This window comes from Bufo bufo, chromosome 5 (assembly GCF_905171765.1).
Source record: "Bufo bufo chromosome 5, aBufBuf1.1, whole genome shotgun sequence".
NCBI lineage: Eukaryota > Metazoa > Chordata > Amphibia > Anura > Bufonidae > Bufo > Bufo bufo.
In genome coordinates this window covers 428,321,659-428,393,747 of record NC_053393.1, presented here as the reverse complement: position 1 = coordinate 428,393,747, position 72,089 = coordinate 428,321,659, and the positions used below count along the sequence as shown (strand labels likewise).

General features: G+C 42.6%; 1 long non-coding RNA gene across 1 annotated transcript; it reads left to right on the top strand.

Annotated features, from left to right (window-relative positions):
* The first annotated feature begins 41,264 nt into the window (after window positions 1–41,264).
* LOC121002313 lies at window positions 41,265–57,599 on the top strand. The gene is made up of 3 exons (XR_005779283.1): window positions 41,265–41,396; window positions 57,260–57,263; window positions 57,588–57,599. It is a non-coding gene; the product is annotated as an uncharacterized LOC121002313 (long non-coding RNA).
* Window positions 57,600–72,089: the final 14,490 nt, after the last annotated feature.

Below are 72,089 nucleotides of genomic sequence, written 5' to 3'. Positions count from 1 at the left end.
GTTTAGACATTCAAATGGTAGAGTCCGAATTTGGCGTAAACAGAATGAGAACATGTATCCATCCTCTGATGGCTACTTCCAGCAGGATAATGCACCATGTCACAAAGCTCGAATCATTTCAAATTGGTTTCTTGAACATGACAATGAGTTCACTGTACTAAAATGGCCCCCACAGTTACCAGATCTCAACCCAATAGAGCATCTTTGGGATGTGGTAGAACGGGAGCTTCGTGCCCTGGATGTGCATCCCTCAAATCTCCATCAACTGCAAGATGCTATCCTATCAATATGGGCCAACATTTCTAAAGAATGCTATCAGCACCTTGTTGAATCAATGCCACGTAGAATTAAGGCAGTTCTGAAGGCAAAAGGGGGTCAAACACCGTATTAGTATGGTATTCCTAATAATTCTTTAGGTGAGTGTACTTATTAGCAAACATTTTAGGCTACATGCACACGAACGTTGTTTGTTTCCGTGTCCGTTAAGTTTTTTTTGCGGATAGGATGCGGACCCATTCATTTCAATGGGTCCGCAAAAAAACGTGGAAAGCGCACAGTGTGCTGTCCGCATCAGTATGTCCGTTCCGCTGCCCCGCAAAAAAAATAGTGCATGTCCTATTTTTTTCTAGTTTGGGGACAATGATAGGCATTATTACAATGGATCCACCAAAAAAAACGGATGCCATACGGAACGTCATCCTTTTTTTTGCGGATGCGCAATTTGCGGACTGCAAAACACATACGGTCGTGTGCACGTAGCCCTAATGAAATACATAGAAACAATTTAGAAGAGATGTAGTGCAAAGGAGGCTATAAACAATGGATGAATGTTGGCTAAGGCCGCATGCACACGACCGTGGTGTGCTTTGCGGCCCGCAAATCGTGGATCCGCAAAACACGGATGGCGTCCGTGCGCGTTTCTGCAATTTGCGGAACGGCACAGACAGCCTTTACATATAACTGCCTATTCTTGTCCGCAAAGCGCAGACAAGAATAGGACAGGTTATATATTTTTTTCGAAGCCACGGAACGGAGCAACGGATGCAGACAGCACACGGAGTGCTGTCCGCATGTTTTGCGGCCCCATTGAAGTGAATGGGCCCGCATCCGAGCCGCCAAAACTGCGGCTCGGATGCGGACCAAAACAACGGCCGTGTGCAAGAGGCCTTAACCTGTTGATTTCAGCGTGACTTGGCAACAAGGTTAATGTGTATGGAGTGGTCCAAATTTCCCACAACGGACAATATCAGGGGAAAGAAGGATTGGGCTTTTGGATTTTAACATGCTCAATCCTTTTGATGTCCTGAGAGGTAAGAGGTGTCTGACAGTGATTTACCTCCCCTCCTCCCATTCGGAACACATACACCCTTGTCTGAAGTCAAGCGTCTATGTCATTTGGCCTTCAGCTGTATAAAGGGTATGGCCAGCTTAAGTTACTGGTATAAAATCCCAATCATATAGTGCAGAATATATTTATCATATCATTACGATTGCTCCAAAGACAGAAATATTGCATTTTGACGTCAAATGCTCTTTAAAGAATACAGTCACTCATACGGTAATACTGAATGATCAGGCCCAATACAATGAGAGGTTGGAATGCACTTTGGCCTGTGGTGAATACTGCAGGTATGGAGTGCATTGCCCTGGTGTTGCATTAAAAGCCACAATTAGACAGATGTTAGCCACAGAACCCATAAATGTGCATAAACAACCATGGATACGGTCAAAGGTACAGCAAAGCTGCCACGCTTTATTTTTCAAGGACTATAAGAAAGGTGTTGTTAAGCACAGGAAGGGTGAGAGTATTCTGCCTATTCCATGGCCAATCAATTTACCTTAATAATGCATTGACAATATGGGATGTCTCTTGATGACATGCCAAGTGTTTAATGGAAGCAGTCACTTGTATTATAAATGCTATGATCTAACAGTACTTAAAGGCCCCTTTCACACGGGCGAGAATTCCATGCGGGTGCAATGCGGGAGGTGAACGCATTGCACCCGCATTGAATCTGGACCCATTCACTTCAATGGGGCTGTTCAGATAAGCGGTGATTTTCATGCATCACTTGTGCGTTGTGTGAAAATCGCAGCATGTTCTGTATTCTGCGTTTTTCACGGGATGCAGGCCCCATAGAAATGAATTGGTCTGCGTTAAAAACGCAATGTAAGTAAATGGATAAAAGTCAATTTACTGTATTATTTTCCCTTCTAACATGGTTATAAGGGAGAATAATAGCATTCTTAATACAATATGTATATATTTTTTTTTTTACAATAAATATTATTAAAAATATTATCAGTATTTGGTATTCCCATAGCTGTAACAATATACACAAAAATGTGCAAACACTATTAATGATGATTGGTGAATGGCAATAAAAAATAAGGTGGAATCTTTTTGTTTCTGCATTTGCCTCAAATCATATAAATAGAAAATAAATACTGATGTGTATGTACCCCAAAAATGACACCTATTTTATGGAAATTTTTTGTATTTACTAAAACAGACCGGTCAGGAGAGCTAAAAGGCGTTCTTTAACATGAGAGTGAGGAGCTATATTTGTAAATAACCAATAGACACTTTTGTGGTCATTTATCAAACTGGTGTAAAGTAGAACTGGCTTAGTTGCCCATAGCAACCAATCAGATTCCACCTTTCATTTTCCAAAGGATCTGGGAAAAATGAACGGTGGAATCTGATTGGTTGCTATGGGCAACTAAGCCAGTTCTAATTTACACTAGTTTGATAAATGACCCCATTTAGGCTACTTTCACACTAGCGTCGGGGTTCCGCTTGTGAGCTCCGTTTGAAGGGGCTCACAAGCGGCCCCGAACGCATCCGTACAGCCCTAATGCATTCTGAGTGGATGCGGATCCGCTCAGAATGCATCAGTCTGGCAGCGTTCAGCCTCCGCTCCGCTCAGCAGGCGGACACCTGAACGCAGCTTGCAGCGTTCGGGTGTCCGCCTGGCCGTGCGGAGCCAAACGGATCCGTCCAGACTTACAATGTAAGTCAATGGGGACGGATCTGTTTGAATTTGACACTATATGGCTCAATTTTCAAACGGATCCGTCCCCCATTGACTTTCAATGTAAAGTCTGGACGGATCCGTCTGAAGCTACTTTCACACTTAGAATTTTTTCTACAATATAATGCAGACGGATCCGCTGTGAACGCAAGTGTGAAAGTAGCCTTATGCGTACTGATAAAAGTTTTTTTTCTGGTAAGTTTAAATAGTGGCATATTTCTAGGATATGGCATTACTAACTGATCAGTGATGCTCCAAGCTGGAACTGCTACAAATCAGCTTAATAGCACTGTGTAAGGTGCAGCATTGTGTAAGTTAAAAACTTAGGGCTGATTTACACGACCGTGCTCAGTTTGTTTGTTAGTCGTATCTAAACTATTGTTTTATGATACATTCAGTTCCTATCTGATCGGGGGTCTATTGTACTGTTCTCTCATGATGATGTGAGTAATGTACAATAGACCCACGATCAGATAGGAACTGACTGTATTCAAATAAAACACTATGATGCAGTCAGTTCAGATCAGCGGAGCCGCGGTCAGTCCCAGAGATGTGTCCGACACATGGATTGCGTTTCCTGAGCTGAGCAAGGTTGTGTGAATCAACCTTTACCCATTGCTATTCAGCTTCTACAACTCAGCTCCATTAACCAGGATTGACATTGATATAAAGAAAAAAAAAATTCTGATATTAAAGATGTTGTCCATCTTTTTTAAGTGACAGTGTATCCTCAGTGTTGGCCATCACTAGATGATCAGCTATTCTGTGCAGCACATCTCTAAACCACAACATAAGGCCTCATGCTCACGGCCGTTGTCCATTGGGGACGGGACGGATCGAGACTAGGGTTGAGCGAACCCGAACTGTAAAGTTCGGGTTCGTACCGAACTTTAGGATTTTGGGACCCTGGACCCCAACCCGAACCCGAACATTTCCGTAAAAGTTTGGGTTCGGTGTTCAGCGCTTTCTTGCCGCTTGTTGAAAGGCTGCACAGCAGCCAATCAACAAGCGTCATACTACTTGCCCCAAGAGGCCATCACACCCATGCCTACTAATGGCATGTCTGTGATTGGCCAGAGCAGCATGTGACCCAGGCTCTATATAAGCTTGAGTCACGTAGCACTGCACATCACTCTGCTGTTACAAGTGTAGGGAGAGGATGCTGCTTGACTTGTGATTTCAGGGAGAGCATAGGAGAGAATCTAACTCAGGCATCTGAGCTTTTGGGACATTGCAAATCACCATTTTATTTAGGGCAAAGTACAACATCTGTATTAGTCAGTGTGCAATTTAAGGTAGAAATACACCCATCATTTTCTGGGGTTTGAAAAACACACTTTTTTTTTTTTTTAAAGCAGTATTTTCCAGATCTGCAAGTGTTAAATTCAAGTTTAATATATACAGCTTTCATATTCTGTTAGCAAAAAATACTTTTTTTTTGGCAATCTACAACATCTGTATTAGTCATTTTCTGGGGTTTGAAAAACACACTCTTTTGACAAAAAACACTATTTTCAGGCCTTGCAGCATCAGCACGTGTGAAATTACAGGCTTATATACTGCTGTCAAATTCCGTTTTTAAACAAATAGTCATTTGGGCACAAAAAATGTAGTTGGCAGCCTTTGATGCAGATGTCATTGTGAGATACACCCTTAATACATTTGGGTTACATTCAGAGATTTTAAATACCGCCATTTGGTGCACCAATATTGAATTCAGGCCTACACTGGTTCAGGCCCTCTGAGATACTACCTCTACATACAGGGGTTTGAATTAGGCATTTGAAATACAGCCATTTGAAATACAGCCATTTTTTTGCAAATATATATTTACTTCAGGCCTACAGAGGTTCAGGGCGTGTGTGATCCCCCCTATACATACAGGGGTTTGAATTAGGCATTTGAAATACAGCCATTTTGTGCAAAGATATATTTACTTCAGGCCTACACTGATTCAGGGCGTGTGTGATCCCCCCTATACATACAGGGGTTTGAATTAGGCATTTGAAATACAGCCATTTTGTGCAAAGATATATTTACTTCAGGCCTACAGAGGTTCAGACCATGTGAGATACTCCCCCTATATACAGCCATTTGAAATACAGCCTTTTTGTGCAAAGATGGGGTTTGAATCAGGCATTTAAAAGACAGGCATTTGAAATACAGCCATTTTGTGCAAAGATATATTTACTTCAGGCCTACACTGGTTCCGGGCGTGTGTGATCCCCCTATACATACAGGGGTTTGAATTAGGCATTTGAAATACAGCCATTTGAAATACAGAGCCATTTTGTGCAAAGCTATATTTACTGCAGGCCTACACTGATTCAGGGCGTGTGTGATCCCCCCTATACATACAGGGGTTTTAATCAGGCATTTGAAAGACAGCCATTTTGTGCAAAGATATATTTACTTCAGGCCTACACTGGTTCCGGGCATGTGTGATCCCCCCTATACATACAGGGGTTTGAATTAGGCATTTGAAATACAGCCATTTTGTGCAAAGATATATTTACTGCAGGCCTACACTGATTTAGGGCGTGTGTGATCCCCCCTATACATACAGGGGTTTGAATTCAGCATTTGAAATACAGCCATTTGAAATATAGCCATTTTGTGCAAAGATATATTTACTTCAGGCCTACACTGGTTCCGGGCGTGTGTGATCCCCCTATACATACAGGGGTTTGAATTAGGCATCTGAAATACAGCCATTTGAAATACAGAGCCATTTTGTGCAAAGCTATATTTACTGCAGGCCTACACTGATTCAGGGCGTGTGTGATCCCCCCTATACATACAGGGGTTTGAATCAGGCATTTGAAAGACAGCCATTTTGTGCAAAGATATATTTACTTCAGGCCTACACTGGTTCCAGGCGTGTGTGATCCCCCCTATACATACAGGGGTTTGAATTAGGCATTTGAAATACAGCCATTTTGTGCAAAGATATATTTACTGCAGGCCTACACTGATTTAGGGCGTGTGTGATCCCCCCTATACATACAGGGGTTTGAATTCAGCATTTGAAATACAGCCATTTGAAATATAGCCATTTTGTGCAAAGATATATTTACTTCAGGCCTACAGAGGTTCAGGGCGTGTGTGATCCCCCCTATACATACAAGGGTTTGAATTAGGCATTTGAAATACAGCCATTTTGTGCAAAGATATATTTACTTCAGGCCTACAGAGGTTCAGACCATGTGAGATACTCCCCCTACATACAGGGATTTGAATTAGGCATTTGAAATACAGCCATTTGAAATACAGCCATTTTGTGCAAACCTTTTTGTGCAAAGATATATTTACTTCAGGCCTACACTTATTCAGGGCGTGTGTGATCCCCCCTATACATACAGGGGTTTGAATCAGGCATTTGAAAGACAGACATTTGAAATACAGCCATTTTGTGCAAAGATATATTTACTGCAGGTCTACACTGATTCAGGATGTGTGTGATCACCCTACACATACAGGGGTTTGAATCAGGCATTTGAAATGCAGCCATTTGATATACAGCCATTTTGTGCAAACTTTTTTGTGCAAAGATATATTTACTTCAGGCCTACACTGATTCAGGGCGTGTGTGATCCCCCCTATACATACAGGGGTTTGAATCAGGCATTTGAAAGACAGCCATTTTGTGCAAAGATATATTTACTTCAGGCCTACACTGGTTCCGGGCGTGTGTGATCCCCCTATACATACAGGGGTTTGAATTAGGCATTTGAAATACAGCCATTTTGTGCAAAGATATATTTACTTCAGGCCTACACTGATTCAGGGCGTGTGTGATCCCCCCTATACTGTCACGGATGGTGTACAGGAAACAAGACAATACCATATAAACAATGTCTCTCTGGATCCACAACTAAGGAACAAAGGGAGACCCCTGCAATAGACCTGCCGCTCTCCCTCACTGCTCAGCCTATGCGAACACCCCAAAGGTGGATGGCCGCATATCCACGTTCCTCGGCTATCTATTACCTGAAGACCCTACAATAGTGAAGGGACACGACCACCGGCTCCCTACACTGACACGGAGGGAGTCAGGGTCACCTGGATCCAGAAAAGACAAAATCATAAATACATAAACAGCACTTATCTTGCAGACGACTGAGGACTGGGAACTGGGAACTGGGAACAGCATGCACACACACTCCAGGAAGTTGTATCAGCCGCACACTACTGCATTATGGGGAGGAACTTAAAGGGTAGCAATCAGTCCAACTGCATGACAGCTGAGATAGACTAACGAGATGAGAAACTAAACCAAAACAAAGAAATTCAAGGAGGAGGATCTGAGAAGCTCCTGTGAGCGCTTCTCAGCTGTCTGGCTGTGACATATACATACAGGGGTTTGAATCAGGCATTTGAAATGCAGCCATTTTGTGCAAAGATATATTTACTGTAGGCCTACACTGATTCAGGACGTGTGTGATCCCCCCTATACATACAGGGGTTTGAATCAGGCATTTGAAATACAGCCATTTTGTGCAAAGATATATTTACTGCAGGCCTACACTGATTCAGGGCGTGTGTGATCCCCCTATACATACAGGGGTTTGAATCAGGCATTTGAATCAGGCATTTGAAATACAGCCATTTGAAATACAGCCATTTTGTGCAAAGATATATTTACTGCAGGCCTACACTGATTCAGGGCGTGTGTGATTCCCCCTATACATACAGGGGTTTGAATTAGGCATTTGAAATACAGCCATTTGAAATACAGCCATTTTGTGCTAAGAAATCTTTAATTGAGGCCTAGTCTGGTTCAGGCCATGTGAGATACACCCTTTACATACTGTCGTTCTTTTCTACTATTAATTAAACACCCATTTAGGGCAAGATCCTAAATTCAAAATATATGAGGAGAGCGTCAAATAAGGGACGTGGCCCAGGTCGTGGTGCTGCTGGTGGAACTCCTGTTGCAAGGCGAGGACGTGGTCGATCTGTGCCAGCTACACGCACAAGTGAAACCCCTTCCTCAGGTGTGAGTAGGCGACAAAACCTGCAGCGATATTTGGTCGGGACTAATGCTGCTCTACGAATGTTGAGGCCTGAACAAGTACAGGCGATAGTAGATTGGGTTGCTGACAGTGGATCCAGTTCCTTCACATTGTCTCCCACCCAGTCTCCTGCTGAAAGACCACAGTTGGCACCTGCAGCCGCTGTCCATCAGTCTTTCACCTCACCCCCTTGCAAATCAGCCAAGCAGTCTGAGCCCCAAGTCATGCAGCAGTCTCTTCTGCTTTTTGATGACTCTGTTAGCAGGGTTTCCCAGGGCCATCCACCTAGCCCTGCCCCAGAAGTGGAAGAGATTGAGTGCACCGATGCCAACCACAAAGTTGATCCTATAAGACACATCTGTCCAGTTATGGCATTATATAGGAGTGAGGAGGGGGTCTTATATTGATTTAGTATTTCAAAGTCTATTACAGCTCCACATTGTAGTAACCCAACTTTCCCAACACCCTGAAAGGAGAATCTGTCTAGATACAGTATCTCAGAAAAGTGAGTACACCCCTCACATTTTTGTAAATATTTGATTCCATCTTTTCATGGGACAACACTGAAGATATGACACTTTAATACAATGTAAAGTAGTCAGTGTACAGCTTGTATAACAGTGTAAATTTGGTGTGCCCTCAAAATAACTCAACACACAGCCATTAATGTCTAAACTGCTGGCAACAAAAGTGAGTGCACCCCTAAGTGAAAATGGCCAAATTGTGCCCAATTAGCCATTTTCCCTCCTGATGTCATGTGACTCGTTAGTGTTATAAGGTCTCAGGTGTGAATGGGGAGCAGGTGTGTCAAATCCGGTGTTATTGCTCTTACACTCTCTGATACTGGTCACTGGAAGTTCAACATGGCTCCTCATGGCAAAGAACTCTCTGAGGATCTGAAAACAAGAATTGTTGCTCTACATAAAGATGGCCGAGGCTATAAGAAGATTTCCAACACCCTGAAACTGAGCTGCAGCACCATGGCCAAGACAATACAGCGGTTTAACAAGACAGGTTCCACTCAGAACAGGCCTCGCCATGGTCGACCAAAGAAGTTGAGTGCACATGCTCAGCATCATATCCAGAGGTTGTCTTTTCCAAATAGACATATGAGTTCTGCCAGCATTGCTGCAGAGGTTAAAGGGGTGGGGGGGTCAGCCTGTAAGTGCTCAGACCATACGCCGCACACTGCATCAAATTGGTCTGCATAGCTGTCGTCGCAGAAGGAAGCCTCTTCTAAAGATGATGCACAAGAAAGCCCGCAAACAGTTTTCTGAAGACAAGCAGACTAAGGACATGGATTACTGGAACCATGTCCTGTGGTCTGATGAGACCAAGATAAATTTATTTCGTTCAGATGGTGTCAAGCGTGTGTGGCGGCAACTAGGTGAGGAGTACAAAGACAAGTGTGTCTTGCCTACAGTCAACCATGGTGGTGGGAGTATCATGGTTTGAGGCTGCATGAGTGCTGCCGGCTGTGGAGAGCTACTGTTCATTGAGGGAACCATGAATGCCAACATGTACTGTGACATACTGAAGCAGAGGATGATCCCCTCCCTTCAGAAACTGGGCTGCAGGGCCGTATTCCAACATGATAACGACTCCAAACAGACCTCCAAGATGACCCCTGCCTTGCTAAAGAAATTGATGGTAACGGTGCTGGATTGGCCAAGCATGTCTTCAGACCTAAACCCAATTGAGCATCTGTGGGGCATCCTCAAACGGAAGGGGGAGGAGCGCAAGGTCTCTAACATCCACCAGGTCCACGATGTCGTCATGGAGGAGTGGAAGAGGATTCCAGTGGCAACCTGTGAAGCTCTAGTGAACCAAGAGAGTTAAGGCAGTGCTGGAAAATAATGCAACGCAGGTGCCAGGAAGAAGGTAAATATAGTCCATACAAGGGGCACAGGCATTGGGGGGGATCTTTTATAATTTGGATAACCCCTTCAACCGTATATGTCCAGCAGTAGATTAGTATTGAGACAATTTGCCATTAGGATACATTTCCTGTGGGCCTGAGGGGTCCCAGTCCGACACTGATTTTGCGAACAGTATCCTTATGTGACCATTTACAATTTAGCCATGTCCTTGTTTCTTCCTAGGAATATAATCAATAGCCAGTGTTTTCTTATGTAACTCTGTTCCTTCCACTTTGGAGTCTATAATAAACAGGAAGTTCTTGGAACTGTTTGAATATGGCTTCTTGATGAATTGAAATAAAAAAAATGACATATTAGGACTTAAAAAAATAAATAATTGCCCCTAAAGTTGTGTTTATACAAGGTTTTTATTGTATCCCCATATACAGTGGGGGAAATAATTATTTGACCCCTCACTGATTTTGTAAGTTTGTCCAATGACAAAGAAATGAAAAGTCTCAGAACAGTATCATTTCAATGGTAGGTTTATTGTAACAGTGGCAGATAGCACATCAAAAGGAAAATCGAAAAAATAACTTTAAATAAAAGATAGCAACTGATTTGCATTTCATTGAGTGAAATAAGTATTTGAACCCTCTAACAAAAAAAGACTTAATACTTGGTGGAAAAACCCTTGTTTGCAAGCACAGAGGTCAAACGTTTCTTGTAATTGATGACCAAGTTTGCGCACATTTTAGGAGGAATGTTGGTCCACTCCTCTTTGCAGATCATCTCTAAATCCCTAAGGTTTCGAGGCTGTCTCTGTGCAACTCTGAGCTTGAGCTCCCTCCATAGGTTTTCGATTGGATTAAGGTCCGGAGACTGACTAGGCCACTCCATGACCTTAATGTGCTTCTTCTTGAGCCACTCCTTTGTTGCCTTTGCTGTATGTTTTGGGTCATTGTCGTGCTGGAACACCCATCCACGACCCATTTTCAGTTTCCTGGCAGAGGGAAGGAGGTTGTCGCTCAGGATTTCACGATACATGGCTCCGTCCATTTTCCCGTTTATGCGAATAAGTTGTCCTGTGCCCTTAGCAGAAAAACACCCCCAAAGCAAAATGTTTCCACCCCCATGCTTGACGGTGGGGACGGTGTTTTGGGGGTCATAGGCAGCATTTTTCTTCCTCCAAACACAGCGAGTTGAGTTAATGCCAAAGAGCTCTATTTTGGTCTCATCAGACCACAGCACCTTCTCCCAGTCACTCTCTGAATCATTCAGGTGTTCATTGGCAAACTTCAGACGGGCCTGCACATGTGCCTTCCTGAGCAGGGGGACCTTGCTAGCCCTGCAGGATTTTAATCCATTGCGGTGTAATGTGTTTCCAATGGTTTTCTTGGTGACTGTGGTCCCTGCTAATTTGAGGTCATTAACTAACTCCTCCCGTGTAGTTCTAGGATGCTTTTTCACCTTTCTCAGAACCATTGACACCCCACGAGGTGAGATCTTGCGTGGAGCCCCAGAGCGAGGTCGATTGATGGTCATTTTGTGCTCCTTCCATTTTCGAACAATCGCACCAACAGTTGTCACCTTCTCTCCCAGCTTCTTGCTAATGGTTTTGTAGCCCATTCCAGCCTTGTGCAGGTCTACAATTTTGTCTCTGACATCCTTGGACAGCTCTTTGGTCTTTCCCATGTTGGAGAGTTTGGAGTCTGCTTGATTGATTGATTCTGTGGACAGGTGTCTTTTATACAGGTGACTAGTTAAGACAGGTGTCCTTAATGAGGGTGACTAATTGAGTAGAAGTGTCTAACCACTCTGTGGGAGCCAGAACTCTTAATGGTTGGTAGGGGTTCAAATACTTATTTCACTCAATGAAATGCAAATCAGTTGCTATCTTTTATTTAAAGTTATTTTTTCGATTTTCCTTTTGATGTGCTATCTGCCACTGTTACAATAAACCTACCATTGAAATGATACTGTTCTGAGACTTTTCATTTCTTTGTCATTGGACAAACTTACAAAATCAGTGAGGGGTCAAATAATTATTTCCCCCACTGTATATACATTTAAACATCAAAAATGTGACATACACAGAGTACAAAATGAGGATTACATAGAGACATTTTACAGTGGCAGCATTAATCTAATGTGGAAATCCATCTAGAGTTTGACTTTTGACAATATCAATCTGATTTAGTTATGTGACATTTTCATTTGATTCAAAACAAGACTTTGTTACTTTTTCCTACCTATCAAAATGCATTTCAAAATCGGACTTTTATATAAATAAATGTGTTGCGTGTTTCAAGCTGATTGATGGGATTTCATTGCTATAGTGAGCTTATAAATCTGTGATTGTGTAATTCCAGATAGAGACTTAATTACTTTCTGTCTGGGCACAGCTGCCTCCTTGTCTGATTAACTTCTCTCACATTCTTCTATTCCTGACAAATGGCAGATTTGACGCATGAAACATCTTAATAGCCAAATCCCTCCATTTGTATGTTGGAAAGAAGCATTCATCAAGTATAAGTAAATTAAAACATAAGTTGTTGGCACTTGGTCCAAACTTGAAAGCTTGAAAATATTTCAACGGTGAGAAGTTTAAATGTTAGGCAGGCAAACTTAAAAGTGAAGACTTGAGGTTCCAACCAGTCTGGGGTTAACTAAAGTGAAATACAGAGTCTAGGGGAGCCTGCCGTTTTTTAACAAGTAACTCAGCGATGAACTTCAGACTTAGGGCACATGCACATGACCATGGTTTTGATCCACATCTGATCCGCATTTTTTGCGGATCAAAATCAGACTTATTCATTTCAATGGGGCCACAAAAGATGTGGACAGCACATGGTGTGCTGTCTGCATCCTTATGTTCGTTCCTTTACCCCGCAAAAAATAGAACATGTCCTATTCTTGTTTGTCTTATGGACAAGAATAGACAGTTCTATTCTTGTCCGTAAAACAGACAAGATTAGGATAAGAATAGTCTGTTCTAACAGAGGGCAGGAGGTACTGTTCCACAAAATGCGGAAAGCAAACAGGCGGTGTTTTGCGGATCAGCAATTTGCGGACCGCAAAAATGTCAATGGCCGTGTGCATGAGGCCTTAACCAGTCAGATCTCTGGGTAGTGGTATCAGTGGAGTGGCTAGGCTGTTTGGCACCCGGGGCGAGTCCTTTCTCTGGCACCCTTCTCCCCCAATACTTTAAAAAAATTGTAACCCCTCACAGTAGTATTGCCCTCATTGTACAACCTTCACAGTAGTTTGTACAGATGTTTGCCCCCTTACAGTAGTTATGCCCACATTGTGCTCTCTCACAGTAGTTATGCCCACATTGTGCCCCCTCACAGTTATGCCCTCTCTGTGCCCCTTTCACAGTTGTAATGTCCTCTTTGTGCCCCCATCACAGTAATAATCCCCATTGTGCCCCCTTCACAGTAATAATCCCCCTTGCGTCCCCTTCATAGTAATAATCCCCATTGCGTCCCCTTCATAGTAATAATGCCCACTGGGCCCCCTTCATAGTAATAATGCCCACTGGGTCCCCTTCATAGTAATAATGCCCATTGTGCCCCCTTCACAGTAATGCTCATTGTGCCCCTTTAATAGTAGTAATTCCCACTGTGCTAGTAATGCCCTCTGTGCCCCCTCCATAGTAGAAATCCCCATTGTGGCCCTTCACAGTAATACTTCCCACTGTGCCCCCTTCATAGTAATAATGCCCATTGTGCCCCCTTCACAGTAATAATGCCCATTGTGCCCCCTTAATCGTAGTAATGCCCACTGTGCTAGTAATGACCTCTGTGCTCCCTCCATAGTAGAAATCCCCATTGTGCCCCCTTCACAGTAATAATGCCCACTGTGCCCCCTTCACAGTAATGCCCTCTGTGCCCCCTTCATTGTAGTAATGCCCTCTGGCTCTGTGCCCCCTCCATAGTAGAAATGCCCATTGTGCCCCTTCACATTAGTAATGCCCTCTGTGCCCCCTCCATAGTAATAAAGTCATTTGTGCCCCCTCCATAGTAATAAAGCCCTCTGTGCCAGGGTCATCTCCAGGTTCATGTGGGTCCTTGGGTTATAAAGTCTCAGTGGGCCCCCTTGTGACATTTTGCTTGGCGCTTACAGCAATGAAATTGCATGTATTATAGATTAAATACCTTACACAGATATGTGCCCCCTCACAGTAGATATGCCAAGATATGTGCCCCCTCACAGTACATATGCCAAGATATGTGCCCCCTTCACAATAGATATCCCAAAATATGTGTAGTGTCCCACTCCAGGTGGATGGGAACACTCCAAAATTGTTTGTGCCATCCTATATCATTTTGCACTATTTATTGTATTTTCCCTTGTCAATGCTGTTAAATTCCAATTTCTAGGTGTCACTTTAACACCATTTAAATAGGTCAGCAAACAGGAAGTTAGTGGGTGATTAGGAGTGAGGAGTTAAGAGGAGAGGAGACAGACTTGTCTCTGTCCTCCTGGGCCTAGCCCAGGGAGTGAAGCTGCTTCAACCTTTGTAGTCCAAGACTAGGACTTATTGATCCTTTACTGTAATACCCCTTCCAGGTACCCTTCTGGGATTAAGAGAATAATTGCTGTATCTTGTGCAACCTTTTCAAAGAATGGAGCAGAGAGTTTGCCTGCCATGAGGGAGACCGCCCTTGGGTTGCTGAATTACTGAAGCACTGAATATTGCTGAATTGCAAAGTGCAGAATAGAACTTACAAAGGATCCAAACTATTATTGAAAGGCTGAGTAACGAGAGTAAGATCAGGAACCAAGTACTAGTAAGATTATCATTCCTATACAGTTGAGCTGCAACCTATATACACCACCTCAGTGAGCCTGTTATTTGGATTTACAGCTTTACCATCTGTATTTATGACAAAGTGCTGCTATTGGATGATACTGATTGCAAGACTACAATTTCAATTTATAAGTAAAGTTCCTGTTTGGTTCAACTACTGCCTCTCTCACCATTCTACTCTATCTCGTAATTGCACCTTACAGTGCTGGCGTCACGAACAACACAGGGGCCCAGCCAGCAAAGCACCCTAAGCATACCTACTACCATCAGGGGCACCTCGACTTCCATCTGGCTTGTGTTCCCTGCAACAGAGAGTGCCCCGGAGGATTTAGTGTTGTCTTCCCCTCCACTGCAGGCCAGTCCAGGGAGCTACGGCAAAAGTGAGTACAACTACTACACCCATTCGGCACACCATTACACTCACATACTGCCCCTGCGGCCCGGTCCATTGGATATGTGCCCCCTCACAGTTGATATGCCAAGATATGTGCCCTCTTATGGTGGATATGCCAAGATATGTGCCCAGTGCCCCCTTCACAGTGGTTATGCCCAGATGTGCCCCCTTCACAGGAAGTGAAAAAAACAAACAATAAATACTCCTCGCCTTCATCACCTGGCTCCTCCCATGATCTGCGCTCCACATAAGCAGCAGCAGGATACTGTGACACATCGCGCTGCTGTGTAGGAGGAGCAGAGGCTGATTTCCAGCCTGCTCCGCTCCTCCTCCTACACAGGTCAGCAGGATGATGTGTGAGGACGTTGTGCTGCTGCTGCTGTGGAACATTGACGGCTCAATGGTAGAGTGGGAGCAAATAGTTCCCTGCTTCAGTGGCGTGCCTACGGTGTTTGGCACCTGGAGCGGGTCCTTTCTCTGGCACCCCCCCAATACGTAAAATAAAATTGTATCCCCTAACAGTAGTATTGCCCTCATTGTACAACCTTCACAGTAGTTTTGTACAGATGTGTGCCCCTTCACAGTAGTTATGCCCACATTTGTGCCCTCTCACAGTAGTAGTAGTTATGCCCACAATGTGCCCTCTCACAGTAGTTATGCCTTCTCTGTGCCCCTTTCACAGTTATAATGTCCTATCTGTGCCCCCTTCACAGTTGTAATGCCCTATTGTGCCCCCTTCACAGTAATAATGCCCACTGCGCACCCTTCTCAGTAATAATGCCCACTGTGCCCCTTCATTGTAGTAATGCCCTCTGGCTCTGTGCCCCCTCCATAGTAGAAATGCCCATTGTGCCCCCTTCATAGTAGAAATGCCCTCTGTTCCCCTCCATAGTAATAAAGTCCTCTGTGCTCCCTCCATAGTAATAAAGTCCTCTGTGCCCCCTCCATTGTAATAAAGTCCTCTGTGCCCCCTCCATAGGAGTAGTATAGTGGGACATGTCTCGTCAAACTCAAAGTGACGCTCCCTGACAATGATGACGACTAGTTTAAGTGAATTACCGGCTATGCACTCTGCATTGCTCTGTAAAGCGTTAGCGATATTGTTCAAAAATGTTTCGGCGCTAAGTTCATCTCTAGAATATCTATTTGAAAAAACTGAGTCAAACGTCTCACCACCGTCTAAGCGCAGTTGGATATAATCACCCGGCTCAGCGGCCTGTAAAACTCTATCTAACAAAGATTGTATAGCTGCGTGTATAGCATCAAGAGCGTCGACAAATGAACGAATGGCTTTGAGGTTAGCGAATCTAAAATGTTCTGTGTACATGGTACTGTTAAAATTCACTAAGTCGCGCTGTTGATGGAATACACATTCTAGATAAACGGTTTTAACGTTGTGGGATTCAGGGGGTTCGTCTGTGACGACTGTGTTAATGGGCATTTCGTCAGATTGTGAGTTGCTGCCTCGAGAACGATTTGTTTGGTCATTTAAGCGCCTGTTCGTTTGTGAGCTGTTTGGCTGAATGTGCTCTGCTCGCGATACTTGAGGCTGCTGTGGTGTTTGTTCAGACAAGCCGTTGCAACAGTCTTGTTACACAGGCGTCATCTTTTTAACCTAGCTATTTTAGAGTGTTTAACCGCAAAGTACATGTTTTAACTTTCTAGCTCTAACGCTTACAGATGTTTTTGCGCTTTTAAAAGGCCACCCCCCCCGCCAACCATCTCTAGTCAGTACCTGCCTAACATCTCTTTTTCAATAGCGTCAAGGTGAGTAATCAGTCTAGCGTATTTGCCTCTCGTAGTGTGTATTTTCAGCACAGTAATTTTGTTGGGTCTGTTAAACGCTAAAGAGAAAGAGTCTTTAATGCAACATTCTAAATACCTTGCTACGCGTAACATTTTGTCGTTGCATATTGAGAGAGAACTCATCGCGCCCAACAAATGCAAGAACAAGCATGAGGTGCGCGTGCCTGTTGGTCGTCGTGTGTCTGCCCTAGGTCTGTCGGTTGTACATCATAAGGCGTATCTGGTGTCTCAAATGTGATGCAGCTTTTAAAAGACGTTGCACCTTGTGTATCGAACACCGGCGTTATATCGCAAAAATCTGTAACATCATTTATCACGCGTGTTGTCTCACCACTCTGCGGAAGCGGCTTTGGGGTTGTTAGAATTTTGGAAATCGGTGTTAACAGTTCCGGCTGCTTTGCGCTTGTTCGTCGCTTCTCTTTAACAGAACAAAATTTTGCACTTTCTTTTCTTTTGGCTAAAATTTAAAAGAGATGACATTAAGATCTAACTATTAAGAATTCTAAACATAGTAATTAAGTTATATTAGTGCGCCGCAATATTTTAACTCACGCGTGTTAGGGCATTGCATAATCTATATCGCCGGATCTTCATTCCGCCAACTGTCGCTGGCGCTGGTGCATGGTTCTGGGGCTTCTGTGGCCCAAGTATTTCTAATGACATTTGCATCACTACAGGGCGTCTCAGAAAAAATTTAATTACAAGAATCGAATAAACATTAAAGTTTATACACGTTTAAAGCTATAGACGTTATTTCAGAGGTAGTCAGAGGACCTTACCGATCGTGTTTGATTTCTTTGACTGCGCTCTGGAAACACTGTTAGCGTCCATTTTTCTTTTCAACGCTGCGATTTTAGAGAAGCGTATTAGGATTATAGATAATGCTTAAAATTTGAATACATCGACAATATGGGTTACGCCTTACTCTGTTTGGGACGCTTGTGCTGCTGTTGTAAATCATCGTCCGTGAGATCCGTTAGATCATGAAAAGTATACATTTTTCTTTTCAGCGCTGCAATTTTAAAAATAGAATATTGGAAATATAGAAAGTGTTTAAAAATAGAATACATCAACAATGTGGATCGCTACTCACCCTGATTGGGGGTGCTTGATTACAACAGTTACGCTTACCGGCCTTATTGTATAAATAACAAAAATAATATATTGTCCAAATAAATGCGTAGTATATAGTGGTGCAATAATCATTGTGAAATAACAAAATTATACATGTATATAAAAATAGTCGGGCGCTATAAGCAGTTAATACAACCATATAGCTGTTACATATTACAACCATTTTTTCAGACTGTGTTAGATAAAGTGGATAGATAGATAGATAGATAGATAGGTAGGTAGGTAGGTACAGTAGATGGAAAGTTCTATAGATAGGCTAGATAGATACATAGATAAATGCATGACACGACCCGGCATAATAATCACAGAAAAATTAGTCAAATGTTGCGTGTTATATTGCATCAATAAAGAATTTAAAACAGGCATGTTAAAAATAGTAAAAAAGAAGGGTAATATGGCGATACTCTTACCTTGAAATAAGTTTTCTTGCAGAGCCTCAATGTCAAATGATTATGCCCTGTGGTGATCTGCCAACATGTATATATACAGATCCTGCTTGGGTTTTCTTACCATAAGCACATGCAATAGGTGTTGGTGGTGCTACAGTCAATCACAATCATTTTGTTTCCTGAAAAGAGATGCTATAAAAATATGGATAGATACTGCGTAGTGTTTGCCGCAGCTGTTGCGGCGATACCAGTAGTTTTGTGTTAACTCTGCTATAGACAGATCCCGAGAAAATTAACACATCTCAGGTTGTCACAGCTGCGACCAGAAACTCATGTGTGGGGTCTTGTAGGAAATGAAAAGTTTGATGTTAGGATGTATGGACCATGAGTTTCAGGTAACAGCTGTCATCCTGTGCTATGATCATAACCCACTTCAAGTTTAAATCTAATGTATGCTTGTGGTCCTGTGGGAAAATGTATTGAGGTGTCGTTATGCTTCCTGCAGGATGTACAGTGCATGAGAAATGTTTGTATAGTTGACAGGATGTACTCATGACAGCTGCACTTCTTGAGTTGAAATGATCTACCAAGTAGTATAGCAGGAATGTGGCATTTCAGTTTTTTTTTGCAAGTGTTAAATTCAAGTTTAACCCCTTAGGGACTGGGCTCATTTTCACCTTAAGGACCAGGCCATTTTTTGGAAATCTGACCAGTGTCACTTTAAGTGCTAATAACTTTAAAACGCTTTGACTTATCCAGGCCATTCTGAGATTGTTTTTTCGTCACATATTGTACTTCATGACACTGGTAAAATTGTTTTTTTTGCACCAAAAAATACCTAATTTACCAAAAATTTGGAAAAATTTGCAAATTTCAAAGTTTCAGTTTCTCTACTTCTGTAATACATAGCAATACCCAAAAAAATTGTGATGACTTTACATTCCCCATATGTCTACTTCATGTTTGAATTATTTTGGGAATGATATTTTATTTTTTGGGGATGTTATAAGGCTTAGAAGTTTAGAAGCAAATCTTGAAATTTTTCAGAAATTTACAAAAACTCAATTTTTAGGGACCAGTTCAGGTCTGAAGTCACTTTGCGAGGCTTACATAATAGAAACCACCCAAAAATGACCCCATCTAAGAAACTACACCCCTCAAGGTATTCAAAACTGATTTTTGCATACATTGTTAACCCTTTAGGTGTTGCACAAGAGTTATTTTGAGAATTTCATTTTTTTGTAAAATTTTTCATTTTAACCCATTTTTTCCACTAACAAAGCAAGGGTTAACAGCCAAACAAGACTGTATCTTTATTGCCCTGACTCTGCCGTTTACAGAAACACCCAATATGTGGCCGTAAACTACTGTACGGCCACACAGCGGGGCGTAGAGTGAAAGGTGCGCCGTTTGGTTTTTGGAAGGCTGATTTTTATGGACTGGTTTATTTACACCATGTCCCATTTGAAGCCCCCTGATGCACCCCTAGAGTAGAAACTCCCTAAAAGTGACCCCATCTAAGAAACTACACCCCTCAAGGTATTCAAAACTGATTTTACAAACGTTGTTAACCCTTTAGGTGTTGCACAAGATTTAATGGAAAATAGAGACACAATTTCAAAATTTCTCATTTTTGGCAGATTTTCCATTTTAATATTTTTTTTCCAGTTACAAAGCAAGGGTTAACAGCCAAACAAAACTCATTATTTATGGCCCTGATTCTGTAGTTTACAGAAACACCCCATATGTGGTCGTAAACCGCTGTACGGGCACACGGCAGGGCACAGAAGGAAAGGAATGCCATACGGTTTTTGGAAGGCAGTTTTTGCTGGACAGTTTTTTTTTACACCATGTCCCATTTGAAGCCCCCCTGATGCACCCCTAGAGTAGAAACTCCAAAAAAGTAAAAAGTGACCTCATTTTAGAAACTAAGGGATAGGGTGGCAGTATTGTTGGTACTAGTTTAGGGTACATATGATTTTTGGTTGCTCTATATTACACTTTTTGTGCAGCAAGGTAACAAGAAATTGCTTTTTTGGCACGTTTTTTTTGTTATTTACAACATTCATCTGACAGGTTAGATCATGTGGTAATTTTATAGAGCAGGTTGTCACGGACGCGGCGATACCTAATATGTATACAATTTTTTTTATTTATGTAAGTTTTATACAATAACTTAATTTTTAAAACCAAAAAAATGTTTTAGTGTCTCCATAGTCTAAGAGCCATAGTTTTTTCAGTTTTTGGGCGATTATCTTGAGTAGGGTCTCATTTTTTGCGGGATGAGATGACTTTTTGATCGCTTGCTATTACACTTTTTGTGACGTAAGATGGCAAAAAATGGCTTTTTCTACACCGTTTTTATTTTTTTATTTTTACGGTGGTCATTTGAGGGGTTAGGTCATGTGATATTTTCATAGAGCCGGTCGATACGGACGCGGCGATACCTAATATGTATACTTTATTTTTATTTATGTAAGTTTTACACAATGATTTCATTTTTGAAACAAAAAAAAATCATGTTTTAGTGTTTCCATAGTCTAAGAGCCATATTTTTTTCAGTTTTTGGGCGATTATCTTGAGTAGGGTCTCATTCTTTGCGGGATGAGATGACGGTTTGATTGGTACTATTTTGGCGTACATGCGACTTTTTTGATCACTTTTATTACCTTTTTTGGGAAGTAAGGTGGGCAAAATTTCAATTTTCTCATAGTTTTTATTTTTTTATTTTTATGGCGTTCACCATGCGGGGAAAGTAACATGACCGTTTTATAGATCAGGTCGTTACGAACGCGGCAATACCTAATATGTGTAGTGTATTTTATTTTTTTAATTTTTATTCAGTGATAAATGTTTTTTTTTTATCTTAACTTTTTTCACTTTTTTTACATTTTTTTGACCCAGACCCACTTGGTTCTTGAAGATCCAGTGGGTCTGATGTCTGTATAGGGCTCTGTACTGTATTTTACTTACACTGAACAGATCTATGCTTTTAGATGTTCAGCACCATGGACAGCAGGACGCCTGAGCAGGCGTCCTGTTGCCATGGGAACCTTCCCCGTCTGCCACAACTTCGCAGACGGGGAAGGGTAAGCACAGGGCTGAGGGGGGCTGTCTGGGGGCTCTTTCCCTCTCCATGCAAAGGCACAGCAGCCCCCCGATGGGAGAGGGAGGGAGCTCCCTCTTACTGTTAACTTTTTCCATACAGCGGTCCGTACGGACCGCTGTATGCAAAGGGTTAAACGGCTGACATTGCATCACCGATGTCAGCCGTTTATACCAGGGTGTTAGCAATGTGCTGGCACCCTGGTATAACCCACTAGAAGCCAACGAATTTTCAAGGGGAGGCGGGCGGGGATCACGTCCTATGTCCTTAAGGGGTTAATATATACAGCTTTCATATTCTGTTACCAAAAAAACACATTTTTGGCAATCTACATCTGGATTAGTCAGTGAGCAATTTATGTTTCAAATGCTTTATTAAAAAATAAAAAATTTTCATCATCATGAAAACATATTGAGATACCAAAAAACATATGTATTTTGCTCATACACATAGTACAATAATAAAAAGAATAAAAATAAAATAAAAAACACAGTAACAATAGTCAAAGGGAGATCCAATAGTGGTTATCTGCTAGGAAGTGGTGTATAGCACTACAACAATACGTGTCTTAGTGATCGAAAGTCTTCATGTACTTGAGGCTGCCTTGCAAGGTGCAATAGTCATTACAATGATAAACTTTGCTGTACATTGGCGGAGTAGGAAGAGGAGACCCAGGGCTCCCATAGCTTTTTAAAAGCCTCAAATGTATCCATACGAATGGCTGTAAGTTTTTCATATAGCATGTTGTGCCTTTTCATAGGTAAATGCATTGATATCCAATTCATTATTGTCAAAATGGATGTTCATTTCCTTTAAGAGCCATGCTCGACTATAGTTGCAATTTTGTATGTCTTGAGTAGGCCAAATTAAGGTCACACAAAGGTTTATACTCTTCAGTGTTATCCTTCTCATGAATGTACCAGTCTGAGAAGAATCCGCCTTGTTTACTTACTTAAATTTATGACAGGAGATAAGATAAGAAGCAGCTGGTGATAATTACCTATACAATTAGGCATTTATAAATGAAGCAAAATACATAATATATATATGTATTCATTTATTGAGCCTTAGTTAGTCCTTAGCATAAGACAATCAGTAGGACATACATATATATATATTACTTTATATTATATTGTTATATGTTACGAAGACAACATGTATCCAGTATATTGTATATATTTCTCATTAGGGGAATATCTGTCTCAAGAAGAGTGTCTGTGAAGATGTGTGTTTTGTAACAATTAATCACATCTTTGGTATGACAGAGGAGGTACTGATATCTCTGTGAGAAAACAAGCCATTTACGATCCATAAATTAAATGTGAGAAACCTTCAGAGAGACGCCTAGAGGTCTGTCTCTAATTGCTACAAGTGTCAGAATTAATCCCTATAGCTTTGAATTAAAGCTTCTAAGGTCAAAATGTATATTCAGACTTACATAAGTTAACCCTTTATACTATGATGCAAATAGCTTACACAGCAGTGCCACCTAGGTATCAATAGGTGACATTACAACAGTAGCAAAAGAGTATTCTGGGTAAGGTTATGATGTCACATTTTTTATCAATGGTCACGCCCATCCGACAATGATTGGAATGTTCCAAACTAGGAAGGTGTGTCTAACTGATAAGTTTGTGATCATAAGCCAGACACAAGGAGAAAGGAGAGAAGGAAGGAGAGGAGAAGTTGAGGTCTATCAAGATGGAAGCCATGGTGAGATGTGCTATGATGGACCACCCAGCTTTCCTAGGAGCAGAAGTGAGATTCCTACTAGGACTTGGTAAGAGACACAGAAAATGATATTTCATTTTATTAAGACTAATTTGATAGTGTGGGTGAAATTATACCATCTAGATTGGCGAATAAATAAATAATTAAATTAATTGATCATCTCTATATTGAGATGTAGTCTTAGGATATTGTGAGGCTTCATTCTACCTGCAGAAGAATCTAGACTCATAATCTAGCAAAGCATTAAATAATTGCTTATATATATATATATATATATATATATATATATATATTTATTGATAGAACATTCTTCGCCAAGCTAAGTGATGGATTCCCACAGGAAGGACTTATATCAAATCCTTCCCATTTAAGATATGGACTAGCAAAATCCTAGATCCCTGTTATTTGTCTTAATAGTCTTACCAAAGTCATGTATGTGAAAATAGTCCAGGATGGGGCGGAAGGATACAGTTATCTCTTCTAAGTTATATCCTTGGATGGATTTGCCCATCTTGAAGTCATGTGATGTGTAGTTGGTTAGGGGGGGCAGAATATATTTATCATTGTATATTGATGTCTAGGATTAGACATGCCCATCCTGATATCATGAGGTTTTCTCTGAACAGAAGTAACGTATATAACTTATGTTCATATTTTGATATCCTAACCTAATAATAGCTTTGTTATAATGTGACGAGTTATTTCCACTCACATGTATTGTTAAGCTTGTAATGCTTTATATTAACGCTATATATATTCATTTGCATGTATCATTGTGTTTATTTACTTATATATGTTTATAATCTTGTAACCAATAAATCTGCATATTTTTATATCATCTGTGTATTATTGTATAATGCAGAACTACATTTTATCATTAACATCATCTCACGTCAAAAAGAACTTATTTATCTGAGGAAATAGTCGGACTCAGATGTGAATTGTATCAATTAGGTTGTCTACAATTCACCAGGTCATGTTTTTAAGAATTTATGACAAATTTTATAAATTTAATTTTTTTATGATTAATTATATTTATGACCATAATTAATAATTCATAATTGAATTATTACCCACCGACATAAATGGAGGCCCCAGCGAGATATGATTGATGAGATGACATATTAATGATAAATTGTCATGTATATTGTTGCTGGCATTAGAATGCTACAGCCAGATCACGTTTACAACCCTTAGAAGGGCGTGGTATATACATATTCAAAATTAATGTCCTGGTACTGAAGGGGTTAAGCCCATACCAGAACCGCAGATGAGTTGTTGCAGTAAAGTGTTATTACACGAATGCAACCAGTGCATGACATGTATATCAACTCAGGAGTTGTTTGTCTATGCTTAAACACAATTGATGTTTTTGTATCGCCAGAAATTAATAGTAAATTGTCCCAAGATAGGGAACAGATATAGGTCTCATTAGCCTAGGCGATACAGGGTCCGGTTCTATTCCTTTGTTTGACTCAGGAACCTTCCTATTAATTCCTGGCCAGTTAACTCCCATAGTTGGAGATTTACCCCCATATACAGGGAGGTTGAGTTTAGTAGCTCAGGGCGTTACAGGATAATAGAGGAACTTTATACATAAAGTCTGACCCGATGTTATTGATAAATAGAATCTATAAGAGAACAGTTTTAAACAGGTTAATTGCTATGTATGCTAATGTAACCATGCTTTCTTATAGGATCCTAATGTACAATTTGCAATTGCTGCAGATATGATAATCCCCTAAGGGGGGAATCGTTTTTTATCTCACTCTGATTAATCGTTTCAGAATTTTTTATCTATTTGTGAATTATTATTTTTTAAGCAGAGTACCTAGAACCTGCTAATTTGTTTTGTAGTGAAAAGCGCAAAACTGTATTTAAACAGCTCTGTTAACTAACTTTAATTGCCTTAAAAAGTCTCCTAAGGGAGGGGTGAAGAGTACATTCCCTAAGTTTAGATACATGTCAGTGAAGAGGTCAGAGGTCGCAGAGCTGCGCTGTGAGCTGATTTTTTTAAGTCAGCCTGATGGAAAGGAAGAGTAAGATTCTCCCAACTCCATTGAATGTAAATTCTTTATCTCATGAAGTGAATAAAGAGTAAAGGAAAAGTTGTTTAATACTTCGCTGACATAGAAATGTCCAGTAAACGAAGCAAACTGCTTCATTAAATTCATAATTATAACAAGTCAATAAATGATTAATGATATTGATTACTAATCAATTTTTCCCACAGGATCATTAACATAATGTTTGTGTAGAGTTTTATTTCAGTGCTAAAATTGCCAAGAGCTGAACTGAGATTGAAAAATCAAAAATTTGAAGATGGAGACACATCGTAAATTTCATATGATTGGTGGTTGTATCGTATGACTGAAAAGATACTGAACAGTTATACTAACCATATTGTTTGTTTATCGTTTGTGACTAACTTGTTGTCACTGTATATCATGCAGATATATGGACGCATATATATTACTCTGTTTCGAGATAGTCTCAAAGTATTGATTGGGTTATTATCCTAAATAGGCATAACACCTAAGGCTGTATTAGCCTAGCAGAGGAAGAATAGTTATATCTATTCATGATACCCTGTAGTTTGTTTTTCTATGAAAAAAAAAAACCCATAAAAGTCCTCAACTTGCTGCTGGCTAAAGTATGGCAAAAGTCAAAGGCCTAAAATAGGCAGGTATATGTTTGATAAAGTTTTTGCTGCGTTGTTGCTCATACTGTCTGTTGTTTTCTTAAGCTTAGATGATGACCCAAGATGGGATCACGTGTTGATGGAAGGACAGATGGCGGAATCCTAAAAGTCTTTATATCCGGAACCAAGAGAACCTGAGGTCAAGGCTATCCGTGGTGCAAGAGACGTCCAGTCGGAGCCAACCCAGATGTATCCAAGATGTATCCAGGAGGGACAAGTGGGCAGAGCCCCAGGAGATTCGACAGCCGCTGCAAAAGTACATCACACCAGTGCAACATGACAAAGTATTCGAGATCGCAGACATGAAGATATGATGCCAAGCACCGCTCGCTAAATCGAGTTGCCAAGTTGCTGACAAGCCAGGAAGCTATTACTTCGAGGACCAAAGAAAGATCTTAACTAGAGACACGTTTCTAGAAAGTCCAGAAAATGACAGAAACGTCTTTCTCTCTACAGTGGTCATAAAAGAAAAGAACGAAACAATTGTATAATATGAGTTCTATGCGTTTATCACTTACACAAGGAACGTAACACACTTGTAGTTAAACTAATCATAGAGATTGTACGTTAGACTTGTGTCATAAAAGTACACACAAAATTGTGATAAATTTATTCCAAGGTAAAACTTGTGTTCCCCAATCCATAATGATTTGGAGCATTTAGCCCTTTATTGCATTTCAGCCTATTCAACCTTCTAATAACGAAATTGAATATGCTGAAAAGGGGGGATTTTGTTGTGCCTTTTCATAGGTAAATGCATTGATATCCAATTCATTATTGTCAAAATGGATGTTCATTTCCTTTAAGAGCCATGCTCGACTATAGTTGCAATTTTGTATGTCTTGAGTAGGCCAAATTAAGGTCACACAAAGGTTTATACTCTTCAGTGTTATCCTTCTCATGAATGTACCAGTCTGAGAAGAATCCGCCTTGTTTACTTACTTAAATTTATGACAGGAGATAAGATAAGAAGCAGCTGGTGATAATTACCTATACAATTAGGCATTTATAAATGAAGCAAAATACATAATATATATATGTATTCATTTATTGAGCCTTAGTTAGTCCTTAGCATAAGACAATCAGTAGGACATACATATATATATATTACTTTATATTATATTGTTATATGTTACGAAGACAACATGTATCCAGTATATTGTATATATTTCTCATTAGGGGAATATCTGTCTCAAGAAGAGTGTCTGTGAAGATGTGTGTTTTGTAACAATTAATCACATCTTTGGTATGACAGAGGAGGTACTGATATCTCTGTGAGAAAACAAGCCATTTACGATCCATAAATTAAATGTGAGAAACCTCCAGAGAGACGCCTAGAGGTCTGTCTCTAATTGCTACAAGTGTCAGAATTAATCCCTATAGCTTTGAATTAAAGCTTCTAAGGTCAAAATGTATATTCAGACTTACATAAGTTAACCCTTTATACTATGATGCAAATAGCTTACACAGCAGTGCCACCTAGGTATCAATAGGTGACATTACAACAGTAGCAAAAGAGTATTCTGGGTAAGGTTATGATGTCACATTTTTTATCAATGGTCACGCCCATCCGACAATGATTGGAATGTTCCAAACTAGGAAGGTGTGTCTAACTGATAAGTTTGTGATCATAAGCCAGACACAAGGAGAAAGGAGAGAAGGAAGGAGAGGAGAAGTTGAGGTCTATCAAGATGGAAGCCATGGTGAGATGTGCTATGATGGACCACCCAGCTTTCCTAGGAGCAGAAGTGAGATTCCTACTAGGACTTGGTAAGAGACACAGAAAATGATATTTCATTTTATTAAGACTAATTTGATAGTGTGGGTGAAATTATACCATCTAGATTGGCGAATAAATAAATAATTAAATTAATTGATCATCTCCATATTGAGATGTAGTCTTAGGATATTGTGAGGCTTCATTCTACCTGCAGAAGAATCTAGACTCATAATCTAGCAAAGCATTAAATAATTGCTTATATATATATATATATATATATATATATTTATTGATAGAACATTCTTCGCTAAGCTAAGTGATGGATTCCCACAGGAAGGACTTATATCAAATCCTTCCCATTTAAGATATGGACTAGCAAAATCCTAGATCCCTGTTATTTGTCTTAATAGTCTTACCAAAGTCATGTATGTGAAAATAGTCCAGGATGGGGCGGAAGGATACAGTTATCTCTTCTAAGTTATATCCTTGGATGGATTTGCCCATCTTGAAGTCATGTGATGTGTAGTTGGTTAGGGGGGGGCAGAATATATTTATCATTGTATATTGATGTCTAGGATTAGACATGCCCATCCTGATATCATGAGGTTTTCTCTGAACAGAAGTAACGTATATAACTTATGTTCATATTTTGATATCCTAACCTAATAATAGCTTTGTTATAATGTGACGAGTTATTTCCACTCACATGTATTGTTAAGCTTGTAATGCTTTATATTAACGCTATATATATTCATTTGCATGTATCATTGTGTTTATTTACTTATATATGTTTATAATCTTGTAACCAATAAATCTGCATATTTTTATATCATCTGTGTATTATTGTATAATGCAGAACTACATTTTATCATTAACATCATCTCACGTCAAAAAGAACTTATTTATCTGAGGAAATAGTCGGACTCAGATGTGAATTGTATCAATTAGGTTGTCTACAATTCACCAGGTCATGTTTTTAAGAATTTATGACAAATTTTATAAATTTAATTTTTTTATGATTAATTATATTTATGACCATAATTAATAATTCATAATTGAATTATTACCCACCGACAAGCAGAATCCTATTGACTCTGTCTATAACTGCTTGAAAACTCAATGTATCAGTTTTCCATTTAAACGCAATGTGGATTCTGGCGGCCAGTAAGATATGTTGCGATAATTTGAACTTGGCAAATGTCAGCCAAGGGGGTTTATCCCCTACAAGACATAAGGTGGGAGTAGGCTGGTAGCTACATCCTAGTATTGTGGAGAGCAATCTGCCCATTTTAGACCAGAACATCTGGACTTTGGGGCATGTCCACCAAATATGGTAAACTGTACCATTTTCAGTACATCCTCTAAAGCATAGTGGCGATACTTCTGGGTAAATACGATGTAGCTTGAAGGGCACTAGATGGGTTCTGTGAAGGACCTTCACGGAGGTCTCGGCCAGTGTGGTTTGCCAAAAGTTTTTGGTTAAGGTCTGGGAACGAAGAAACCACTCTGAAAGTGGGTATTCCTCCTGTATATCCTTCTCCCACTCCGCCATATATGAAAGCTTAACTCCCTCAGGCGAGGCATCAAGCATTCCATATATTCTAGACAACAGTCCTTGCTTATACAAAGAAAAAGTGACAAAACGCTCAAAGGGAGTAAAGTCTAAGCTCAAGTCATCAATCTTCAATGAGTGGAGAAATGAGAATACTTGATTAGCTGTGAATGACTCACCCATAGGGAAATCAAACTTATCTTTAAAATCATTCAGCGTAATCAACTTTACCCTGACCAGGAACCTATGCAATGTTATACATTTGTTGTTAATCCACCAACTAAAATTGGAAGCTTTAAGCCCCGGTGGGAAGGCAGGATTATCCATTAAGTGGAGGAGTGGTGAAAATTTAGACTGTAGGCCCAACTTAAACCTAACAGATCTCCATAACAACAGGGCTTGGTAAGATAGCAGCGAGTTGGATCGAACTGCTGTCGGTATAGGTAGGGTAGTCCAGAGTAGGGATCTCCACGACCAAGGTGCCAAAAGTGACTGTTCTATCGAGACCCATAAGGGGTGTGTCTCTGGTTTCGTATGCGTCAAAAATAGCTGGGCTAATCTAGCTGCTTTATAGTATTTTATGAAGTCGGAAACTGAAAGACCACCTTGCGTTTTTATGTCGACACATAGTAGCCCGAGCTATACTGGCACGTTTATTACCCCAGATGAATTTCAATACATCCTTTTGTAGGTCATGGAGATCCCGACTCAGGACTGGTAATGGTATAGTACGGAAAAGATACAGGAGCCTAGGCAAGACTACCATCCTTATTATATGTATCCTACCTATCCATGATATGGGTAACGTGCTCCAGGATTTAAGATCTTCTCTAATTGTTCGATATAAAGGAGTATAGTTCAGCTTATACATCATGTGAGGTTGAGTGGGCACTACAGTACCTAAATATGGGATATGGTTAGGCAAATAATGGAACTGGAAATTTTGTAATAGGAGTGACTTTAGTGATAGGGAGGTATTGCATAACATAAGTTCTAATTTTTGATGGTTAACATGAGGCCCAGAAACCTCTGAAAAAGATTTCAGAATTTGTAAAAGGTTTGGTAGGGAGACAAGAGGATTTGTAAGGGATAGGAGGAGGTCATCCGCAAACAAGCTCAGCTTGTGTTCCGTGTCTCCTACCTTGATCCCTGATACATTCTGGTCATTCCTGATAGAAATGGAAAGGGGTTCCATTGCTAGAGCAAAGTGAGCCAGGGAGAGAGGGCACCCCTGGCGTGTACCCCTAAGTATTTGGATGGGAGCAGGGTTCATGGATGGAAGCTTAAGATAGGCAACCGGAGTGGAGTAAAGAGCCCTGACTGCCTGCACAAATGGGCCCCTAATACCCATAGACTGAAGGACTTGATGTAAATAATCCCATGTGACAGAATCAAAAGCCTTTTCTATGTCAAGGGCTAGGACAGCTAACGGTGTGTTCTTTTTATTTGCGACCTGGATCAGATTGAGGATTTTTCGTACGTTATTAGGAGCTTCCCTACCTGGAATAAACCCTACTTGATCTTTACCAATTAGACTAGGGAGGAGATTATTAAGCCGTCGAGCAAGGATGGATGTGAGAATTTTTGTGTCCAGGTTCAGTAAGGATATTGGCCTATAATTGGACGGAGATAAGTGATCTTTTTTGGGCTTGGGAATGACCGTAATATTAGCTGCTAGGAAATCGGGGTGAGGGGTATTACCTTGCATTATATGGTTACAAAATTTGGTGATATGGGAAGTTAACAGGGGGGCAAATTTCTTATAGTAAAGGGCTGATAAACCATCTGGGCCAGGTGCTTTGCCCAACTTTAAGGTCTTAATTGATAGTTCCACCTCCTCGTTCACTATCGTTTTGTTTAGATCACCCACTGCTTCTGGGGAAACCTGTGGTAACCTGATAGAGTTCAGAAAATTGTTTTCCATTTGTCCTTGTCTACTACTTGGCTTAGCGTAAAGTTTTTGGTAAAATATATGAAAGGTTTGGTATATGGTTTCCGGGTTGGATGATACCTGACCGGACCTTGAGCGAATCTGAAACACCTGGTTAATTTTTTGTCTGGCTTTGAGTTGACGAGCCAACATCTTGTCGGGTTTGTTAGCATATTTATAGTAATAGGATGCGGTCCAACGAAATGCTTTTTCCGTTTGATTCGTGAGAATCATATTAATCTGCAGTTTGGTGTTTTTAATCTCTCTAAGCAGGTACAGTGAGGGAGCTCTTTCGTGGGCTCTTACTAGTCTGCTAAGTTTGGATTCAAGGTTAAGTAGGGTTGCATGTCTCTCTTTTTTCATTCGTGAAGCTTCCTTGATAATTTGACCCCTCATAAAAGCTTTGTGAGAGAGCCAAACCACTACCGGGTCTATATCTGGGTCAGTGTTATCCAGGAAAAATTGTTTTGAATTATCCTGAAGCCGATCACGTACGACAGGCCTGGTCAATAGCGATTCATTAAGCCTCCATGTAAATAGATGACTTGTGGGAGTAGATGGGGTGACATCCATAACAACCATATCATGGTCTGACCATGACGCCACTTGGTGTCTGCAGTAAGCTAAAAGTGGTAGAAGGGATGTGGAGATTAGGACCAAATCGATGCATGTATATACAGTACAGACCAAAAGTTTGGACACACGTTCTCATTCAAAGAGTTTTCTTTATTTTCATGACTATGAAGGCATCAAAACTATGAATTAACACATGTGGAATTATATACATAACAAACAAGTGTGAAACAACTGAAAATATGTCCTATTCTAGGTTCTTCTAAGTAGCCAACTTTTGCTTTGATTACTGCTTTGCACACTCTTGGCATTCTCTTGATGAGCTTCAAGAGGTAGTCACCTGAAATGGTTTTCACTTCACAGGTGTGCCCTGTCAGGTTTAATAAGTGGGATTTCTTGCCTTATAAATGGGGTTGGGACCATCAGTTGCATTGAGGAGAAGTCAGGTGGATACACAGCTGATAGTCCTACTGAATAGACTGTTAGAATTTGTATTATGGCAAGAAAAAAGCAGCTAAGTAAAGAAAAACGAGTGGCCATCATTACTTTAAGAAATGAAGGTCAGTCAGTCAGCCGAAAAATTGGAAAACTTTGAAAGTAAGGGCTATTTGACCATGAAGGAGAGTGATGGGGTGCTGCGCCAGATGACCTGGCCTCCACAGTCACCGGACCTGAACCCAATCGAGATGGTTTGGGGTGAGCTGGACCGCAGAGTGAAGGCAAAAGGGCCAACAAGTGCTAAGCATCTCTGGGAACTCCTTCAAGACTGTTGGAAGACCATTTCAGGTGACAACCTCTTGAAGCTCATCAAGAGAATGCTAAGAGTGTGCAAAGCAGTAATCAAAGCAAAAGGTGGCTACTTTGAAGAACCTAGAATATGACATATTTTCAGTTGATTCACACTTGTTTGTTATGTATATAATTCCACATGTGTTAATTCATAGTTTTGATGCCTTCAGTGTGAATCTACAATTTTCATAGTCATGAAAATAAAGAAAACTCTTTGCATGAGAAGGTGTGTCCAAACTTTTGGTCTGTACTGTAGATGATGGGCGGGGGAATAATAAGTATAACCCCTCTGGGTGTTGTTGTGCTCCCTCAATGAGTCAGCAATGGAAAGGGATTCCATAACCTTCTTAATCTGGTGTCCCAGGGCAGCAGGGCGCAGTGTGTTAGGAGGTGATGAGCGATCCATCAAGGGATTAATCACAAGGTTGAAGTCCCCTGCCCATATTAACTCATCAAACCTTAATGCTTCGAGTATGTGATACATTTGAGTGAAAAAAGTAATCGGGTCTTCAGTTGGAGCATATACATTTACTACACACATAATTTTCCCCTCTAATTCTCCTAGTAAGATAACATAGCGCCCCTCTTGGTCATTGATGTGATTAGTTATCTGGAACGGAAAGGAATTCCGCAAAAGAGTAACTACTCCCCTGCTTTTAGTGTGAAACGTGGAAGAGAAGAACCTGGAGTAGCGGGGGTGGAAGTATTTAGGATGGGAGAAAGGCGTAAAATGCGTTTCCTGTATACAGATTATATCTGGATTATGTCTAAGATAAGATGTAAGGGCCGTTTTGCGTTTCCCCGGGGAATTCAAACCCAGTACATTATGTGATATTAACTTACACATTATCCCAGCAGTAAATAGTAAAGCTTAGCATATCAAATTGCATAGACCACAAAATGCAGTTAGCAGTGAGAGTAAGGATCCCCATAGAGACAAATAAACTGATTAACATAAACGATAAAAAACCTAATAATGCTGTTAAACAACAAGACTGGCTGAGCCCAATATGGCCAGCAGAAACTAGTGGGCCTGATATGGGTATCAGGGGAATAATATCTATCCCTGGATCCACAATAAATGGCCCAATCGTGGGAGACAACATGAACATCCGATTCGCTGTGACCCTAGCGAATAACCTGAGCTATACCCGTGCAGGGGATCATAATCAATAAACATCAACAACAGGTTGCACGATGGGTATAGTGAAGAATTGATCATTAGCGATAATAAGGCATTCTGGAAAAGTGTCCCGTTCATCCCTGAACATGGACGTATAGGACAGAACTGCAACCTCAGTGTCCCGGGGATTTATTCGCTAATGAAGCGGTGGTGGGAACCTGAGTCCAGACTCTGGCCGGGCGCTGTGGCCTAGGAGGCGCAGTTGGTTTTTCCATGCGATCCACCCTTAATCCAGCTTGACGTAAATTCTCAATCCCCTCACCTGGGGTATGAACTGTATAGGAGCGAGAGTTAAGTTGAAAAGACAGGGCGAAGGGGAACCCCCATCTGTAGCGCACTTGTGCTTGTTGTAACGCCTGTGTCACAGGCTTCATCTCCCTTCTCTTCCGAAGCGTTGTGGGTGCTAAGTCCGCATAAAGGTGCACCGCAGGTGAGAGATCAGGCAGTGCCGCCATATTTCGTGCGGCGTTTAGTATCATGTCCCTCACCTCAGGATGATGAAACTTCAGAACCACATCTCTAGGGGTGTCCGGGATGCGCGGTTCCCCCAGGGCCCTATGTATTCTGTCCATCCTTAACTGACTCGGCTGGGCCTGAGGCAGTAAAGTGGTAAACAGTGAGCCCATTGTGCTTGAGAGCTCCTGGAAGGACTCAGATAGGCCTTGGATCCGCAGGTTCCCTCTCCTGGACCTGTTCTCCAAGTCCTCAATCTTTGATTCAAGGGCTTGAAATTGGAGAAAGTGCACATCAATGTCCTCCCTGTCGGCGCCTATGGCGTCAGATAATTCGTCCACTTTGGACTCCAGGTCTGAGACCCTGTTCCCCAACTTATTTATCTGGCGGGAGAATTCTGCAACCGCCTGGGAAAGTCCGGTTCTGGAGAGAGTTGCTATATTAGCATATAGATCTGCCTGACCTGTTTGTGAGGATGCCGCGTCCGCGCGGGGATCACTTTCAGTAGAGGAGGCCGAGCTTGCTGGGAATACCGCCTTGTCCGCCATGATGGAGTGCCTCGTGCTCCGGAAGATCTCCGGTATAGTCTGTGAAGCAGCCGGTGTTCCCGGGATTTTTGTTCCCCTCTTGCCTCGGGCAGACTTCTGCAACCCCTGCATGAGTGCTCAGGGCTTGTGGAGCCGATTAAACGGCGCTGATGTAGGGAAATTGCCAGCGGTCGGAGCAGAGCTCACAGAGACATGTCTTCCCTGTAAGCTGCGCGCATGAGTCCCCGCATTTCAGGTTTTTAATTCAAATTCAGTGTGTTGACTCAGTTGTCCAGTGTGGTGGGAGTTAAATTACACTCATGTATAAGAACCGCACACACACACAATGGAGGTAAATTAAACTTACTTTTTATAGACATACATACACTGTAAGCTGTATATGAAAGGCTGCAGTTATAACAGCGCTTTTAGTTTACATGGTATAGCATTATAATTAAATTAATAAAACTTTTTAAAATGATTTAAATTTTGTCATCCTTGATTTTTTATTCTTACTATTATAATTAAAAGACGCCCCGGTTGTGTAGCATACGTCTTTTGAACATTCCCGGGCATGCCAATATATAAAAGTCATATCAAAGTGATATCAAATCACAAAATGATATAAAAGTGGTATAAAACCGTATCAAAATGTTAGAAATGGGATATAAAGTGTTAATAAAAGCTTATCATTTGATAAGGACTTATAAAGTGATATGAAAAGCTTATCATTTGATATAAAATTTATTTTAAGCCATATAAAATGATATGAAAATCATATCAAAGTGGAAGGCATTTAGGAGTGGTTTGGGACGGCGAAGGGAGAGAAATGGGCGGATCTGGGTGGGGTTAGGGCATTTCTGGGAGGGGTTATGGTGTGAAAAAGGGGCGGGGCACCTGTCACTTTGAGTTTGACAAGACATGTCCCACTATACAGTCGTGGCCAAAAGTTTTGAGAATTACATAAATATTGGAAATTGGAAAAGTTGCTGCTTAAGTTTTTATAATAGCAATTTGCATATACTCCAGAATGTTATGAAGAGTGATCAGATGAATTGCATAGTCCTTCTTTGCCATGAAAATTTACTTAACCCCAAAAAAAACTTTCCACTGCATTTCATTGCTGTCATTAAAGGACCTGCTGAGATCATTTCAGTAATCGTCTTGTTAACTCAGGTGAGAATGTTGACAAGCAAAAGGCTGGAGATCATTATGTCAGGCTGATTGGGTTAAAATGGCAGACTTGACATGTTAAAAGGAGGGTGATGCTTGAAATCATTGTTCTTCCATTGTTAACCATGGTGATCTGCAAAGAAACGCGTGCAGCCATCATTGCGTTGCATAAAAATGGCTTCACAGGCAAGGATATTGTGGCTACTAAGATTGCACCTCAATCAACAATTTATAGGATCATCAAGAACTTCAAGGAAAGAGGTTCAATTGTTGTTAAGAAGGCTTCAGGGCTTTCAAGAAAGTTCAGCAAGCGCCAGGATCATCTCCTAAAGAGGATTTAGCTGCGGGATCGGAGTGCCACCAGTGCAGAGCTTGCTCAGGAATGGCAGCAGGCAGGTGTGAGCGCATCTGCACGCACAGTGAGGCGAAGACTTTTGGAAGATGGCCTGGTGTCAAGAAGGGCAGCAAAGAAGCCACTTCTCTCCAAAAAAAACATCAGAGACAGATAGATCTTCTGCAGAAAGTTTGGTGAATGGACTGCTGAGGACTGGGGCAAAGTCATATTCTCTGATGAAGCCTCTTTCCGATTGTTTGGGGCATCTGGAAAAAGGCTTGTCCGGAGAAGAAAAGGTGAGCGCTACCATCAGTCCTGTGTCATGCCAACAGTAAAGCATCCTGAGACCATTCATGTGTGGGGTTGCTTCTCATCCAAGGGAGTGGGCTCACTCACAATTTTGCCCAAAAACACAGCCATGAATAAAGAATGGTACCAAAACACCCTCCAACAGCAACTTCTTCCAACAATCCAACAACAGTTTGGTGAGGAACAATGCATTTTCCAGCACGATGGAGCACCGTGCCATACGGCAAAAGTGTTAACTAAGTGTCTCGGGGACCAAAACGTTGACATTTTGGGTCCATGGCCTGGAATCTCCCCAGATCTTAATCCCATTGAGAACTTGTGGTCAATCCTCAAGAGGCGAGTGGACAAACAAAAACCTACTAATTCTGACAATCTCCAAGAAGTGATTATGAAAGAATGGGTTGCTATCAGTCAGGAATTGGCCCAGAAGTTGACTGAGAGCATGCCCAATCGAATAGCAGAGGTCCTGAAAAAGAAGGGCCAACACTGCAAATACTGACTCTTTGCATAAATGTCATGTAATTGTCGATAAAAGCCTTTGAAACGTATGAAGTGCGTGTAATTATATTTCACTACATCACAGAAACAACTGAAACAAAGATCTAAAAGCAGTTTAGCAGCAAACTTTGTGAAAACTAATATTTGTGTCATTCTCAAAACTTTTGGCCACGACTGTACTACTCAAAGGAATAAAGACCGCTGTGCACCCTCCATAGGACTTAAGACCTCTGTGCACCCTGCAGAGTAGTAATGCCCTCTGTGCCCCCTCCATAGTAGAAATGCTCTCTGTGCCCCCTCCATAGTAATAAAGACCTCTGTTCCCCTTCCATAGTAATAAAGTCCTCTGTGCCCCCTCCATAGTAATAAAGTTCTCTGTGACCCCTCTGTATTAAAAACAAAAAAACACAGTAACCTTGTCCCGTTCCTGAAGCTCACAGTCCTCTCTCTCTTCCCTACAGGCACAGATCGCTCTGCAGCACTGTGTGGGCGTAGCTTATGCAGATTAACCTGTTCCGGACATAGGGCGTATCGGTACGCCCTGATTTCCCGATCATTAAGGACACAGGGTGTACCGATACGTCCTATGTATTTCCGATCACCGCTGCTCGGCCAGCGGTGATCGGAACCTGGTGCCTGCTGAAATCAATTATCCGGCACCCAGGGTTAATGCCCAGGGAAGTCCTGTGACCCGACCCCCCCTTGTATCGGCGATCGTTGCAAACTGCAGGTCAATTCAGACCTGCGGTTTGCAGCGGTTTCGGGAGGATTCTGATCACAGACCGCGGGGATCAGAAACTTCAAAATGGCTTTATTTTATGTTTAACCCCCCCCCCCCTGGCAGCCCTCTGTGTTATTTGCCGCAGGCGGGTGCGGGGCGGTGCAGCAGTGCGGGCGGGAGGGCCGCGATCATCAGGACGGTGCTGGGGCGGAGCGGGAAGGCACGCGATCATCCGCCCGCCCCCTCTCTCAGGATGGCCGAGCGGTTTGCAGAGTGTCAGCACATTGCTGACACTCTGCTTGAAACGCCTGACATCTGTGCTGGCACAGATGTCATGCGTTTAAACCCTTCCATGCTGCGGTCCGTAGGGACCGCTGTATGGAAGAGGTTAAGAGGTAGCTGCTGTGCCTTTTCAGCCCCCGATGAGATAGGGAGGGGGCCCCCCTCCCACCCATCACCACTGCTCTTCTGTGGCAGCGAGTGATGGTTACCATGGCAACCGGACACCTTCACAGGCATCCGGCTGTCCATGGTGCTGATCAGAGGCTGTCCATGGTGCTGATCAGACTTCTGCTAAAGGCTTTGTAAAGTGAAAATACAGTACAGTACACTATATAGTGTACTGTACTGTATTATACAGACATCAGACCCACTGGATCTTCAAGAACCAAGTGGGTCTGGGTCAAAAAAAAATGTAAAAAAAAAGTGAAAAAAGTAAAAATAAAAAAACACATTTATCACAGATTAAAAATGAAAAAAATACAATTCCCTACACATCTTTGATATCACCGCGTCCGTAACGACCTGATCTATAAAACGGTCATGTTACTTTCCCCACACGGTGAACGCCATAAAAATAAAAAAATGAAAACTATGATGAAATTGAAATTGTCGTATGTACGCCAAAATAGTAACAATCAAACCGTCACCTGATCCCGCAAAAAATAAGCCCAAAAAATAAAAAAACTATGGCTCCCAGACTATGGAGACACTAAAACATGATTATTTTTTTTTGTTTCAAAAATGATATTATTGTGTAAAACTTACATAAATAAAAAAAAGTATACATATTAGGTATCGCCGTGTCCGTAATAACTTGCTCTATAAAAATATCACATGACCTAACCCCTCAGGTGAATACCGTAAAAAAAAACAAAAAAAAAAACGGTGTAAAAAAAGCCATTTTTTGTCACCTTACACCACAAAAAGAGTAATAGCAAGCGATCAAAAAGTCATACGTACCCCAAAATAAGGCCAATAAAACCGTCATCTCATCACGCAAAAATCATACCGTACCCAAAGATAATCGCCCCAAAACTGAAAAAACTATGGCTCTCAGACTATGGAAACACTAAAACATGGTTTTTTTTTGTTTCAAAAATGAAATCATCGTGTAAAACTTACATAAATTAAAAAAATGGTATACATATTAGGTATCGCCGCGTCCGTGGCAACCTGCTCTATAAAAATACCACATGATCTAACCTGTCAGATGAATGTTGTAAATAACACAAAAAAAAAACTGCCAAAACAGCTATTTCTTGTTACCTTGCCTCACAAAAAGTGTAATATAGAGCAACCAAAAATCATATGTACCCTAAACTAGTACCAACAAAACTGCCAGCCTATCCTGTAGTTTCTAAAATGGGGTCACTTTTTTGGAGTTTCTACTCTAGGGGTGCATCAGGGGGGCTTCAAATGGGACATGGTGTCAAAAAACCCGTCCAGAAAAATCTGCCTTCCAAAAACCATATGGCGTTCCTTTCCTTCTGTGCCCTGCCGTGTGCCCATACAGTGGTTTACGACCACATATGGGGTGTTTCTGTAAACTACAGAATCAGAGCCATAAATATTGAGTTTTGTTTGGCTGTTAACCCTTGCTTTGTAACTGGAAAAAAAATATTAAAATGGAAAATCTGCCAAAAAAGTGAAATTTGGAAATTGTATCTCTATTTTCCATTAATTCTTGTGGAACACCTTAACCTAACAAAGTTTGTAAAATCAGTTTTGAATACCTTGAGGGGTGTAGTTTCTAGAATGGGGTCATTTTTGGGTGGTTTCTATTATGTAAGCCTCACAAAGTGACTTCAGACCTGAACTGGTCCTTAAAAAGTTGTTTTTTGAAAATTTCTGAGAAATTTCAAGATTTGCTTCTAAACTTCTAAGCCTTGTAACGTCCCCAAAAATTAAATGTAATTCCCAAAATGATCCTAACATGAAGTAGACATATGGGGAATGTAAAGTAATAACTATTTTTGTAGGTATTAATATGTATTATAGAAGTAGAGAAATTGAAACTTGGAAATTTGCACATTTTTGCCAATTTTATTGCAAACTTGGTATTTTTTTCCCCAAAAATTTTTTTACTCTATTTTACCAATGTCATGAAGTACAATATGTGACGAAAAAACAATCTCAGAATGGCCTGGATAAGTAAAAGCGTTTTAAAGTTATCACCACTTAAAGTGACTGGTCAGATTTGCAAAAAATGGCCTGGTCCTTAAGGTGAAATAAGGCTACACAGAGAGAGACAATCAAAAGGGCAATGCAAAAGGTAAATACCAGAAAAGAGCAGGGCCAAAAATCAGGCACACAATACAGGATATAACAGGATAGAGGCAGTGACTGGTCATAACTGATACTCAGGCAAGGGTTTCTGGAGCTCCCCAGGACACATGGTTGTTATGGCCAAATTCTGCCCATGGCAGGAGGTAGGGTTATCTATCTTGTCATGCATTGATGTAGGTGCACAAAGACGAGGACAATGCATATCATAACTCACTTTATCAAATATAGAGATAGACACCTAATAAATTGCTGCATAGCGACATTTATCGGCTTCACAGGTGCTAATCCCATGATATCAGGTTACTCACAAATCTATGGTCATTTTCGGATGTCGACCCATTTCAGAACTTCTAGGATATTTTCTCCACATGGTTGTGTCCAGTCAAACCTGTGTATTATGGCATGGGGGAAACGTGTCGGAACGCTATGTAACAGCCCTGTAGGTAAAGTCACCGATAAGTGGGACCACCTTTTTTTAAGAGTGTTTAGTAAACTTGTAGGCAGGCATATTTTTGGCTAATATAGGAGAAGATTGAGCCTATGCCACGTGCATAGATAAAAGGAAATATTCGAGGGCTACAAGGTCTCAGCTCCTTTATTGTGTAGCTGTAACTGAATATTCCAATGACACACCAAATTTACGCTATTTACGGTACTAGTTTATAATCTCCCCTCTGCTGATCTAAAAAAAATGAATATTCTCCAGTGATGTTTTCCCCCTCCCCCTTCCTTTTTCCCCTTGTTTCCCTCAATTCCAGTTAGGGATAAACTACTATTGTTTTTGTACCAGGCAGCTCATATGCCTTTTACTTGTTCAGCTCTCTGTATTTTATTATATGTCTATGTGACTCAAAATGTTAATGCCTGAAATCCTGTACACCTGATAGACATAGTGGCCCAGAGTTACTAATCCTACAGATGGAGTAATCTTATACAGGCTGTCAGGGGCTCAGGCAGGATGATAAATTTGGTGCAAAAACAGGTACTTTTCACTGACACTATACCAACTTTTGGTTGGCTTACTTTGAGAAAGAATTTTACACCGGAATTGGGGTGCAATTTTGGCTCAAAATGGTGAATGTTGGGTCCCTCTTCCATTGAAGGCTGTTAAGGCTGTCTGTTAAGCCCCACCTGCTTTTTGAGAATGTTGGAACAAAAGTGTAGAAACTGCCTAGATGCACTAAATTGTGCAAGTTTGAACTACCTTTTTGGCAGATATTTGGTGCAGACCCAATCTGGGCCACTATTGGCTTTATAAAGCTATTTACTTTCTTATAAAGATATTTACTTTCTTATTAAAATAAATGCATACTGTTTTTCAGCACAATATAGAAAACATAAAAACATTAGACTTATAAGAGTCAAAACAACTATTAACCCCTTCCCGACCAGTACCATACATGTACAGCTCAGCGGGACGTGACTTGCTGCCCAGCACTGTACAAGTACGGGGCACTGATCGGTGGGTGAAGGAGCTGAGCCTGGGTGTTACTGACAGCCGGATCCCTGCTGTATCAGAGAACATTGGTGAAAACACAGATGCCGGCATATTAACCCCTTGTATGCCACGGTCAATGCTGAACACAACATGTATAAGGTTTGCAGAGGGAGGGGGCTCCCTCTCCAACCCCATCACCCCCCATCACAGAGGGCTGATGGCTGCTAAGGAAGCCCTTACACAGGCATCGGAGCTTGCCAACTATAGAAGCCTATTAGACCCAGCAGCCAGTCTTGGTCTCATAAGCACACTGTCAGTACACAATGTATTGTAATGCACTGTAGAGGGGATCAGACCCCGAAAAGTAGAAGTACCATAGTCGAACAAAAATAAAAAGTAAAAAAAAGTGTTTTACAAAATAAAAGGTTCAGGTAAAAAAAAAAATACCCCTTTCCCATAAACACAAACAAAACCAAAAAAACTGTGGCAGAATTGCTGCATTTCTTTATCCTTCTTCCCAAAAAGCAAAAATAAAAAGTGATCAAAACGTTGTACAGTACAGACCAAAAGTTTGGACACACCTTTTCATTCAAAGAGTTTTCTTTATTTTCATAACTATGAAGGCATCAAAACTATGAATTAACACATGTGGAATTATATACATAACAAACAAGTGTAAAACAACTGAAAATATGTCATATTCTAGGTTCTTCAAAGTAGCCACCTTTTGCTTTGATTACTGCTTTGCACACTCTTAGCCTTCTCTTGATGAGCCTCAAGAGGTAGTCCCCTGAAATGGTCTTCCAACAGTCTTGAAGGAGTTCCCAGAGATGCTTAGCACTTGTTGGCCCTTTTGCCTTCACTCTGCGGTCCAGCTCACCCCAAACCATCTCGATTGGGTTCAGGTCCGGTGACTGTGGAGGCCAGGTCATCTGGCGCAGCACCCCATCACTCTCCTTCATGGTCAAATAGCCCTTACTTTCAAAGTTTTCCAATTTTTCGGCTGACTGACTGACCTTCATTTCTTAAAGTAATGATGGCCATTCGTTTTTCTTTACTTAGCTGCTTTTTTCTTGCCATAATACAAATTCTAACAGTCTATTCAGTAGGACTATCAGCTGTGCATCCACCTGAATTCTCCTCAACGGCACTGATGGTCCCAACCCCATTTATAAGGCAAGAAATCCCACTTATTAAACCTGACAGGGCACACCTGTGAAGTGAAAACCATATAAGGGGACTACCTCTTGAAGCTCATCAAGAGAATGCCAAGAGTGTGCAAAGCAGTAATCAAAGCAAAAGGTGGCTACTTTGAAGAACCCAGAATATGACATATTTTGAGTTGTTTCACACTTGTTTGTTATGTATATAATTCCACATGTGTTAATTCATAGTTTTGATGCCTTCAGTGTGAATCTACAATTTTCATAGTCAAGAAAATAAAGAAAACTCTTTGAATGAGAAGGTGTGTCCAAACTTTTGGTCTGTACTGTATGTACCCCATAAAAGAACTGATGATGATGGCAACTCATCCTGCAAAATTGGGGTGCTTTTTCTCCTGTTACCACTTGTGAAAATAAAAAATGTGTGGCTAAAGCAACATTTTATTGAAAGAAATTAAATATTTAATTTTCACAGCCAAGTGTTTCTAAATTCAGTAAAAATGCCTGTGGGCTCAAAGCGCACTTTCAACTCTCAACGGGTGTTATTTCCAAAATGGGTCTCTTTTTGGAGGTTTCCACTATCGGAGTACCTCAGAGTCTCTTCAAATATGACATAGTGCCCAAGACTTGGTCGAGGGAAATCTGCCCTCCAATAGCCATATGGCTCCTCTTTCCTTTCTGAGTCCTGCCATGTGCCCCTACAGTAGGTTGCGAACACATATGGGGTGTTTGCACATTCAGGAGAAAATAGGTAACAAATTATGGGGTACTTTGTATCCTGTTACTACTTGTGAAAATGAAAAATGTGGGGCTAAAGCAACATTTTTATTTGCAGAAATGAAATTTTTCATTTTCACAGCCAAGTCTTTCTAAATTCTGTAAAACGCCTATGGGGTCAAAGTGCTCAGTATAGCCTTTAATAAATTCTTTGAGAAGGGTAGTTTCCAAAATGGGGAAACTTTTGGGGAGTTTCCACAGTAGAGGCACCTCAGGGTCTCTTCAAATACAACATGGCTCCCAAAAATTCCAGCAAATTTGCTTTCCAAAAACCATATGACCGTCCTTCGCTTCTGACCCCTGCCATGTGCCCATAGAGCAGTTTACGACCACACATGGAGTGTGTCTGTAAACTGAAGAATCAGGGTAATACATTTTGAGGTTTGTTTTGCTGTAAACCATTGCTGGAAAAAATGGATTAACAGAAAATCTGCAAAAAAATAAAATGAAATTTTTAAATGTCACCTTCATTTGCCTTTAATTCTTGTGAAACACCTCAGAGGTTAACAAAGTTTGTAACATCAGTTTTGAATAATTTCAGGGGTGTAGTTTCTAAAATATAGTATGAGTGGTTTTTATTACCTAAACATCTCAAAATCACTTTTTAACTGAATTGGTGCTTAAAAAAAGTCTTGAAATATTTCTTGAAAATTTGAAAAATTGCTTCTAAAATTCTAAGCCTTCTAATGTCCTAAAATATAAAATAACATTTACAAAATGATGCCAACATAAAGTAGACATATGGAGAATGTTGACTGATAACTATTTTGTGAGGTATTACTATCTGTCTTGAAACTAGAGAAATTCAAATTTCGAAAACTGTAAATTAAAAAATAAATTCTGTTAATTTAGAATTTTGTTATATAAAATTTACTGCTAACATGATGTACAAAGTGTCACGAGAAAACAATCTCAGAATCAATTAGATAAGTAAAATCATTCGAAAATTATTACCGCATAAAGTGACACATCAGCAAAAATAGGACTGAGCAGGAAGGTGAGAACTGGCTTGTGGGTAGAAGGGGTTAAAGGCAAGAGTCGATTAACTACATCAACATCTGGAAAACAATTGTTCTACTAATGTAAAGGGCCCAGATAATCACTAACGAATGTTCATAGGAAGGCTTGTTACCAATTATCTTGCAATTACCAGATGAACGAGTGAAACGCTCGTTCATTGTGTAATTGAATTGTTTGTGTAGACAGATCGAGCCTGTATGAGGACGAGCGATGGCATTAGCGATTGCTCCGCCTCATACTGTGGAGGAGATCGCTGCATGTAAATGCAGCGGTGTCCTCCACTGACGAGCAGGCAACTGTAGGGAAGGAACGCTTCCTTTCCCACAATCACCTGCTAAATTTGTCCCATCTAAAGGGACCTTTACCCACAGTTTATTGGTTTCTTTAGATAATTCAAAGGGTCCTTTCTAAGGCTTGGTCTTCGTAAAGGCCAAACTTTAGAAATTGTAGATCTCAAGCTTCAAAAGAAGCAGATATTGTATTTCTTGATTGTCACTGGTACTGGCAAATGGGAACTAGTACCCCAGAGCCACAGACAAACAGACTACCATATAAAAAGTCATTATTCTCTACTGATAGATTCCTGCTGCACGATTCAAACAACTACCTCTGTGAGCAAACCTACTGACCTCTACCAACAGCCTTAATACATTCTGTCAGTTGAGCAGGCCCAGGGAATGCAGAAGACTTGCCAAATTACTCCAATAATGTGGACTATGAAATCAAAATGTTCCTAAGAGTACATGCCCAGAAACCAATTTTTTTTTCCATGTCCGTTCTATTTTTATTTTTTTTTGCACTTCAGTGGGTCCGCAAAAAAAACAGAAATGACTCTGTGTGCATTCCTTGTCTGTATGTCTACATGCCCATTTCTCAAAAAAATAGAACATGTCCTATTATTGTCCAGACTGCAAAACATCCAACAGTCGTGCGCATGAGCCCTTACTTGGATTCGGATCCTGCTGTGCTTTAGAAATTCTCTGTTGCACATTTATCATTCTTTGCCTCTCCACTTTAGCACATTATCACTAGGGATGAGTGAATTGACTTCGGTTGAAACATCCGAAGTCGATTCGCATAAATATTTGTATCTGAGCAAGCGCTCCGTACAGTAAATTAGAATGTATTGGCTCCGATGAGCCGAAGTTATTACTTCGCGAAGTCTCGTGAGATTTCGCATAATAACTTCAGAAATTGATTTATACTGTAAAAAAATATTTTCTGAACTCGGGTTTGGTTCCAATGTAAGACTTGGAACCAAACCCGAGTTCAGGAAATGTTTTTTTACAGTATAAATCTATCTCTGGTTATTATGCGAAGTCTTGCGAGACTTCAAGAAGTAATAACTTTGGCTCATCGGAGCCAATACATTCTAATACTTACAGAGTGCTCGCTCCATACAGTATTGAAATAAAGTTTTATGCGAATCGACTTTGGATGTTGATTCACTCATCCCTAATTATCACATGCATGTACCTGATAGTTGGCTTTCAATAAAAGTCCCAAAAAGAAATAAACATACAGTAAACGTATTAGTTACTTAGTATGAGCCACTAATTTCCCAGTATGCATACGACAATTTTTTTTATTAAGTAGAAGAAATTTAAATAAAAAAAAATTAATAAATAAAATTTTAAATACAAAAAAAAAAATTATAAAAAAAAGCCTGGGCGGCATCACCCAATTTATCCAGCTTCTTTGTCAGAAAAAGCTGAGTAGGTGTGTCAAAAATATGGCGCTCAACCTGTACAGCAAATTTCTCAATGTATACACCAGACAACTGTCATGAATACCTTGATACATTTTCCAGCTTAATTTCATATATTACAAAGCTGTCTGCTTGCAGCCACCATTAAGTGGAGGAGCTCAGTTAATGGAAGTTTATACAATGCGATGGAAGTTATAATAATGTCTTTGTACTGAGCTCCCCCTAGTGGCGCCTGCATGTCACCACAGAATGAAAGAAGGAAATGAGATCAGCGTAGGGCCCTGTAGCAGTCACATGGTCTGCCTTTATTGAAGGTATGCCACTGCCCAAATACTAATGTACAATAAAATGAGCAAGTTATGATAAATGATGAACAAGGTAAAACAATATAAGTTTATGGTAGTTTTTTATGAATTCTGTAATTTAAAAAATATTTATTTTACTTGGTTATATTTAACCACTTCCCCCTTTGCAGCATAATAGTATTGTCACAGCAGGAAGGTAGGTAACGCTCACTGGTGTACTTTTAAGGTGCAGTGATGATGTGGGCTCAGGCATTTTGCCCACACTATCAATTATGTTCCGTCTGTGTTACACGGCTAGTACCCAACTCTAACAGCCAGGTCCGGAGATTACTAAGATCCGGACATATAACCCTTTCGTTGCTGACCATAGCATCTAATTGATTATAAGGGGGCTCCCTTTCTCACCCCATCACTCCCATAATGTGATTTTTGGGGTGTTAAGGAGTTGTCTGACATTATGTCAGATTTACTGTTTGTGACATAATCAATCGCATGTTCCAGTCCCCTCCTGAGACTTAGAAAACAAAGTTAAAAAAAAGTGTTTGAAACAAAAAAAAATAAGTAGAACAAAAAATTGCCTTTTTCTACTTACAAACACCTTAATTTTTGTAAATAGCTATACGAAATTTTTATTACCACAAAAATAACAACCCATTTAATAAAATGACCACATTATTTACCCAGTAGATATATGTCTAGCGAACATTTAAAAAATTGCCCAAAATTGATGTTTTATGTTTATTTCACCTTTTATGCAAAAAAAAAGTGATAAAAAATTGTATGGACTCCAAAATGGTACCAATGAATGCTACAATTCCAGAGAGCTCCAAATTTATTTATTTTTTTCTAAAAGTTGAAAAACATAAATAGTAAATGAATCATGTCACTTGTATCTTACAGTAAATGCCATGAAAACAAAACCCCAAAACAATGGCAGAATTGCTGTATGCTGTATATATTACACGTACCCTCAAATGGTGCCATTTAAAGATACAACTGGTCAGCTGGTCCAGAAAAAGACCTCGTATAGCTGTCGACAGAGAAAACAGTTATGGCTTTTGAAATGCAGAGATAAAAAATAGAAAAACATTGCCATGTCCTGATATCTAAAATAGCCTGCCGCCATAAAATGATACCTAAAAAATTCTGCACTTATATAACTTATGAGAAAACGAAGACTAAAATAGTGACACATTCAGAAAAATAATAATGAAAAAAGAAAAATTAAAAGAAAAAAAAAGAATGCTTTGTGGAATATAGAGCAATGTACTGTATCTCTTTCCTCATTTCCACAGATTGACTAAATCAGTGATTTTTAAAGGGAATCTGTGACCATCCTGGGCCGTTTGTAACTGTTAGTAGGGCATTCTAACTGTGCTATTGTATTGTAGAAATATACCGTACTTTTATGTACTAATCATGCTTTTCTAGCTTTCAAAAAACAGCTTTTTATGATTATGCTAATGAGCTGAAATGAGCCTAAGGGGCTGTACTTATGGTTGCTGGAACCCAGCTATGGCCCTCAGAATGGAGTCCTCCTGCTCCTCCCCTCCTCTTCTTTTCTCCACCTCCACAGCTAGGGTACGTCATCATGCTGCTGCTCCAAGTTTCACAGCTGATAATGGATATCAGAGCAAAAACAAAGCCATGAGGAGGAAAGAACTGCATGTAGAGCCTGGATTGTGTAGAGGCACAGATCTGAAGTAAGGTACAAAAAAAAAATTCTGCTGCACTGAAAGTTCCGAAGAGCACGGTGGCCTCCAAAATTCTTAGGCTACTTTCACACGAGTTTACATTTTCCGGTATTGAGATCCGTCATAGGATCTCAATACCGGAGGAAAGCGCTTCCGTTTTGACCTCATTCATTGTCATTGAGGACAAAACGGAACTGAAGAGAACGGAGTGTTCCAAAATGCATTCCGTTCCGTTTGGCTGTGTTCCCATACCGGAGAGCAAACCGCAGCAAGCTGCAGTTTTCTTTCCATCATGGGAAGCGGAGCAAAATGGATCTGGCATGACCCACAATGCAAGTCAATAGGGACAGATCCATTTTCTCAGACACAATAGAAAACAGATCTGTCCCCCATTGACTTTCAATGGTGTTCATGACGGATCCGTCATTGCTATCATTGCTAAGATAATACAACCGGATCCATTCATTGTATTATCAGTAATGGAAGCATTTTTGCTGATCCCTGCCGGATCAGGCAAAAACGCAAGTGTAAAAGTAGCCTAAATAAGTGACATTTAGAAACAACCAGGTGGCAGCCCCAATGCATTAAGTAATAAGGGAGAAAGGACCTTGGTAAAGGTTGAGCAAGAACCCAATGGTCTCTCTGTCTGCTCTTCAAAGATCCTTTGTGCAGACGGAGAAACTTCCGGAAGGTCACTGCAGCACTCCACCAATCCTGCTGGCGCATGTGCAGTTCAGTTAATGAAGCTGCTGCCCACAGACGGTAACAGATTGAGCAGGCTCAGACATGAAGACAATCAGTGCCTTTGTTTGCAGCTGCATCATGATGATGCTGCTGAGAAGGTGAAGAGAAGAAGAGAAGGGAAGAAGCAGGGCTCCATTCTGTGGTGCAATGCAAGTGTAGCCTCTTGGAATCTTTTAAGCTCATTAACATAATTATAAAAAACTGTTTTGGGGGGCTAGAAAAAAGTGATTAGCACTAGCGTTGATCGAGCATGCTCGGCCGAACACCAGTTCGGATTGAGCATCTTGATGCTCGGCACATGGTGGTATTCACAGCCAAAAAACGTGCAGGTAAATACTGCCCTTCACTGTAATGCCGTAGCCATGTTGGTTACTGGCATTACAGTGATTGGCTGGCCGGAACGTGTCATCGGGTGCTATATAGCACCCGATGACACGTCTTTGGCTCAGTGTTAGTCAGGGAGAGCTGTGCTGAAGAAGGGAAAGATAGTGTATGGAGTGAAATTATTCTTTTTTTCAGTTGAAAAACTTGTCAGAGACCCAAAAGTCCTTTTAAGGACTATTGTTGTGTGTGGCAGCAGCAATATATATTTTTAGAGCAACCTGCGCTAAATTGCAAAAACTTTACAGATCCAAAAGTCCTTTTAAGGACTATTGTGAGTGGCAGCAATATCGATTTTTAGCGCATCCTTTGCTAAATAGCGTGCAATAGTTAGGCCGCTGCAGACAGCAACATTATCTGCGCTACATCTCCTGTGTAACGTGTGTACATCCAACAAATATAAGTGACATCCAGTGTACATTTTCCTTAGACGGTGTCCGATGCGGACAGTGACATTACCTGGGGTACATCTCCTGTGTAACGTTTCCACATCCCAAATACCTGTGACATTCCCTGTAATTTTTTATTAGCAGCTGGAGACATCAGCGGCATTATCTGCAGTATTTCTCCTGTGTAACGTTTCCACATCCCAAATACCTGTGACATTCCCTGTAATTTTATATTAGCCGCTAGCGATATCAGCGACATTATCTGCGGTATTTCTCCTGTGTAACGTTTCCACATCCCAAATACCTGTGACATTCCCTGTAATTTTATTTTAGCCGCTGCTGACATCAGCGAAATTATCTGTGGTATTTCTCCTGTGTAACATGTGTGCATCCCAAAAATATCTGTGACATCCAGTGTACTTTTTCGTAGATGGTGTCCGCTGCGGACAGTGACATTAGCTGCACTACATCTCCTGTGTGAAGTGTGCACATCCAAAAAATATCAGTGACATCCAGTGTACTTTTTCCGTAGACGGTGTCCACTGTGGACAGTGACATTACCTGGGGTACATCTCCTGTGTAAACATCCCAAATACCTGAGACATTTCCTGTAATTTTTTATTAGCAGCTGGTGACATCAGTGACATTATCTGCGGTATTTCTCCTGTGTAACGTTTCCACATCCCATATACCTGTGACATTCCCTGTAACTTTATATTAGCCGCTGCTGACATCAGGGACATTATCTGCGGTATTTCTCCTGTGTGACGGTTCCACATCCCAAATACCATTTTTTATTTTTTTGTGCATACAGTTACAAATCCTACGCTACTGTACATGTGACATACTTTCAAGCATATATAACATTTAATATGAAGAAGGCGAGCAGTAAGGGACAGGGAAGTGGCCGTGATGCTGATGTGCACGCAGAGGCCGTGGCCCTGGGTGCGTTAAAACTGTGGCTGCTGCCAGAGCACAAGAAAAAGTAATCATTCACCATACCTAGCTTCATGTCCCAGTTTGCAGGGTGGCGCAGGACAACGCTCTCGAAGTCAGACCAGTGCGACCAGGTGGTTGGTTGGATTGCAGCAGATAATGCTTCCAGTCGGTTAAACACCACCCTGTCTTCCACCAAGTCCAGTCTCAGTAGCCAAGAGTCTGGTCAACACAATCCTCACCCTGATCCTCCTTCCTCCCACTATGGAGTGCCTTGCCAAACAAGTGATCCAACACTCGGATATTCCGAGGAGCTCTATTCAGCACCATTCCTTCATTTGGGCCTCTCGACAAGCCCGCTTGAAGAGAGACATGAGATCTTGTGCCCTGATTCCCAAACTCTTGAGCATCCACAGTCACAGGAAGATGATGGTGGGGAACGGCAATTAGTGTTTCACGAGGTGGATGATGATGAGACACAGTTGCCAAAAAGTCAACGGCAATTAGTGTCGCAAGAGGTTGATGATGAGGATGAGACACAGTTGTCAATAGCTGAGGTTGTTGTTAGGTCAACAAGTCAGGAGTATGAGCAAAGTGAGGAAGTGGAAGATGAGGTGGTGGACGATGAAGTCACTGACCCAACCAGGGAAGGTGGAAAGCCGAGCGAGGACAGCAGTCCAGAGGGGGAGGGATCCGCAGCACCGCAACAGGCTGGAAGAGGCAGTGGGGTGGCAAAATAGAGAAGGCGGGCTACACCAAACAGGCCCACAACTTTTCCCCGGAGCACCCCCTTGCGGCAATCTCCCTTGCCAAGGGGTAGGTGTTCCGCAGTCTGGCGCTTATTGAGAAAAGTGCGGACGACAAAAGAATTGTACTTGCAACCTGTGCCATACAAAAATGAGCAGGGGCATGAACATTAGCAACCTCACCACCACCAGCATGATTCGCCACATGACATAAAAGCACCGTAAAAGGTGAGCCGAACGCCTGGGTCCACAATCTGTGTCTGCAGGTCACACCACTGCCTCCTCTTCCCCTGTGTTACGTGCTGGCCAACCCCCTGTCGAAGGCACAGGCCTGGATGCCTCCCGCCCTGCACCTGGACCTTCGTAAACACCATCAGCGACCACATCCACTTCCGTGTCCCAGTACAGCGTACAAATGTCCTTACCCCAGGCATTTAAATGCAAGCACAAATACCCAGTCACCCACCCACAGGCCATAGCACTTAATGCACAACTTTCCAAATTACTGGCCCTGGAAATGTGGCCATTAAGGCTTGTGGACATTGAGGCCTTCCGCAGCCTGATGTCGGCGGCCATCCCTCGTTACGCAGTCCCCAGCCTCCACTATTTTTCACGGTGTGCCGTGCCCGCCTTACACCAGCATGTGTCCCGTAACATCACCCATGCCCTGACTAACGCAGTTACTGGGAAGGACAACTTAACCACTGACACATGGACAAGTGCTTTTGGCAAGGGACGCTACATTTCCCTGACGGCACACGGGGTGAATGTTGTGGAGGCCGGGAGCGAGTCGTACCCTGGGATGGCACAGGTGCTACCGACGCCAAGGATTGCGGGCCCTAATTCCATCAGGGTTTCCACCACCACCTACGTTAGTGGCTCCAACCCCCACTTCTCCTCCTCCGCCTCCTCCTCCACTTCCACCTCAGAATTATCCTCTTGTAGCACCAGTCAGTTGGTAGCTAGAAGCAGTGTAGCACTGCAGTGGGGAAGCGTCAACAAGCCGTGCTTAAGCTGATCTGCTTAGGTGACAAACAGCACACCGCCGCAATGCTGTGGCAGAGACCAGACTGAGCTGTGGCTCTCGCCACTCAACCTAGAACCAGGCATGGTTGTGTCTGATAATGGCCGTAACTTGGTGGCGGCTTTGGAGCTCGGGAAGCTCACACACATCTCATGTCTAGCCCACATCTTCAACTTAGTGGTTCAGCGGTTTCTCAAAACCTACCCCAATTTTCCTGAGCTACTGGTGAATGTGCGCCGCATGTGTGCCCATTTTTCGCAAGTCATCGACAGCTTCCGCTGGTCCGTCAATGCTGCAGCAGCACTTAAAATTGGCAGCTCACTGACTGTTGTGGGACGTGAGCACGCGCTGGAACTCGACGTTCTACATGTTGGCCAGGCTTTGTGAGCAGCAGAGGGCAGTAGTGGAATACCAGCTGCAACATGGTAGTCGCCTTTCCAGTCAGCTTCCGCTCTTCACAAGCGAGGAGTGGGCAAGGATGTCTGACCTCTGTGAAGTTTTAAGAAACTTTGAGGAATCAACACAGATGGTGAGCGGCGATGACGCTATTATCAGTGTCACCATCCCACTTCTGTGTCTACTCAAACGCTCGCTGCTCACAATTAAGGCTGACGCTTTGCATGTGAATAAGATGGAAATGGGGGAAGACATTACACAGGGTGATAGCCAGACCACCCTCAGTTCGTCTTCTCAGTGCAAATTGGATGAGGAGGAGCAGGAGACGATTGCTTCCGCTACAAAGGGTAGTACCTATGGAAGTTTAATTCCATCTGTCCAGAGTGGATGGGCAGAAGAGGATGAGGAGATTGAGAGTCATCCTCCTGATGATGACAGCGAAGTCTTGCCTGTTGGGACTCTGGAACACATGGCTGACTTTATGTTAGGCTGACTTTCTCGTGACCGCCGCGTTTTAAGCATTTTGGACAACACCGATTACTGGTTGTTCACCCTTCTCGACCCCCGCTACAAAGAAAACCTCTCATCTCTCATTCCTGTGGTGGAGAGGATGAGCAAAATGGTGCAATACCAGAAGGTCCTTGTGGAAAAATTGCTCCAAAAATTTCCAGCTGACAACGCTGGCAGCAGAGTACATAGTTCCTTGGGCAACCGAGGAGGGGAGACGAGGGGAACACACAGCAGTTCCAACAGAGGCAGGGCAACACTCTCCAAAGCCTGGGACATGGGTTTTATGACACCCTGCCATCACCCTCACCCTGATGCGCGGCCTAGTGTCACAAGGAGGGAAACATTTTGGAAGATGGTGAAGGAGTACGTAGCAGACTGTGTCAGCGTCCTCAATGATCCCTCTGTACCTTACAACTACTGGGTGTCCAAGCTGGACACGGGGCACAAACTTGGAGGTGCTGGCCTGCCCTGCCACCAGCGTTTTGTCAGAGTGGGTATTTAGTGCTGCTGGGGGCATAATAATTGATAAGCGCATCCGCCTGTCAACTAAAAATGCTGACAGGTTGACTCTTATAAAAATGAACAAGGCCTGGATTGACCCTGACTTCTCTGCTACTCCAAAGGAAAGCGGCTAAACATAAAGGCACTTTAAATGTGTTTTTTTATAATGTACTGAATACACTGTATTTCCATGCACCCCTTCCACCACAAAAAAGGTATATGGTTCAATCTTCCTTTTCTCGTTCTCCTCCTCTTCCATCATATCAACATGCTTATTATTCTGCCCTCGCTCCTAATGTTGTAGAGGGTCAGCTCACCTGCAGGCCCTTGCATATAATGTTTTAAAGGGTCAGCTCACCAGCAGGCCCTCACCTGAGGGCCAGCTCACCTGCAGGCCCTCGCATGTAATGTTTTAGAGGGTCAGTTCACCATCAGGTCCTCACCTACAATCTTTTATAGGGTCAGCTCACCTGCAGGCCCTCGCATATAATGTTTTAGAGGGTCAGCTCACCAGCAGGCCCTCACCTACAATCTTTTAGAGAGTCAGCTCACCTGCAGGCCCTCGCATATAATGTTTTAGAGGGTCAGCTCACCAGCAGGCCCTCACCTACAATCTTTTAGAGGGTCAGCTCACCTGCAGGCTCTCGCATATAATGTTTTTGAGGGTTATCTCACCAGCAGGCCCTCAACCATAATGTTTTACAGGGTCAGCTCAACAGTAGGCCCTCACCTATAATTTTTTCAATGGTCAGCTCAGTAGCAGGCATTCGCCCATAATTTTTTTGATGCTCAGATCAGCAGCAGGCCCTCGCCCATAATGTTTTAGAGGGTCACCAGCAGGCCCTTGCTCCTAATGTTTTTGAGAGTCACCAGCAGGCCATCAATCATAATTTTTCAAGGGTGTGTATGATGCCCTCCTTTATGTGTAATAAAGGGTGTATTGGAGTGCCGGTTCCTTGTAATTTTTGGAAGTCCTTTCACTTAGTGCATAGGCTTTATGAGTGTAGGAGTCCCACTACCTGATCAATTGTAATACAATGTGAATGAGGCCCTCTATTATGTGATATACAGGTTGTATCGGAGTGCCTCATCCTTGTAATTTTTGGCAGCACTTGCACTTTATATACAAGTAAATATACAGGAAAGAATGTTTCCTAACAATTTTTCCTCTAAAATCTATTTTATCTTCGGTTTTGTGCGTATTAGTGTCAGTCTGTAAAAGTGGTGTACTACTCGGACAACATCGTTCCCAGCATGACCTGGGAGTCCAAGATGCATCCAGACATCCTCCCCATGCTGTTCCCAAACCATTTCGGTGGTGTTTCCATCAATTTCTGACCTTTTCCTATGAACCAGACACCCTCCCCTCTTCAGAACAGGGGTGCCTAGTTTAATGCTCGTGTTCTCCCATTGATTTCCATTGTGCTTGGGTGCTCTGTAGAGCACCCGAGCATCCCGAGTAGAGATGGCCTTGCGATTCGCCCGGCGGTCATTTCGCGGCGAACTTTGCTTGTTCGTTGTTTACCGAACAGGCAAACATATGGCGATGTCCACCGGCGCCATATCTTTGCATTGTGCAACTTTGACCCATGACACATCCATGGGACAGGACAGCCAATTGAGACGATTCAGCACATGGACACACCCACTACCCAATAAATAAACGTGATCTGGCCACCATTTTACATTGTTTTTTGCCAGTGTAGGGAGAGGTTGCTGTGTGGAGCAGGGACAGACTGTTAGAGAGTATAGAGACACCAAACGCTAGCTAATAGGGCCACAAAAGTCCATTTAAGGACTGGTATAGGTGTGCTATCGATAGGTGTTGCATACTGACGGGTGTAATATACTTATAATATACTTTCTAACATAGAAAGTATATTATAGTGCATTTGTATTGTGCAGCAGTTGTGTGCGGTTCTGCTGAGATACCGCAGCTATACAGAGGGACAAACGTCATTGAAACAACTAATTGCAACTGGTTTGATATACCAGTTGCCTCCAAAAAAATCTGATTAAGGCCCCAGTCACACGTCCGCAATTATGTTCCGCATTTTGCGGAACGGAATTGTGGACCCATTCATTTCTATGGGGCAGCACAATGTGCTGCTTGGATACGGAAATGCGGATCTGCACTTCCGGGTCAGCAATTCCGTTCCCGAAAAAAATAGAACATGTCCTATTCTTGTCCGCAATTGCGGACAAGAATAAGCATATTCTATTAGTGCCGGCGATGTGCGGTCCGCAAAATGTGGAGCGCACATTGCCATGTCCGTGTTTTGCAGATCCGCAAAACGCGTTAGGGATGTGTGAATGGACCCTAAGGGGTTCTATATACCTGCTTCCACATATACTGCTCTTCTCTAGGGACTTTGGCACAGGGTCATTTTGAAAATGATAGGCAGAGGAAGAGGCAGGCCGTTCCGCAGGGGTGGTAGGGGTCGGGCAGGTGCACCAGGCTGCAGCCTAAGTAGGAAGTTGGAGAAGGTGCGTGCGATTAAGTCAAAGGACGCACCAGAGTTGGTTGAGTGGCTCACTCAGCCTTCCGCTTCTGCACCCTCCTCATCCTCTGTATCAGCACCCTCCTCACTCTCTGCTGTGTGCACCCCCAAAGACACCACCACCACCACCATAGCCCCTCCACTCGAGTCAGAGGAATTATTTTCCCATCAATTTCCAGGCCTTACCGATGCGCAGCCATTCTTGGCATCAGATGAGGAAGAGGAGGTAGCAACTGCCGCCACCCAGTGTTCTGACTACAGTACCCAGATCAGCCGAAGGAGGGTGGTCCCCGCTGTTGCTGCCTACTCCGAGATCTCTAATGTCAGTGTTGAGGAAGGTGATGATGATGGCGTGTCGATGGACGTCACGTGGGTGCCCACAAGAGAGGAAGAGGAGGGGAGTTCAGAGGGAGAGATGGAGCAGCAGATAGGGAGGAGAAGGACGAGAAGCAGGCAGAACTCGCAGTGCACAGGAGGCAAAAAGTAGACTGCAAATGTATCTGGAGCGAACCATCCACCATGCACGGTCACATCTTGCGCTCCCAGGATGCCGGCACATGGCTCCGCAGTGTGGGCTTTTTTTAACGTGTCAGCTGCTGATAATAGTGTTGCAATCTGTAGCCTGTGCTGTCAACGCATAAGTCGTGGTAAGCCTAACACTCACCTAGGGACGACCGCCTTAAGAAGGCACCTGGCCTCCCATCACCGAGCCCAGTGGGATCAACGCCGTCAGAACCCACAAAGCCACCCTCCTGGTGCTCCAAGTCCTGCCTCTTCTCCTTATACTCTCTCCTCCCATTTGTCCTCCACCTTCCACCACGCCGTCATCGCATTCATCTGGCACAAGGCAGGCTTCCGTGGCCCAAATGTTCGAGCGTAAAAAAAAATAATTATGATGCCGGATAATCCTCTTGCCCTAATGTTTGGGGCCTGTACTCCAGTGGCCTACATTAAAAATGTTATCCATTGACTGCACAATGTACCTCGAGCCACATAATCACAATTTCTTTTATGTCAGGTGAATGCCTAATTTTTAAGGACCATACTCCCGTGGCCTAAAATAAATATTTTCTAGGCTCCAGCAGGGCACATTTCTGAGAATTTCCCTTTTAAACGCACAAAAAATGGCCCCTGATTAAAATACATATTTTTGGGGGGAATTTTTGCCATTGATCCCCCTCTGGTATGTCACTGTCCATGTTGTGGGACAATTTGTGCACTTCTTGTAAGAATTTGGTGGCTGCAAATATGACCTGAAGGTTTTTCAGGTTTGCCTGCCATTAAAGTGAATGGGGCCCGCCACGAACTTGTGGTTCGCAAACATTTGATCACGCTCGCGAATCGTCCCGGCCAATGTTCATCCATCACTAATCATGAGGTGTTCGACTCGAGCACCTGAGCACTTTGGTGCTCGATCAACACTAATTAGCACATAAAAGTATATTTCTAAATGACAACGGCAGAGTTACAATGCCATACTAACGGTTACAAACGGCCCAGGATGATGACAGATTCCCTTTAATTTGACAATCATTTGGTTTCTTCATCTTATTGTGTATTCCCATCACACTAACCTGCTCTCTTCTTGCCAATGTCTATTCTCTATCGTAGATTTTAAAATGCCTTGAGACCAGTTGTTTGTCTAGACTATTGCTGCTTCAGTATTGGAAATAAAAGCATATCTTGGGGCTTTGCTTTTTAATTACCAGCCAAAAACTGTTGCTTTGCTTAATAGGAAGTCAATTTCGGCAGATTTGATGAATCCATCCTTGACATTTTAACCCCGTGTTTATTTTTGCTTGTGATTTTTTTTTACTTTCTCATTTGGCTTGCGCAGTAATCTCTGACAGTTTAGGAAAGCTACATATCCTCTGGATCAATTAAAATGTTAATGTAGTTCTGAAATATTAATTTATCTCTGCCTGCCAGCTTGTAAGAGCGTGTCCTAGGATATAGCATTGACACCACGCTGCCTACCTCAAAATCATACTATCTTGTTTGCTGCAGAAGCCATTTTATGTATGACAGCATACCCTGCTTATTGTTTCTAAATGGTCCCAGGGGTGTAGCTATATGGGGTGCAGATGTAGCAATTACTACCAGGCCCAGGAGCCTGTGGTGGCCCGAAGACATTGGTATTAAAGAAAGTGTATGCTGGTCCATTTATACCTCTGGCTGGAGGGAAGGGGTTAGGTCAAGAATTTGGCATGGGAGGGGGTGCCGTTTCAGTTTTTGCCTCAGGCAGCACAAAGGCTATGTGCTTCCGTGGCCACAAAGCACTGAGGGTACGGGGGGCCCTTGGACCTTTAGCTACGCACCTGAATTGTCCAAAAATGCATTAAAGAGGTTCTCCAGGTTCAGGGCTGAACCCGGATATAAGTTCTTCTATATTCTTTTACTATATATGAGTGGAGCATCAGAGCTTCACATCACTGTGCTAAATGGAGACTTCCCCCCTACCAGTAAGCCTGGTGACATCACCGGCACAAATGGGTGGTCTATAGCGCTGCCCTAGGCTGTTTTGGAGCCATGTACTATGCAAAGTAGCATAGTACCCGCCTCCAAAACAGCTTATCTGTCTAAGAGACCAGGTATGCAGTGATATAGTTTCTGAGTGCTTAACTGCTGAGTTTCAAAACTTCCCTTACACTGCCTTTTTAAACTATCTGGTGTGCCGGGTGCAGAATTTGTGTATTTCTGTACGATTTAGCATCACACTGCTCTGCCTGCCTCCTGCTTTTAAGAGCTGACAGGGAGCAAACTTTCACAAGCAGGAGGCAGGGAAGAGCAATGTGAAGCTGCATCACATAGAAATACAGGGTGAATTAAGGGATATCAGTTCTAAGTCACTGCTGCCATTAGATAGCACAGGACAGAACAAGTGCAGTGTGATGAGACTCTACCACTTCTGTCTTTGCAAAGCATAATGGGAAATGTAGGCTGCATTAGGGAAACCATACTAGAAGAGAAGAAGCTATTAGAAGATAGAAGACAACATATAAATGGCATATCAACAAAATGGAATACACAAGGCATACAAAAGAACCTATACATTATTCTTTAAATGTGTTGTCCAGTGGTAATTAAAAAAATATGGCTCACAGTGGGATAAAAATAAAAAAAGAAGCGACATTCGCAAGATCCTCCGCTTTTTGACATTTCGGCTCAGTTCTGGTTCTCAGTGCTCATGCCGGTGGATTCCTGCTTAGCCAATCACTAGCAATTTCCAGGCATTTACAACGTGTTGACTTTTGACCAGGAAGTGGAGAGCAGTGGGAACCAGAGCAACATCGTAATGACCGTGGCGAGGAATCAGTGAGAGTGAGTATAACTTATTTTTAATTATTTTTAACCCACTGTGAGCCACATATAAAAATAAATAGAATAGCCTCTTTCATAGTATCATATGCTGCACTATATAGCAAAAAAATATATCTGGAGTGCCTCTTTAAAGGAAAATTGTGTTTCACTGTAAATAAAATGCATTCATTATGGTGTAATGAAGTCAAATTAAATGACTGCTAAATGTGGGATTGAAGATAGGAGAATCTCTTAGAAAGAAGACATGTGATTGCCCATGCCTGCCATCATTTTCTCTAACTCTCTCTATGAAAAAACACATGGTATTAGAGCTGACGTTCCCATGGAGGCCTGCAGGTGTCAGGGCTCCATAGGAAAAGACTGAATTCACCATAATCTGCTGTGTAAAATCACAGTAGAATATGAGAGAGATCGCATATTTAAGACCTCTAGAAGGGGGGCGGGTTAAAAGTGATACAAAAAAGTTTTAAAAGTATATAAACATTCAAATCACCACCTTTTCCCCATAATAAAAATAAACACAAAAAAATAAAGATCAAAGGCATCACCATTATCCAAAATGCCCGAGAAATATAAATGTATTTATCCCCTAAGGTGAACACCATAACGGGAAAATAAAGTCAAAATGGGCGATTTGCAGTTCTTTCATCACTTCACCTCACCAGAAAATTTAATAAAAAGTGATCAAAAAGTCATACACACATATCTGAAAACTACAGATCGCTCTACAAAAAATCAACTCTCACACAGCTCCATAGAGATAAATGTAAATAAATTATGGGGTCAGAATATGATGATGAAAAAAAAAAAAGATTTTCCCCAAAGATACAAATGAGGTTCTGCTTTAATCGTAATGACCCAGAGAATAAAAGTAACAGGTCCGTTTTACCACATTGCATTTTTTTCCAATTCCATCACATCTGAAACTTTTTCCTGCTTCCCACTACATCGTATGCAATATTAAATGGTGTCATTAGAAAATACAACTTGAACCTAAAAAAATAAGCTCTCATATGGCTATAAGAACGGAAGTGGAAAATTGCTACATCAGGGTATAATGGTTAATGATCTCCTGGCATTCGCCACATCAAGACTCGTTTATTAGACTGCCAAACAGACAAGCGTGATCCCTCACTCCACAGTAAACATTTCCACTGTTCCAGAGTCCAGGTGTGGCTTGCTTTACACCACTTCATCCGCTGCTTGGTAATGTGAGGCTTGAATGCAGCTGCTTGGACATGGAAACCCATGCCACTGAGCTTCTGGTGCAGTTTTTGTGCTGGTGTTAATACCAAAGAAGGTTTTAAACTATGCAATTACAGAGTAAGCAGAGAGTCAACAACTTTTATGCACTATGCACCTTGGCATTTCTGTCTTGTAACTTTATGTGGTCCGCTAATTCATGCTAGAGTTGCCATGGTTCCTAAAGGCTTCCACTCGCGCTTGCACTTTGCGATAATACCACTCGCAATTAATCGTGGAATATCTAGGAGGAAAGACATTTCAGGAACTGACTTGTTGCAATTGTGCTATTCTATTACAGTACCACACAAATTCAGTGAGCTCTTTAGAATTCTTTCAAAAATGTTTCTAAAGGCAGACTGTGAAACTAGGTGCTGGATTTTATACACCTGTGGCAATGGGACTGCGTCAAACTCCAGAATTCAGTGCTCTAGTGCCTTGTCCATGTAGTGTAGATGTGTACACATGTTTGTGTTGTTTGACATGTAATAAAATGCTCAAATCAGTTTGTTGTAGTAATGCTGCTAAATGCCTGAAGAGGGCAATGTTTATTCTCCTTTAAAATTTTTACATGAAAACCACGGACAAGAGATTTATGTTTAAAGTATACCGTAAAATGTTTTCAAAAACCAAAATCCAGTAAAGGGAAGAGGTCTGTATATTTCATCCTGTTCTTTGTATTATTTTAAATATCTAAAACATAATGTATTTACTTTATAAAATGGTCAAACCTCTTTTTGTTCGAGTTATGACTTTTAGATGACTGCATATGTTTTATGATCATGATTAGAGATGAGCGAATTTCATATTTTGAAATTCGTTTTCTATTTGTTTACTGGTAAAAGCAGAATTGCGTTATGGATTCCGTTACCATGGACCATAACGCAATTCTATGATGGAATGCATAACGGAATGCTTTTAGAGGCATTCGGTTATTTATTCCGTCATAATAGAAGTCTATGGGCTGCATAATGGATCCGTCCCGTCTCTAATCATGATAGTAATGATTAGAGATGAGCGAGTCGAAGTTGACGAACTGGAATTCGATCCGAAATTTCTTCACGCTTAGTGGTAACGAATCACATTTTTTCTTAAAATGGCCGCTGCACGTGTTAGGACATGGAGCAAGGAACTCTGGGAACGAGGGATCACCCACAATGCCGTGCATGCAGCCAATCAGCAGCCAGCCAGCTCTGTGATGTTACAGCCTTAGCCATCTTGGATTCAGCCATTTTCCAGTGTACTTAGTGCAGGGAGAGACGTTAGCAGGCGCTAGGAAAGACTTTAAAACTTTTATTTTGCTGTATAGAAGTTCAGGGAAAAGATAGGGAGGAATCATTACACAGTATTGAAGTAGAACAGGGTTCAGTAGGGGAGGTTACAGCCTGGGTAATAGGAACAATCCTATTACACTTTGCTGCACTGACTGCGGATCCAAATTTCCATTATACAGCTCTGTAATTCCTGCAAACCGTTCTTGTTATCGGGGTGTAAGTGCTGTTTGATACAGCCATTAACAGGGTTTATTACAGTCCGTGCAGCTCCCGAGGCGCTCCAGAATGACGTCAGAGCGCCCCATGCGCATGGATGACGTGATCCATGCGATCACGTGATCCATGCGCTTGGGGCGCCCTGACGTCACTCTGGAGCGCCCGGGGAGCCGCACGGACGGTAAGTATGCTGCTCCCCCGCTCCCCGCTACACTTTACCATGGCTGCCAGGACTTTAGCGTCCCGGCAGCCATGGTAACCATTCAGAAAAAGCTAAATGTCGGCTCCGGCAATGCGCCGAAACGACGTTTAGCTTAAGGCCGGATCCGGATCAATGCCTTTCAATGGGCATTAATTCCGGATCCGGCCTTGCGGCAAGTGTTCCGGATTTTTGGCCGGAGCAAAAAGCGCAGCATGCTGCGGTATTTTCTCCGGCCAAAAAACGTTCCGTTCCGGAACTGAAGACATCCTGATGCATCCTGAACGGATTTCTCTCCATTCAGAATGCATTAGGATAAAACTGATCAGGATTCTTCCGGCATAGAGCCCCGACGACGGAACTCTATGCCGGAAGACAAGAACGCAAGTGTGAAAGAGCCCTTAGTGGAAAAACAATACAGGTGAAACTCGAAAAATTTCAGTAATGCAACTTAAAAGGTGAAACTAATATATGAGAGACCCATTACATGCAAAGCGAGATATTTCAAGCCTTTATTTGTTATAATTTGGATGATTATGGCTTATGGCTTAAGAAAACCCCAAAGTCACAATCTCAGGTACCCTTTGCTCAGGGAGTATGGATTAATTAGCTGACTAGAGTGTGACACTTTGAGCCTAGAATATTGAACCTTTTCATAATATTTTAATTTTAAGTTGCATTAATGCAACTCCTTTTAAGTTGCATTACAGAAATGATCTTTTGCACGATATTCTAATTTTTCGAGTTTCACCTGTATATATTATTTGCCGTTCTGCTGGGCAGTTATATGTTCTAAAGCCTTTTGTGGAGTGTATCAGTGGAAAAAAGTAAGTAAGGGCCTATTTGCCGTTCAGCGGTGCAGTTATATGTTCTAAAGCCCTTTTTGGCGTGTATTAGTGGCAAAATATATATATATTATTTGCCGTTCTGCGGTGCAGTTATATGTTCTAAAGCCTTCTTTGGCGTGTACTAGTGGGAAAAAAGGGCTTATTAGCCGTTGTGTGGTGAAGTGAGAAAATTACAGACTTTTATGGGGTGATTTAATTTCCTTTTTTATTTATTTATTTGATCTAACAGTATGTCAGACAGAGAAGTGCCAGGCCCTGCACAGGGGAGTGGCAGAGGCCTAAATATTTCTGGCGCTGGCACAGGTCGCAGCAGAGTAAGGGGGCGTGGCAGCAGAAGTCGCAGCGAGAGGCCTGAGCTCTTGTTGTCATCTAGCGGTCGTGTCTTGACCAGCAACCCAGCATTTATTGAATGGTTGACTCGGTCATCTACTTCGTCCCAAGTGACATCAGACACCCGAGCCAAGAGTCGATGGGTCCTTTGACACGACGCTTAGTTGGCATGACCCGGGAGTAGGCCCTGTGCCCCCACCTGTCCTGAACCTTCCTCTGTCATTTTCAGTTTCCTCACCACGAGAAGTATTATATGCCGTAGGCTCGGCTCTGCCGAGCTACTAGAGGACAGTCAGCATCTACTGCCCAGCCAATATCTTTAGGAGACATCCGCCGCTTCCTCCGGTAGGAAGGCAAGTAGTGATGATGAGAGTGGCGTGGGAGCTGGTGTTACGAGCGGTCAGGCTCCTGACCCAGAGACCGTTGACAGTACTTGATGATGATGTAGCTGATCGCACTTGGGAGCCGGGTGAATTAGGGGCTTCATCATCATCGGTAGAAGAGGGTGGCAGCTTGTCTGTGAGGCAGCGGCGGAGCCAGTAAGTCGCTAGCGTGTCAGAAGAGTGGCAGCAGTGAGAGGTCGGGAGCTAAACGTGCCCGGGATAGACCACCCGCTTCGCAGGAGCCTACCTGCCTGGAAACTAGTGGTGCGGGGGTTCACGGAAGGAGTGGCAGTAGCAGTTAGTCAGTGCGGAGTGTTGGGGGTAAAATCACCTACTTGGCGGTATGGCAGTTTTTTATTAAGCCACCGAAGGAGGCAGGGCCGGCGCCACCAGTAAGGCGACTTAGGCAGTCGCCTAGGGAGCCATTTAGCAGGGGGGGCCCGTTGTGGTATAAATAATAAGTTGGTTATATAAGTTCGGCCGGCCGGCGGCGCCCCTCATGCTGCGCCTCCTGAGCGGCGCTCTAAAGAATCTTCAGTCCGGCCGTGTACAGGAAACAAATGCTCATGTACCGCGGACCGAACAGAGCTCGGCCACGCTACACTAGAGGTGACGGGGGGCTGGAATGAGAGTGACAAGGGGGGGGGCTGGAATGAGAGTGACAAGGGGGGGGGGCTGGAATGAGAGTGACAAGGGGGGGGGCTGGGATGAGAGTGACAAGGGAGGGGGGTAAAATGAGAGTGATAAGGGAGGGGGGTAAAATGAGAGTGATAAGGGAGGGGGGTAAAATGAGAGTGACAAGGGGGGGTAAAATGAGAGTGACAAGGGAGGGGGGGCTAGAATGAGAGTGACAAGGGAGGGGGGTAAAATGAGAGTGACAAGGGAGGGGGGTAAAATGAGAGTGACAAGGGAGGGGGGGTAAAATGAGAGTGACAAGGGAGGAGGGGGGGTAAAATGAGAGTGACAAGGGAGGGGGGGCTGGAATGAGAGTGACAAGGGAGGGGGGGCTGGAATGAGAGTGACAAGGGAGAGGGGGCTGGAGCCCTCTGAGATACTACCTCTACATACAGGGGTTTGAATTAGGCATTTGAAATACAGCCATTTGAAATACAGCCATTTTGTGCAAAGATATATTTACTGCAGGCCTACACTAGTTCAGGCCCTCTGAGATACTACCTCTACATACAGGGGTTTGAATTAGGCATTTGAAATACAGCCTTTTTGTGCAAAGATATATTTACTGTAGGCCTACAGAGGTTCAGGCCCTCTGAGATCCTACCTCTACATACAGGGGTTTGAATTAGGCATTTGAAATACAGCCATTTGAAATACAGCCTTTTTGTGCAAAGATATATTTACTTCAGACTTACAGAGGTTCAGACCCTGTGAGATACCACCTCTACATACAGGGGTTTGAATTAGGCATTTGAAATACAGCCATTTTAAATACAGCCATTTTGTGCAAAGATCTATTTACTGCAGGCCTACAGAGGTTCAGGCCCTGTGAGATACCACCTCTACATTCAGGGGTTTGAATTAGGCATTTGAAATACAGCCATTTTAAATACAGCCATTTTGTGCAAAGATCTATTTACTGCAGGCCTACAGAGGTTCAGGCCCTCTGAGATACTACCTCTACATACAGGGGTTTGAATTAGGCATTTGAAATACAGCCATTTGAAATACAGCCTTTTTGTGCAAAGATATATTTACTTCAGGCCTACAGAGGTTCAGGCCCTCTGAGATACTACCTCTACATACAGGGGTTGGAATTAGGCATTTGAAATACAGCCTTTTTGTGCAAAGATATATTTACTGCAGGCCTATAGAGTTTCAGGCCCTCTGAGATACTACCTCTACATACAGGGGTTTGAATTAGGCATTTGAAATACAGCCATTTGAAATACAGCCATTTTGTGCAAAGATATATTTACTGCAGACCTACAGAGGTTCAGGCCCTGTGAGATACTACCTCTACATATAGGGGTTTGAATTAGGCATTTGAAATACAGCCATTTTGTGCAAAGATATATTTACTGCAGGCCTACAGAAGTTCAGGCCCTCTGAGATACTACCTCTACATACAGGGGTTTTAATTAGGCATTTGAAATACAACCATTTGAAATACAGCCATTTTGTGCAAAGATATATTTACTGCAGGCTTACAGAGGTTCAGGCCCTCTGAGATACTACCTCTACATACAGGGGTTTGAATTAGGCATTTGAAATACAGCCATTTGAAATACAGCCTTTTTGTGCAAAGATATATTTACTTCAGGCCTACAGAGGTTCAGGCCCTGTGAGATACTACCTCTACATACAGGGGTTTGAATTAGGCATTTGAAATACAGCCTTTTTGTGCAAAGATATATTTACTGCAGGCCTACAGAGGTTCAGGCCCTTTGAGATACTACCTCTACATACAGGGGTTTGAATTAGGCATTTGAAATACAGCCATTTGAAATACAGCCATTTTGTGCAAAGATATATTTACTGCAGGCCTACAGAGGTTCAGGCCCTCTGAGATACTACCTCTACATACAGGGGTTTGAATTAGGCATTTGAAATACAGCCATTTGAAATACAGCCATTTGAAATACAGCCTTTTTGTGCAAAGATATATTTACTGCAGGCCTACACTAGTTCAGGCCCTGTGAGATACCACCTTTACACACAGGGGTTTGAATTAGGCATTTGAAATACAGGCATTTGAAATACAGCCTTTATGTGCAAAGATATATTTACTGCAGGCCTACAGAGGTTTAGGCCCTCTGAGATACTACCTCTACATACAGGGGTTTGAATTAGGCATTTGAAATACAGCCATTTGAAATACAGCCTTTTTGTGCAAAGATATATTTACTTCAGGCCTACAGAGGTTCAGGCCCTCTGAGATACTACCTCTACATACAGGGGTTTGAATTAGGCATTTGAAATACAGCCATTTGAAATCCAGCCATTTTGTGCAAAGATATATTTACTTCAGGCCTGCAGAGGTTCAGGCCCTCTGAGATACTACCTCTACATACAGGGTTTGAATTAGGCATTTGAAATACAGCCATTTTGGGCAAAAAAATCTTTTATTGAGGCCTAGTCTGGTTCAGGCCATGTGAGATACACCCTTTACATACTGTCGTTCTATTCTACTATTAATTAAACACCCATTTAGGGCAAGATCCTAAATTAAAAAAATATGAGGAGAGCGTCAAATAAGAGACGTGGCTCAGGTCGTGGTGCTGCTAGTGGAGCTCCTGTTGCAGGGAGAGGACGTGGTCGATCTGTGCCAGCTACACACACAAGTGAAACCCCTTCCTCAGGTGCGAGTAGGCGACAAAACCTACAGCGGTATTTGGTCAGGCCTAATGCTGCTCTATGAATGGTGAGGCCTGAACAAGTACAGGTCGATAGTAGATTGGGTTGCTGACAGTGGATCCAGTTCCTTCACATTGTCTCCCACCCAGTCTCCTGCTGAAAGACCACAGTTGGCACCTGCAGCCGATGTCCATCAGTCTTTCACCTCACCCCCTTGCAAATCAGCCAAGCAGTCTGAGTCCCAAGTCATGCAGCAGTCTCTTCTGCTTTTTGATGACTCTGTTAGCAGGGTTTCCCAGGGCCATCCACCTAGCCCTGCCCCAGAAGTGGAAGAGATTGAGTGCACCGATGCCCAACCACTTATCTTTCAAGATGAGTACATGGGAGGACCATCGCAGCACGTCTCGGATGATGACGAAACACAGGTGCCAACAGCTGGGGCTTTCGAAAGTGTGCAGACCGACAAGGAAGGCAGGGGTGAAGACTGGGTGGAAGATGATGTGGAGAACGATGAGGTCCTCGACCCCACATGGAATCAAGGTCATGCGAGTGACCTATGTAGTTCGGAGGAAGAGGCGGTGGTCGCACAGAGCCACCAGCACAGCAGAAGAGGGAGCAGGGTGCAAAAGCGGAGCGGCCGTCCTCTAGACAGTACGCCTCCTACTGCCCACCGCAGCAAGGGACCGAGCACAGCAAAGCCAGCTCCAAGGAGTTCCCTGGCGTGGCAGTTCTTCAGACAATGTGCTGACGACAAGACACGAGTGGTTTGCACGCTGTGCAATCAGAGCCTGAAGTGAGGCATAAACGTTCTCAACCTGAGCACAACCTGCATAACCAGGCATTTAAGTGCAAAGCACGAGCTGCAGTGGAGTAGACACCTCAAAAACCAAGAAAAGTCTCTGGCTCCTCCTGCTTCCTCTTCTGCTGCAGTCGCGGCCTCTTCATCCACCTCTGGAGTGACAGTGCCACCTGGCACCCCGCAAACAGAGGATCTGCCAGCAACACCAACACCTGGGTCACCAAGCATCTGCACAATGTCCCACGCAAGCGTTCAGCTCTCCATATCCCAAATGCTGGAGAGGAAGAGGAAGTACCCCCCTACCCACCCGCGATCCCTAGCCCTGAATGCCAGCATTTCTAAATTACTGGCATTTGAATGCTGTCATTCCGTCTGGTGGAGACGGATAGTTTTAAAGGTCTTATGGCGGTGGCTGTCCCACAGTACGTCGTGCCCAGCCGCCACTACTTTTCAAGGCGAGCCATCCCTTCCCTGCACAACCAAGTAGGGGACAAAATCAGGTGTGCACTGCGCAACGCCATCTGTGGCAAGGTGCACCTGACTACGGATACGTGGACCAGTAAGCACGGTCAGGGCCGTTATATCTCCGTAACAGCACACTGGGTAAATGCAGTGGCGGCTGGGCCTGAGGCGGATAGCAGTTTGGCGCATGTCCTTCCACCACCGAGGATTGCAGGGCGCTTCAGTTTGCCTCCTGTTGCTTCCTCCTCCTACTCTGCTTTCTCATCCTCTACCAGCTCCTCATCCGATCAGCGTAACACCTTCACCACCAACTTCAGCACAGCCAGGGGTAAACGACAGCAGGCAGTTTTAAAACGTATCTGTTTGGGGGACAAACCACACACCGCGCAGGAGCTGTGGACGGGCCTTGAACAACAGACCGATGAGTGGTTTGTTCCAGTCAGCCTCAAGCCCGGCCTGGTGGTGTGCGATAATGGGCGAAATCTCGTAGCAGCTCTGGGACTAGTTGGTTTGATGCACATCCCTTGCCTGGCGCATGTGCTGAATTCGGTGGTGCAGAGATTCCTTAAAAATTACCCCGACATGTCAGAGCTGCTGCATAAAGTGCGGGCCGTCTGTGCGCGCTTTAGGCGTTCTCACCCTGCTGCTGCTCGCCTGTCAGCACTGCAGCGTAACTTCGGCCTTCCCGCTCACCGCCTCATATGCGACGTGCCCACAAGATGGAACTCCACCTTGCACATGCTGGCCAGACTGTGAGAGCAGCAGCAGGCGATAGTGGAGTTTCAGGTGCAGCACGCACGGGTGAGTCGCTCGGCGGAACAGCACCACTTCACCACCAATGACTGGGCCTCCATGCGAGACCTGTGTTCCTTGTTGCGCTGTTTCGAGTACTCCACCAACATGGCCAGTGCCGATAACGCCGTTCTCAGCGTTACTATCCCACTTCTATGCCTCCTTGAAAAAACGCTCCTGGCGATGATGGAAGAGGATGTGGCACAGGAGGAGGAGGAGGAGGAGGAAGAGGGATCATTTCGTAGGGTTTCCGGCCAGTCATTCCCAAGTGGCTCCGAGGGTGGGTTCCTGCACCCACAAACCCAAGGTACACAATTGTCCAGCCAGGGCACAGTTCTGGAGGATGAGGAGGTGGAGGATGAGGAGGAGGAGATGGAGGAGGAGGAACCATGTTCACAGCAGGGTGGCACCCAGACCAGCTCATGGCCATCACTGATGCGTGGATGGGGGGATACAGAGGACACAGACGATACACCTCCCACAGAGGACAGCTTTTCGTTGCCTCTGGGCAGCCTGGCGCACATGAGCGATTACATGCTGCAGTGTCTCCGCAACGACCGCCGAGTTGCCCACATTCTAACTTGTGCTGATTACTGGGTGGCCACGCTGCTGGATCCCCGTTACAAGGACAACGTACCGTCCTTAATTCCCTCACTGGAGCGTGATCGTAAGATGCGCGAGTACAAGCGCACGCTGGTAGACGCGCTGCTGGTGGCATTCCCACCTGACAGTGGGGACTCAGTGGAAGCACAAGGCGAAGGCAGAGGACGAGGAAGAGGTCACCAACGCAGCTGGGGCACCGCCAGCACCTCAGAAGGCACGGTTAGCATGGCCGACATGTGGAAAAGCTTTGTCAGCACGCCACAACAACCAGCACCACCAGCTGATATGGAACGTCTTAGCAGGAGGCAGCATTTCACCAACATGGTGGAGCAGTATGTGTGCACACGCCTACACGTACTGAATGACGGGTCTGCCCCCTTCAACTTCTGGGTCTCCAAATTGGGCACATGGCCTGAGCTTGCCCTTTACGCCTTGGAGGTGCTGGCCTGCCCTGCAGCCAGTGTATTATCTGAACGTGTGTTTAGCACGGCACGGGGCGTCATCACAGACAAGCGCAGCCGCCTGTCCACAGCCAATGTGGACAAGCTCACGTTCATTAAAATGAACCAGGCATGGATCCCTCAGGACTTGTCTGTACCTTGTGCAGAATAGACATGTATACCGGCACTAAGCAGCCATTGTTATACTGCAGCGCAATTGCTCATGTTTGTATTTTGGATATTTCACACTTTTGGAGTGTACCTTAATTTTACAAAATTAAATTAAAACCAAAAACCTGTGTTGGCCATCTCGTCCTCCTCCCCCGCCGCTTCCACCTACTCCGCTACGTCCACCGCCTCCTCAAACTCCTACTCCATATGGAACTCCACCTCATAAATCAATTTTTTTTTTTTGTATGTGTTTTTTTTTATATCCTTTCACTACTTTGTCATTTACATTTTCTGGTGGAATTCACCAATTTCTGGGTGTATAGTACCACTGCTCGACCTAGTAGGCCGGTTAAAAAAAATAAAAAAAAATTGTTATTAACATTTTCGGGTGAAATTCACAAATCTTTGGGTGTATAGTACCACTGCTATAGCTAGTAGGCCGGTTAACAAAAAATATATATTTGTCAGTTACATTTTCAGTTGAAATTCAACAATTTTTTGTTGTGAAGTACCACTGCTATACCTAGTAGACGGGTTAAACAATAAAAAAATATGTCTTATACATTTTATGGTAAAATTCACTAATTTTTGGGTGTGATGTACTACTGCTATAACTAGTAGGCCGGTTAACAAAAAAAAAATAATTTGTCAGTTCCATTTTCTGGTGAAATTCAGCATTTTTTTGGTGTGAAGTACCATTGCTATACCTATTAGACCGGTAAAGAAAAAAATAACATTTGTAAGTTACATTTTAGGGTCAAATTCACCAATTTTTGGGTGTAATATACCCCTCCTCTACCTAGTTGACAGCTTAATAAATTTCAATAATTTTTATTTTACATTTTCGGGTGACAATAAACAATTGTTTTCTGTCATAGACCCCTGCTCTACCAAGTAGACAGGTTAATTCATTTCTGTAATTTTTCTGTTACATTCTTGGGTTGACATTATACAATTTTAGACGTGAGTAAACCCCTGCTCTGCATAGGTGACAGGGAATAAAATTTCTGAAATGCTTCTTTAATTGATGCGTGCCACCTCCTTTGATTCAATGCTTAAAGAGGACCTTTCATCTGAATCAAGTAAGTAAACTGAATATACATACATGGAGAGCGGCGCCCAGGGACCCCCCTGCACTTACTATTATC